The sequence below is a fragment of the Camelus bactrianus genome, chromosome 10 (assembly GCF_048773025.1).
Source record: "Camelus bactrianus isolate YW-2024 breed Bactrian camel chromosome 10, ASM4877302v1, whole genome shotgun sequence".
NCBI lineage: Eukaryota > Metazoa > Chordata > Mammalia > Artiodactyla > Camelidae > Camelus > Camelus bactrianus.
Window position 1 is genome coordinate 67,921,281 of NC_133548.1, and position 72,089 is coordinate 67,993,369.

Here is a 72,089-nt window from a genome sequence, read left to right on the forward strand (position 1 = left end):
GTTGAAGTTCTTCCCTGACATGCACATTCGTAAAGACTAAAGTAAAATACTATCTTCATCCCAAACACCCAAATATCCAAAGACTTCACCATCATCCTCTGAGCATTTATGGGTTAAAGTTAAAAAAAATAAGTGACTACAAGGAAATTGGGAAAACTGGGGGAGGTTGCCATGGCTCAGATTCTAATCCTCAGTTTTGAAAGTGTGGTGCATTTGTTACAATCTTGTCACAGGGTTGATTAGGTGCAGGGAAAAGGACTCCAGCAAACCAAACTCACAACTGACTGAAGCATAAACAGGGACCCAATTTGTTCATTTGCAAAGAGAAACGTAACTCTTATGTTCATCCGAAATGTGTTTGTCAGTATGACGAAACATTCTCTTGCCAATCTATTTAAAAAACACAATTATAGTCACAAGACTGCTCGGTGAGCATGGAAGCAGAGCCAAGGGAGCTGGTTAAGTGAGGCCAATATTTCTGGGTGGAATAATACTGAGACAGCTCATAGATCCTTCTCACATTGCAGGTTTAGCCACCACAGGAGGTGAATCAAGCTCTTGGTGTAGGGCAACCTCCCCCAGAGAGCACTTTTTTATTTGTTTAGGCTCTATTGTTGCTCATCCATACACTTTCTCATGAGCTCTTCTCTTTACTGCCGCTTTAGATATTAGACCTTGAAGTTGAATGTAGTGGAGGGGCAGACTTGTTAGCAGTTGGTTCAAAACTTCAGAAATTCCTGGCTGAAATCTGAAATTGGCCCCCATACATGAGGGCAAGGAGAAACTAAAGAAAGAGGCAGACCACTCCAGATTGGTGGGTGGCAGGTTTAATAAGGAAGGGAACGCACAGACCAGGTTCGTCTCTTGCAGCCACAAGGCAAGTAGAACCCCGCACCAGCCCACTGTCGTCTTAGAAGCTTATATAAAGACTTTAAAGGGGCTCAGTCACACATTCAGTCCAGATGATCTCAGCAACACATTGCTCTCCCAAGGCTGCATCCTTGAAAATGGCTCTGGCTGTGGGTACCATGAGCACAACCTGCATTCCTAGAGCAGAGGAGGGGGTGAGGAGGCTCCAGTTAGATCTGGGTCCAGCTGGCACACCAATCTGTTGTCAAATCCTCTCAACCTTCTCCGACAATGTTTTAGACTTAGTTTCTTTTGCATCTACCTAATTTATCTCTACCTAAAGTTTAATTCTCATCAGGGCCATAAAAGAAGAGGGAGAGTATGGAAGGGTTGTGTAGGCTCCTCTTCAATGTACTGCAATCTAAGAAATTATCATCTTATTTTTTCTTCCAGTTTTGTTGAGACATAACTGACATACAGCACTGTGTCAGTTTAATATGTACAGCTTCGTGATTTGATTCACGTACATCATGAAGTGATCATCACAATCAGTTTAGTGAACATCGATCATCTCATAGAGGTACAAAATTAAAGAAAGAGAAAGAAATTTCCTTATGATAAGAACTCTTAAAATTTACTCTCTTAACAACTTTCAAATATAAAATACACAGTGTAATTATATTTATCATGTTGTACATTACACCCCTAATACCTATTTATAACTGGAAGTTTGTACATTTTCATTGCCTTCATCCAATCCCCCCTCCCCTCACTCCCATTCTTCCATCTCTGTTAACCACAAATCTGATCTCTTTTTCTATAAAATTGTTTGTTTTTGAAGTATAATTACCCTACAACACTATGTTAGTTCCTATTACACATCATAGTGATTCAATATTTCTATATATTTCAAAGCAATCACAATAAGTCTAGTTATGATGGGTTACCATCCAAAGATATTATATGATTATTGACCATATACCCTACAATGTACATTTCATATCCGTGGCTCATTTATTTTGTACCTGGAAGCTTGTATCTCTTAATCTCCCTCACCTCTTCTCCTCAGCCCACCCCTCTGGAAACCACATGTTTATTCTCTTTATCTGTAACTCCTTTTTTAAATTTTTGGTCATTTGCTTTGTTTTTTAGATTCTATATATAAGTGAAATTGTACAGCATCTGTCTTTGTCTGACTTATTTCACGCAGTGTAATATCCTCTAGGTCCATCCATGTTGTCACAAATGGCAAGATTTCATTCTTTTTTATGGCTGAGTAATATTCCCTTGTGTGTGTGTATATATATGCATGTGTGTGTATTTTATATATATATATATATATATATATATATATATATATATATATATATATATATACACACACACACACACACATATATATATATACACATATATAACACATCTTCTTTCATTTCATCTATTGGTGAACATTTAAGTTGCTTCCGTATCTTGGCTATTGTGAATAGTGCTGCACTGAACATAGGGATACAAATATCTTTTCTAATTAGTGGTTTTTTATCCTTGGATAAATACACAAGAGTGGAATTTCTGGGTCATAAGGTAGTTGTGTTTTTAGCTTAGTGAGGAACCTCCGTACTGTTTTCCATAGCAATTGCACCAATTCACACTCCCACCAGCAGTGCACGAGGGTTCCCTTTTCTCCCCATCCTTCCCAACGCCTATTATTTGTTTCCTTTTTGATAATAGCCCTTCTGACAAGTGTGAGGTGATACCTCACTGTGGTTTTGATTTTTTAATTAGGTAGTTTGTTTTTTTGATTTTGAGTTGTATAAGTTCTCTGTATATTTTGGATATTAACCCCTTATCAGATATATTTTTTGCAAATATCTTCTCCCATTCAGCAGGTTGCCTTTTTGTTTTGTTGATAGTTTCTCTCACTGTGGACCTGGTCCCACTCATATCTGCATTCTTCACTTTACTCATCTCTAACTAGACACCGTCTACATAGGGCTAGCCTCTCCAGCACCCCTCACCCTCTATACTCTCTCTACTCACCTCCTGCTCATCTTCTTCATCATGAAAATATATATCCCTTTGTTTCTCTTTTTATTGTCTGTCTTCCTCATGAGCTTGAGAGCTCTACATGGATAGTAACTGTATTTATTCACCACATTTACCCAGTAACAAAGACTGTAGACGTCATAAAGACTTGTGGAAAAGAATGAATGAATGCTGATTAGTTGATGGCGTGCTGGAAAGTGCTGAAGCCGACTATTGTTTCACTCCTTCGATTCAGGACAGGAGCTTATCTTCAAAAGCCAAGTCTGAGCTTGGCTTTGGGAACAAATAAAGGTTGGAGCACTTCCTGTTTCCTGATGCTTAAAGTATAATTGGGATATGGGGGAAGTTAAAAGAGCTGAGTAGGATTTGGTGATTAGAAATGGAATAGAAGAAATTTGACGGCATTTACAGTAATCCTCTTTCATTCCATTTTTATCTCAGTATGCCGACGAGTTTCCCATATGGATCGTATTTTCAGTCTTTAGTTTTCAAATGTGTCATTTATACAACTTCAAAAGAATAATTGGCATCTCTATGAATATGCATGTGAATATTTATGATATTGCATCCATCAGCACAATATCACCTTTCCTCCTGGGTTTAGAGTGTATAACTTTGCACCTTAGAATAATAAGTCTACATGGGTTGGTGTCACACAAATGACTCTAGCACCCTTTACTAGTTTTCCTCTTGTAGTCCTTTATGCCAAAAACAAAGACCATTTTCTTCAGAGGCTGGTTTTATAGAATGCTTTCTTGGATGATACAAAAAAAGAAGAAAGGGTTTGCTTCTGTATAGGACTGCATATACTAGGTTAACTCTTCTGCAGCAATAGTGCCAAGAGTAAAAGAATACCTTTAGTGTACTCCATTCAAGCCTTCAGTTCTGTGAGTCTCTCAGATTGACTGGTCAACCATTCTCAGACTTTTGGTCCTGTAAATTAAAGCTAGCTCTCCTTTTTCACCATGCCAGTCCTCTGGGTCTAAATTCAATTGCTAATTTTTGTTTGTTTGTTTGTTTGTTTGTTTGTTTACTCCTATTAGCTTGCTCTCATCTGACTCTACCCTTTCCATTTTCAATATACCTGGGTCACCCCTCCCAGAATTAATGTTGATTGAGCCTGTGTACACTTAATGTACACAATCTTATTTAATCCTTACACCTATCCTATGAAATGCTGTACGAGAGTTCTCAGGTTGCAACCAATGGAAATCAACTCTAGCTAAATTCAATAAGAGAAATTTAGTGAAAGTATACTCAAGTTCTCAGTATCAGTGGGAAGGGCAGAAAACCAAGCTCAGAAATGAGTAGGATCTAAGCTATCTCCAGAGACCTAAGAATCAGAAACTACATAGATAAATTGTGGTCAGAACACTGCTACTAACATAAATTAGTATTTACTAATTATTGCTAATTATTTACTAATTATTACTAATAAATGCTAATGACTAATCAGTTAGTAGATACACGTTACTAACTATGTACTAGGTGCTGTTATGAGTATTTTACTTAGCACACATATTCATATCACAATTTGTAATAAATATTTATTTTCTTTGTTTGGTATCGATTTCTTTCAAAATTTGAAAGCCTCATGTAAGCAGAAGCCATATGTGTTTTCTTCACTGATACATACCTAATGCCAAGGACAGTAGCTGGCACTGGATGAAATAAGTACTATTATCACTCTCATTTTACACACGAGGAAACTGAGGCACAGGGAGGCTACATGCATCCCAAAGTCACACAGTTGGTGAGTGATAGGGTTAGGGTTCAAGTACACATGGCCTGTCTCTAGAATCTGTGCCCTTCACCATCACACTATAGGTTCCATTCATTTTTAGTCTTTTCATTCTTTTGGTCAAGATTAGATTTTATGGGTTCCAAAGAACCCATATTTGATATTTGTTGTGTCATATGTATATGCCTGTCAGCTAAGGAAGGGTTCCAAGCCAATAAACTCAATTCACTGAGGAAGCAGTAATTCCTGCAAAGGAAATCAGGGCATTGCAAGGAAGATAAAATAGGAAGTCAAAGAACAACAAACATTTCACAATAACCTTCAGAGTGGAAACTATTAACTTCCCCATTTTACAGATGAAGAAACTGAGGTGTGAGAATTATTATAATCCTTTACTTGTATAGTGAAGGAGCTTGCTGTACTAGGTTGAATGGTGTCCCCTCAAAACTCCTATTCATACCCAGAATCTGTGAATGTGAGCTCATTTTGAAATAAGGTCTTTGCAGTTAGAATCGAGTTAAGATGAGGTTGTACTGGATTAAAGTCAGCTCTAACCCAATGACTGGTATACTTATAAGAGGAGAGAAATTTGGATTCAGACACACAGAGAGGGAGGATGCCATGTGATGCTGGAAGCTGAGATTGGAGCAATGTGTCTCCGAGCCAAGAAATTCCAAGGATTGCCGACAACCACCGGGAGCTAGGTAGAGACAAGGAGGGGTCCTTCCTAGAGCCTTCAGAGAGAGTATGGCCCTGCCAACACCTTGACTTCAGACTTCTGGCCTGCCGAGTTGTGAGAGAGTAAATTTCTGTTGTTTTAAGCCACCTAGTTTGTGATAATTTGTTACAGCAGCCGTAAGAAACTAATACACCAAGGCTCAAAGTAATTAACTTATCCCAGATAGCAGAATTTGGAAGAGGCACATATTGCATTACATAATATTTTCTCTCCTTTCCTTTTGTTCCAAACTTCACGCCTTCACTCTACCTCCAATCCCTAACTATACAATTTTCCCCCGGATTGCCTAATCCTTCCCCTATTCCTACCCACTGCAGTATCATTCGGGACTTGTTCCTCCGTAATCTTGACTGCTAATCTCCCGTTTGTCAAAATGAATGTTTTATTCCCAAAACTTGCTCAGCTTTCTGTTAATAAGGTAAACTGGTGTGTTAATTCAGAAACAGTTGAAACACAGAAATGTAACATCTTCATTTTAAAACAGCTTTATGAAGACCAGTGTCCTGATAAAGGCACCATGATCATTAGATGAAGAAAAACATCTGAAGCATTCTATCCTTTGGCTGTCACCTCTGTTTCTAAGAACTCTGCTGTCTTTTTCTAAAAATATTGACATTTAGCTTCTTACATCTATTGAATCATTATTTTTTCTTTTAAAACTCTAAAATTCCTGGGGAAAAAAAATAAAACTTTAACCTTCTGAAATTAGCCAATTTGATTTGCCCTGTATTCTTTCTTATAACCTGTGACTTCTACCATGGTGAACAAAAAAATCTGTTTTCTCTTCCCTTGTATCAGTAGGGAATTATCGATCTTCAAGTGAGTAGAAAACCCATCTTACAAACAGGTTGCTATTTAGCATTTAGCAAAGGAGACAGAAATGGGAATGGTTGTCGATTTCGACCAAGCAGTAACGTCGGCCCCACGCCTCTATGTGGCAGACGCAGTTCTAAGCATTTTATACACATAAACTCATTTAATCTTCACAGAACCCTAGAAGGTAAGTATTATTATCATCATCACTTTATACATGAGAAAACTGGCATAGAGAGATTAATAAAAGCCTTGTGTATTTTTTTTTTTTAGGACTGCCACAACAAAGTACCACAATTCAGTGGCTTAACAGAAATTTAGTGTCTCACAGTTCTGGAGCCTGGAGGTTCCAGATCAAGGTGTCAGCAGGGTTGGTTCTTTCTGAGGCCTGCAAGGGAGGTTGTCCCAGGCCGCTCTCCCAGCTTCTGGTCACTTGCTGGCAACCTTTGGCATTCCTCAGCTTCTAGATGTAATTACCCCAATCTCTGCATTCATCGTCCCATGAGGTGTCTTTTCTCCCCCATTTTCTGTAGGTATTGCACTTACCTTGGCTTTGTGAGCTATGAATGCTGATGTGGACGGTATAATCAGAAACAGTCTAATAAAACGTGGAAATGGAACATGAATGTAATCAACCTGTATGGAAAACAGAAAAAGAAAGAGAACAGACTATAAACTGTGTTGTCCTCAGTCCCTTAGAAGTACTTTGAGCATAGATAAAAGAATATTTTAAATAACATTTTCAGTCTCATTCTGACAGCACACAATTAAATGTAAGATTCATGGTTACTATTTCATGTTTTAATTATACGGTACGAAGAAACCCATGTCCTTTTGAACTACAGCATTATCTCTGCCTTCTCACATATTATATTTGCAATAAACCACATCTTTCTCCTTCAGTGAAGAACATAAAGGGATAGAAAAGACTCACTTAGAAAAAAATATTTAAATGCGATGACCATTTGGTAAAATTACTGAAATGAAAATAATAGGCTTCCATTTCCAAAGTAATAAAATCAATTTTCTTAGACAACACGTTTGTCCCCTTGGAGATGTTAGAAATAATAAAAGGTTGTCAGTCCTTAGAAATAAGAAGTGATAAATCGCTTTTAACAAACAGACTTGCCGCACTTTCTTTACATCATCTGACAGTCTGGACTGCATTAAGGATGTCTAAAGTAATAATTATCTATAAAACAATGGACAAGCTAGTAGGTTAAGTAAAATGCATGACTTAACCTTTAGCAAAAGGAGGAATATATCGGACCAAAGTTGACTATTAGACTTTTTTCCCAACATTATTAAATTGACCCAGTGACTAAATTCACTTTAAAAATTATTACAATTAGAATTAACTTAGAAACCAAGCTTACAAGATTTGAAGAAAAACTCGCCTTAGTTTTCATATTACTGAAGCATGTCTCGGGAGAATTTTTGGATCACACAGCACATGACTAAACAAAGGGACGGGCTGGGGGTTGGATGGAATATGTAGACGGCTCATAATTTTATATTTTAATTCTCCTCTTATTCAAACAATTGAGGTAATCCATTTTTTTTTTTGGCGGGTGCATGGGAAAATCGTGAAAAGAGATAAATGCATAAATGTGAGAGGCAGACATTTGTGATGGTCCCAGCATCTCTTTTTTTGTCTTAGGATAAATACTCATTTCTTGTAGAAGATGCCTGGCAGGCCGGCACCCACCAGATATGTCTGAATCCCTGTGGAAAACAGTTTAGATTCAAAGCAAGAGGAACCCCTGTACCATAGGTATCCTCTGCAGCATATCCTTCTTGTTTGAAAAAGAAGACACAGAGCGAGGCTGAGACAATCTGCCCATGGACACAACACTGTAAACTGACGATACTTCAAATAAATGAATAAATAAATACAGAAATAAATAAATAAATGTTAAAAAGAAAAGAGACAATCTTCTCAGGCTATACAACAATTCTAAGAGAATTTAGCCTTCAGCCATTAGAACTGCAGCTACAGGACGTGGAAAGGATAAACAAAGCCTTTAGGTAAATCCACAGAGACACAAAGCAGATTAGCGGTTGTCTAGGGCTGGAGGTGGGAACGGGGACTAACTGTAAATGGGCAGGAGGAGATCCCTTATTGGAGTGATGGAAATGTTCTACAACCGCATTGTGATCATGACTGCACAGCTCAGTAAATTACTGAAAATCACTAATTGGACACTTAAAATGAGTGAATATGATGGCATGCAGGTTATACCTCAACAGCGTTTTTTAATCTTTTTTTTTAATTGAAGTGTAGTCAGTTACAATGTGTCAGTTTCTGGTGCACAGCATCATGCCCAGTCATGCATGTACATACATATATCTCAATAGCATTCCTGTTGTATTTTCTTTTAAAGGGAACTTTTAAGATAAAACCATGGCACCTCTAGACCTACATTAAATTTCTACACAGCTGTGTTTCCAGGAGGCTTCTGGGATGAACTTTACAAGGTGAGAATGAGAACGTTCTTCTCCCTCGGTATTCAGGAAACAGGTAGGAGAATAACTCACATCGAAACGCAAGTCACTAAAATACCATCTAGAGCTCAGATCCCCCCAAACCTCTTACACTGATTGTTAAGCAGTTTTGAAAAGACTATCTAATCAATAAATAACATGTTAGAATTTTTCTGTAAAAACTCTCATTTGGATTCTAAACATCATGATATTTGTGACCCAAATTTATTTCCCCATGCAGGTTCAAAAAGGAACTTGGTATTTTTAATCAAGCCAGGCCGGTCATTCCTAACGCAGCTAGGAGACAGTGAGCACAGACCACGGTCCAAGCTAGCGGAGGACCCCGTCCCTTGGGTCAGGAACCAGCAGTGCTGGCAGGCCTGCCTGGGGAACCTCGTTGAGCACCTGCTCTCACCACCTCTAACCTGGGACTGAGCTGCAGGGCGCCTGGGGGGGTTGTCTTGATTTCTAAACAACCAGCCAAAACATATATTTGTATTTGTCTTTTCTTTCAGAGAGTTTTCGCACCATACGCCTCGCCTTGGTGCCTGTTGTGGGCTGAAGTGTGTCTCCCTTCCGACTTATGGACTGAATGTTTGTGTCCCCCTAAAATTCATGCTGACGCTCTAATTTCCAGGTGACTATGTTCGAGATGGGGCCTCTGAGGGAGTAACTGGGGTTAAATGAGGTCATAGACATGGGGCCCTGATCCGGTAGGATTAGTGTCCTTATAAGAAAAGAGACCAAAGAACACTTTCTCTCCCCTCCCTGCACTCTCCCGCCAGCCGTATGAGGACATAGCACGGAGGTGGCCGTCTGCAAGTCAGGGTCAGGGAGTGGCTGTCACCAGAAGCTAAGTTAGTGGGCACCTTGATCTCGAACTTCCCAGCCTCCAGAACTGTGAGAAACACATTTCTGTTGTTTAAGCCACCCAAGTGTGTGTTTCATTGTTATGGCAGCCGAAGCAGACTGATACAACCCAAAGTTCATGTATTGAAGTCCTAATTTCCAGTTCTTCCAAATGTGACTATATTTGGAGATAGGGACTTTGAAGAGGTAACTGGGAAAAATGAGGTCATACAGGTGAACTCTAATCCAACGTGACTAGTGTTTTTTTTTTTTTTAATTGAAGTATAGTTGGTTTATAATGTGTTAATTTCTGGTGAACAGCATAGTGATTCAGTTTTATATGTATATATATATATATATATATATATATATATATTATTTTCACATCCTTTTTCATCATAGGCTATGGTGTTTTTATAAGAGGAAATTAGGTCACAGACACACAAGGAAAGAAGATCATGCCGTCTACAAGACAAAGAGAGAGGCCTTACAAGAAACTAACCCTGCTGACCCTTCATCTTGGACACCCACCCTCCAGGGTTGTGAGGAAATACATTGCCGTTGTTTAAGCCATGCAGTCTGTGCTACTTGTTGACAACAGCCCTAGAACACTAACACAGTGCCCTCCTCTTTTCTTGGGCTCCCTTTTCTATCTCAGGCAGGAAGGGGAATGTTTGAAATGAAGAAATACAGGATAAAATCCAAGATCAGACACTTTGCATTCCCCCTCCCTGATTACAATGTCAGTAAACTAGATTTGCCAGAGTGCTGCACTGTTTCCAAATCCTCCTTTACCCTTCTGCCAGCAATCCTGTTCTGTGTCTTTCTCAGTCAGTTCTGGCTTCTATAGCAAAACACTGTAGACGGAGCAGCTTATAAAACATAGAAATGTATTTTTCACAATTCTGGAGGCTGGAAGTCTGACCAGCATGGCCAGATGCTAATAAGAACCATCTTCCAGGTTGCAGACTGCTGACTTCTCATTGTACCCTCACGGCAGAGAGGGCAGGAGAGCTCTCTAGAGTCTCTTTTATAAGGACACTAATCCCATTCATGGGAGCTCCATCCTCCTGACCTAATTAATAGCCTCCCAAGGCCTCGATCTCCTAATACCATCACATTGGGGTTAAGATTTCCACATACAAGCTTTGAGCAGACACAACCACTCAGTCCATGGTGGTGCCCCAGCGTAACTTCCCTCTTTACCTCCTCCTCTTATTCTTCTATGCCTTTCTGACTCTATGTACCTTCCTACTCAGTTAAACCTCAGAGTCTAATATTTTAGCCACGCTTTCACTGTAATCACAAAATCCTCCCTACCTTTTCCTTGACTTTGTCTACCCTTGGTTTCAGTGGTTCCCAAATTCCAGTCTGTCCTGGATATCACACTTACTATGGGTGCTGTTTGAAAATACAGACTGCTAGCCCCAATACGGATGCACTGATCTGCTGAAAGAGATCCACGGGAGGTGGGACCCCAGAGTTTGCTTTTGTCCCTAAATATTTTTGGATTATTCTGATGCCCAGCATGATGTGGGAACTATGAACAGTGCCAGTTCTCTACCCTGACTGACCCTCTTGTTCACTTGCCCCCCTCCATGTATGTCATGTGCTGCTAGGTAACATCACGATGCCACACTGGTTGGATCCTCTAAGTGTCAAACTACTTAATATCATTTGGGTCCTCTGTACTCCTCAAGATGTTTTTAGTAGAGTTTACTGACTTTCCATGGAGTTTTCCCAGTCATTTCATTATCCCTCTTCTAAACGTAGTCTTGTTCTCACTCCACTTCCCTTGCTCACAGGAGGAAGCCTTGTTGCCATGTGACTAAGAAGATATAGGCCAGCAGCTTTCAACTGCGGCTGCACAGGAGCCTCACCTCGGGAGTGCTTAAACATCCCGGGGTCTGGGCTCCGTCCCTGGAGATCGTGATTTAATCAGCCTGGCATGGAATCTCTGTAGCAGTATTTTTTTAAAACTCCCCAAGTGATTCTAATGTGCAGCCATTGGTAAGAACCACTGGTTCAGGTCATTTGACACCAATTATCCCAACTTCCAACAGTACCCCCACACCACATCCTCTACACACACACACACACACACACACGCACACCCTGACTTTCTTTGACCTAAATTAAACTTTCCTCTTTCACAGAAGACATATGCCTACTCATTTTCAAGACTAACCTGTGTTCTTGGCTGCACTGTATCCCACCTCCTCTAAGAACCCGATACTTATCTTTTTCTGGAAACTTGACACTTTTTCCCATCCTCTTTTATGCCTTCAGTCTCACTGTTGTGTGTATTTAAGCAATTTCCCCAGTGGTTTCAAACATACATAAATCTCTTCTATTTTACAACAGTTCTGCTACCATTGACAACACAACAAAGACAACAACATTAATGTTTTCATTTTCCATTCAGAGTTTATAAGTTCTCTAATAAAATGATTTATGCCCATTTTCTCCGTACTGTCTCTGTGGCTTCTCTCACCTAAACTTCAGACACTTCCCACCCGACTCCAATCTAATACAACCCACAGATTAACTTCCTGAGTATACATCAGATCGTGTCACCCCTTTGTTTAAAATTTTCCAGTGGAATCCTAGGACTTTCATTCACCAAACATTTACCAGGCAGAGTGCAGGGCACTGGAGATATACAATTATACAAAGGGAATAAGACACAGACTGTATCCTCAAAGAATTCATAGTGGTAGGAAATGAGTACTTTGATGACCAAACTGATTCTACATGCAGCTAAAGCTTTCAGAGACCACTGATATTGGATTTGGGCATTTAGAGACCGTTGATACCCAATATGTCTCTCTAACTCAATCTCTTAATAAATCACTTGCTATAAGGATCAGTAGAAGGATCAGAACTGGCATTTGAATCCAGAACTGACTCCAAAGTCTTGCTTCTCAGCACAAAAAAAAGAAAGGGGTCAGCAACAGTTCTGAGGTTCCTTCCAGGTTGACTTGGAGGACAGTGATACTGCTAATTAAAATATGGAATGAATGCATGACTAAACCATCAAATCAGGTAAAAAACAAAAGTTGTGGAAAAATATGAAAAATCAAAAAGATAAGCTGAAGGAGACCAAGATGAAGACAGTTCCACTGCATATGAGTCAGGAAGGAGGTGAGCACAGAAAGCAAGGATGAGGAAGGAAGGAAGGAAGGAAGGAAGGGAAGACAGGGGCAAAATAATAAAACAAAGAGAGAAATTGGTTGTTCAGCAAACATCCTCAGTGATAAATTTATGAATTCCATTTGAAGGAATGTCTCAAGAAAAATTTTAAGAGTAGTTGGGTGCAGCCATTATGGAAAACAGTATGGAGATTCCTCAAAAAACTAAAAATAGACTTACCATATAATCCAGCAATCCCACTTTTGGGCATATATCCAGAGGGAACTTTAATTCCAAAAGATATATGTACTCCAATGTTCATAGCAACATTATTTATAATAGCCAAGACATGGAAACAATCTAAATGTCCATTGACAGATGACTGGATAAAGAAGTTTGGTATATTAATACAATGGAATACTACTCAGCCATAAAAAAGAATAAAAGAATGCCATTTGCAACAACATGGACAGATCTAGAGATCATCATTCTAAGTGAAGTAAACTAGAAAGAAAAAGAAAAATACCACATGATATCATCATATGTGGAATCTTAAAAAAAAAAAAGAGGACACTAATGAACTCATCTACAAAACAGATATAGACTCACAGACATAGTAAACAATCTTATGGTTATCAGGGAAAGGGGGTGGGAAGGGAAGGGATAAATTTGGGAGTTTGAGATTTGCAAATGGTAGCCACTATATATAAAAATAGATTAAAAAATCAGATCTCTTCTGTATAGCACAGGGAACTGTATTCAATATATTGTAATAATGTTTAATGAAAAGAATATGAAAACAAATACATGTATGTGTGTGTATATGTGTATATATATGACTGGAACATTGTGCTGTGCTGAAACTGACACATTGTAACTGACTGTACTTCAATTGTAAAAAAGAAAAGAAAAGAAAAGAAATAGTTTAAAAGTATCTGCCCTCAGAGGAGAACACCTGCAGGCTGTCTGGCGTAACAGCACTGGGATGAGCTACACTAAACCAAGGGTGTTTGGCAAGGCCAGCCCTGGAGAAACAGCATCCATTTCAGATGATGACCAGAGAATAACCAAGTCATGGGAATCTTCCCTAAAATAACCCAAACCTTTTTTATTGTGATTCTGTTACTTTTTAGCTTTGTAATCATAAATGATTATCAAACCAATGATGCAGATTAATACTTACTCAATTCAAATGTAGAATTCTCATAATTCTGCTTTCACATTCTAAGAGATTTTATTTCAAACATTTTTTGGTGGTAAATAGAAGGCACCACCAAGACAAGAAGATGAAGACAATGGAGCTGAAGTCACTTCCTCCCTACATACAGGTACCTATCTTAGAATAATACTGTAAGATTACATGAGTTAATACATGAAAAGCAGTCATAAGTACTCAAAAAGGTATGTATTATTCTTCCGAAATAGTTCTCTATGCCCAAAAGATGAACACCAGCTTAAGGCCTTATTATAGCTGTCAGGTGTGGTATTCTGATTTAAGCCTCCATTCTTCAGCAAAGATGTACCAAACCCCAGATTTTGTAACCTCAGCCAATCCTATGGGCACTTCAGAGTTGTCAGGAGTGGAAATGGGAGAACAGGACTGTTTACCCTGCATTGACCAGCGTTGGATGCAGATCCCCCTGCCCATCCCCAGGAGAGGGCTGTGACCTTGAGTGAGGAGGCTTTATTCCGCTGAAAGCAAGTCCCAGAGAGGAGTCAGCTGAGAGACAGTCAGCTACTTACAATCTCAAAAGCCGGGAGGATGAGTGACTTTGTCCTGAAGGACTCTGACCGGCTCACTGTAGGCTCAACGACAAACACAATGTGCCTGTTTTCAGGGTTCCTTAGAAATGCGAAGGTAAAGAAACTATGTTTTACCCTTAGCCCTCCACCAGTCACTCCCCCTCTGCAGCACAGACACCAAGGCCCAGGTAATATCTATTGTGGACCAGTCAACACAATCTTAGACTGTGATGACTTTCATTGACCTGAGGACATTCACACCACTGTAGGAACCAACCTCTTCTACAGCCAAAAGGTGGGGCTAGTCTTATCAAGCTGCAGTATCCCTGTTTATTCTCATCCAAACCGAGCCTCCACAATTCACAGACATTTTCTATACCATTCCTGAAATCTTAATTGCAACGTCGTCCAATAGGAAAGGTTTACATAGCACTTTCTTTCTAGTCATGCTCCGTTAGCCCCCAATACGTACAGCCGGGGTTGAGGGTGAATTCCTAGGAGCGTGGGTGCTCATCAGAACACTGCTCTCACTCCTGCCAGCATCCAGCCCTTTTTCCATACAGCCTGTCAGCTGGTCTCTGCTCTCTTGGTCTTATCCAGGAATGGCATCATATAGTCATTGCTTATTGTATGAGCCACCACATTTAGACACCACCAATCTTCCAAGATATCGTAGCAAGAGTTTTACAACCCAGGTATTTAATCTCTGTGCAGTTTTCACATACTTCACAGCCCATCTTGAAGCAAAAGACTTCACTCTACAAAATCAAGGCAGTTATGGAGGAAAGAATAACAGGTGAGTCCCTAGAACATGTGGGAATGTAGGGATGAACAAAAATCTTCCAAAAAATGGAGAGGTTCAGGGCCTCGGTTAGTGGAGACCTTAAAAATTAGAAAGTGCATTTATGCATCTGAAGAATGATTCTGATTACCCAGAAACAAGCCACGCAGCTTCTTTCTAGCGCTAACTAACTGAAGATTGATGAGAAGTTTCCTCCTAGTTTTCTTTGGTGCACATTTCAGATGAGATTGTAGGTAATACGCTCAAGATCTTTTTTTCTCATCATTTACATTTTTAGAGGGAAAAGTCATATGTTGCTAAGACCATAAGACAAAAGAGAGAAAAACAACTTCACAGACCAGAAGTTACCTTCAATACCTATTTAATGGCTCTACATTTCAGTTTTGTTCTGTCTTCTCAAACACATTTTATGGGGCTGTGCTGTTATGTGTGAATGATGCTGTAACTTCAGGCATGGAAATATATATCTTATTATGTCTTATTTTACATAATTGAACCACCCACAATAGCATTGTTTCAGAAATAAGGACAAATGATTTAACTTTTTAATTAAGCTTTAAAACCCCTAATTAAATGCCTAAATTGCAAAGAACAATTTCAGTCTAAATTATCTTTAGATTGCCTGGTGACTGCCAGAGAAAGTAACAAAGAGCTATAAATCAAACCCACACCTTGCAATTGGCGCTGTTAATGCAGCCTTCATTATCCAGCAAGACAAGAACAGAGAACATATAACGCTCCAGGTAAAACATAAACACACTCATACTGGCTGCAGGAGCCTTCTCTTGGGCTTGAAACTTCGGGACCCTCTTAGGCAACAGGTCCATGTGTAACTAGTGGCCTGGGAAATTTATTAGGACATGATCAATGGCCGGTTGAGTCGACCTGGGTCCAAGTGCACTTTACAACATCTGAAAGTGTTTTTATATATATTTCTTTCTTTTTATTTCTTTTTTACTTGGGGGAGATAATTAGGTTTTTTAATTTATTTATCTTTAATGGAGGTACTGGGGATTGAACTCAGGACCTTGTACATGCAAGGCATGCACTCTACCACTGAGCTATACCTTCCCCCCTGTTTTTTTTTTTAATCATGGAATTTTGAAAACAACAGAACTAGTTGAGAAGACTCACAAGTACCCATATTTATTGCACATCTACTATATACCACACATTATATAGCCCTTTACATACATTCTCACATTTAACTGCATATCAGTCCTGTGAGACAGAGTGTTTTTGCCCATTTGAGGCAACTGAAGCTTAGAGGGGTTGGGTAACCTATTGAAGGCGACTCAGCTAGAAAGGGGCAGCACGGGGACGCTAAGTCAGATTCTCAAGCCAAACTGTCCTTTAAAACATCGCCAGCTGTAAGAAAAAATACAAATGAAAACCAAAGTGAGATACTTCTACACACGTATTAGAACTGAGAAACGTGAAATAGGAAGTTGCTGGAGCCAGGGGAGGGCTGCAAAATGATACAGCCACTTTGGAAAATAGTTGGGCAGCTTTTTTATGAAGTTAAATCTTCACTTACCACGTGACCCCACAATTCCATTCCTTTGTATTTACATCCCTTCGTGTTTACCATTATATGGAATTGTGTCCCTAATAAGTAGAACACACAGGTCTGGCAATCAAAGGATAAAAGTTGACCTCCAACTTTTAAAATTTGTAATTCCAGAGGATCTGATTTCACAGAAGAGAAAAGCTGACAAAGGAACACACAGTAAACATTTCATTTAAACTCGAAGTTATGACTGATGCCCAGTTACCTCAGAGTTTCCTCATCCTAGTGACGAGGCAGCATAGAAATGAGTCACCACATCTGCACGTGTAATTGACTCTGGTCCTCCGGAGAAGGTAGGGCTTTTACAGAGTGCTGGCAGGGAAGAATTATGTGAGACCCAGATGGTCCATCGGTGCATCTGCTGGCACTTTCCTGCCTCATTTTGGTGGTAAATGGACAAGTGCAGCAATCGGAGCCTGAGAACATAATGATCAGATACTCAGACCCCCCTGGAATGAGAGTCTGGGCCACTCCACCAGGTAACCCTCCTAGGCCAATAGAGATGCCAGCCAGCCAAGGTGAGGGGAATCTAGAATGGGAAGTGGAGGATGGAGACACTGAGTGTTCATTGCAGGGTCAAGAGGAGTTTCAGCAGCTCAAGATGTAATTTATCTCACTAACCTTACTCTTATAAGTTTCCACAGAAAACAGACCAACTGGATCCCTGGGGCAAGTTTTACCAAATGGGAAGAACTTACTAAATGATACAAATACAGCCAAGTAGTGGAAAGAAAGGACTATAGTGGTTGCTGTAGATTGAGGCACTCATTCCTCTAGACACCTGCAGTGTTGATTACTGATGTGGGTGGTTACCATTGTCGTTGGCTAAAGGAAACTGACTTCCCAAAGTTATACTCCCTCCCAAGCCTATATTCAATAATCGTCCAATGCAAAAATAGAAAGGCCTGGTCCAGTGGCTTCAGTTCATGGCAAATTTGAAGAGCTCTACCTCCCAAATCCTCTGTAGGATTAAATTCTGTCACAATACCCAGTTCTGCTTCCCTGGCTCCCGTACAAGTGTTGTACCTGACAGCAACCTCCCAATAAACTTTCTAATACAAAACTCTGCTTTTGAGTCCGTTTGCTGAGGAATCTGATCTCAGACACTCCTACAGCTGTAAATTTCTGGTCAAACCTCCAAAGGTGGGATCCAGAAATCTATAACATTAATAAACACCAACAGAGATTTCAGTATAGTAAGGTCGAGGACCACACCTTGAGAAACAGTGCATTCAATAAGCCCAAGACATGGATTAGCTATGACCTAGGATTGCAAAGGGAAGGCATCTGGCATTCTGTTACCAGGACTCACAGAGCTCCCTCCATACTCTTGCATTCAACCTCCAGGAGAAAGATGCAATGAAGCCCTAGCTGCGATGCTGGGACTCAGCCCACCACTTTCCCAGAAGAATGTGGCCTGCTTGAGCATCAGACTAACCCCATATTTCCTCTGCCTTCTCTATCCATGTTTCTTCTGGTCCAATAACACTGCCACCTTCTCAAACGGAAGAAGTCCCGCATCAAAATTTACGTATTATTGTTTATTGGTCTTCCCTATATCCACTCAACGCTAGTGTGATCAGAGCTTCAGGCAAGCCAACTAAACCCAAGCTATAGAAACAGAGTGATGATCATAAATTCCCGCATGTCATCTTTCTAATTCCCTTTCCCCAAAACACCTCGGTTTCTCCATTTCCATCCTGAGCAGTAATTACTTCGTTTACCTTTCCCATTATTACAACCCATGTGCTGAGATATCAAGGTCTGCCGATCTTAATCTCAGTCTGTTAATCCCACTCTCTTCTCAGGATTCATTCTGAGAGTAACCATTTCTTTCATCTCTTCTCCTTAGGACTCTCATCCTAGACTTTTTGTCAAAATTGAAATGATCTCCATTTATTCCCATAAAAACTTTGTAATTCAAGTTATTCATGCATTCCTGAGCAGACCGGTGGAGAAAACTGAGGTCTGTCTTTAATTTCTGGATCCAGGGATTTTTTAGGCATATAACTTTGTAACATTTTATCTATCATGACAGATTTGGCTATTTAAAAAAGAAAGTGAGTAACTACGGGTTGATTACTAATGTTTTCTTAGATACTCTTTCCAATTCAAGAAGAGAGAGATGAGGGGAAAGAGAAAAGTTATCCAGACCACAGAACTCTTTTCCAGATCATCTTTCAAAGAGCAGTTCACCCTGGACTGGCAACATCCATTTCTTACCATTTTATTTATTTATTATTCACTATTTCAATCTCTTCCTTACTTTAGATAAAAACCTGGGTGATACATCTCAAGTTGATCAATTCTGCTTCCGCTTTTCTCAAGCTATAGCCTTTGTAGGAACCGAATAATGGTTAAAAGTGCAGAGTTTGCAAACAGGAAAACCAAATTCAAATCCCAGTTGTGCCATCTTAGACAAGTTAATTAGCTTTCTTTTCCTTTTTTAAAATGGAAATACTAATACTAATGGTAAAATGGAAATATTAATGTCCATTTCACAGGGTCACGATGAGAACTGAATGAAATAGTGCACACAGTGCGTACAGTACTGGTGCTTAGTGCATGGGTGCTTTAATAAATAGGTAGCTGTTAGTGTTGACACCCTTACAGCATTGGCATCAAAAGAACTTTTTGTCAAAATTGCATTAAGGGATAAATGAGAATCACCTCTAAAGAAACTGGGACAGGATCCCTGATGTCATTTTTTAAATTTATATCAAGAAACCCTGGCTATAGTCTATAGAGAAGGGTCAAGCTTGACAAAAAAGATCCTGATCCTGGATCCAGTCCTTGTAAATTTTTAACAAGTCTATCCTGGCAGTGCTGCTCTGACTTCATCTTACTCTCCTGTAACACGTTTGAAACGTGCTGTCATCAAAAAATATACCCTCATCTTTTCATACATTGTAGTTTTTAGTTTCTTTGGAAAAAATAAAACATCGTAATTATTCATTTAAGTATGTACTCAAGTTAAGGCATATTGCATGAAAAACCGTCTGAATTAGAGCGTCCACACACTAGCATGCTTTTTAGTAAGGTTTCATGAGCATTGCCAGTGAGTTTTGGAAATTAACACAAATTCAACCACGAGAATCTAAGGAATGATTTATCCAGACATCAAGAGCACATTTGATTCAGTACCACCCCAAGGAGAATCTGCAAGGCCAGCAACTCTATTTGGCCATCAACCAGTTCAGTGCGTAACACACTCTAATGAAGGATGGAGATGAATCGTCTTTGTTAGTGGCAATGCTTCAGTGCGGAGAGAGAAAGGAAGTACCCCGACAAATGACTATTACGTTTCCCTTTTTTCCCACTTTAGGAGACTGGAATAAGTAAATATTTAATGAAAGGAAAAATGGGGCTCTATAAAACCAAACTGGGAGACGAGCAGAGCTTGACTGAGAAAAAGTATAGGGTTCTATAAATATATATATATATATATATAAAAAATCAAATCCAAGCCAAAGCGATGCACATGGGGGCTTGGAGAACAGGGGCCCTGCCTTTTCAACATCTTAGCAGCTCTTGTTACCACGAGGACAAAGTTGTAGAGATTCATCAAATCATGGACAGTCGAGTTGAAAGAATCATCTGGTCTGGTAATTCCAAACTTCAGTCATTACACAGGAACTTCTGTCACATCTGTATATAATCTATATTCTGATTTACTATTCTTCTTTATACTGACTCTAATTTTTGTTACATTTATGTTCAAGAGAAAGTTTATATTGTTTTGAATATATTATAATATATAAATATTATTATGTTAAAATACTAGTTATTTTATCCTGCTACACATGAAAACACATGTGTAACATTTAAAATATATTCATTTGCAGTCCTCCTAAGATTATCTCATATACCACATGTGGTGCTTGTAACAGACATTGGAAAACATTGGTCTGTTTCAGCTTTCTATACCTGAATACCAACTTGGACACAATTTTTATATAATTCCCAGGTTTTCTCAGGGTCACCTGGCCCCCAGACCCTCGGCCGCTCTGTCTAGCACAGCCACCACTGCCTGTGCCCACAGGATTCTGCCACCTGAGGCCAATAAGCCACCTGCCATAGGAGGTGAAGCAAGTGTTCAATAAAGCTGAAAAGAAAGTAGCATCGGATGGATGCTGGATGACCTCAAGTGACACGCAATTTAGTGATACACAAATAATTCTTTCCCATTTCACGTAGCTCTCATTAGTAGATTATTCTTACAGTGAACTGACATCGATTACAATCTCACTGAGCCTTTATTCTGAGTGCAGTACAGGGGAGCCCTGGCAGCAGGAATGAAAGGGATTTGCTGTGATCTTGGCCCTTACAGAGCATGCTGGGAAGGCAGCAGTTTCATATGGAATCACTAAAGAACAATAGTTGAATAGTACCAACCTGTGACAGCTTGTCCTAAAGTGCTTTCAAAAATAAGGAAAATAAAGACAGTGTAGAGTTTTTTATAAAATACATTTTATTTATTTGTAGAACTATTCTTTATTCTGAGATTATGCCTTTCCTACCTTTTTTTGTGTTGAAAATGTCTTTTCTTTCACTAAATGAAAATAATAGATAAAAATATTTTAAATTGTTCTTTCTTAACTATATAAAAATTGACAAACTTACAATGGTTTCCATGCTTATTTTTAAATTTGAAGGTCTTATTCATTGAACAAACAGCTAAATTAATCAAATTAAATGTAAAATAGAGATGAAAGCTAAGTTATCAGATAAACTCTCCAAGTTATCTTACCCTTAATATAAATATCCATGAGTAAGAGATTAAGCTATGGGTTCTAGTCTGTGCTCTAGAAATTCTTGGTCAATAATTTTCCATCTAGATCCTCAACCATGGTGGGAAACGTCTGATCATAAGTTACAGTTTTATGAGTAAACTCTCTCTCTCCATTGTTACTTATACCAGTATCTCAGTTTTCTTCTCAGCTTTATTTAACGCTTGCTTCCATGTGAGGCACCTGATACAATACAACAGTTGTATCAGATTGTCAATAGCAAATTCACTATCAATCTGGTCATCATTTTCATTACTCACAAGAACTGCCACTCAGTTCCTCCAAGAAATGATTGATATGCTGCATCTTGTTTTGACATATCACACTAATGAAGGAGGAAAATAATGAAGAAAAAAGTTTTCATGATGCATTCTAGAAGATGGAAATGTGACTTCAGGGCAACGGGAAGGAATTACTGGCAGTATCTCCTTTGACTGAGACTCAGGGCACACAAGCAAGCCAGCACTTCCTCCAAAACAGATTCTCTCCTGATGCCAGACACCAGGACAGTTTTTGAGGTCAATGAACTTATTACTGACCTTATGTAAAAGTGTGACAACTATAGGAAACCTAGCCCCAAACAGCAAATGCCTGAAAGGATAGCCCAGCTGCACCCATCCGATAATAACAGAAGTTACACTGGGTACTTACTGCAAACCAGGCCCCACGGTAGGTACTTTACGTGTGTTGTACCACATAATCCCACTGTACACACACTCTCTGCCTCACAGGTTCCAAGGGGGGAGTTCTTGGGGAGAGGATCTGATTTACCTTGTTCAGCACGTATCCTAGTTTCCTACCACAGCACACGAAGATGCTCAATAAATATTTGTTCATGGAATGAATGAATGAATGAATGACCATTTCCTCCTTCTTTGAACTTGGCACTCAAGGTCTCCAGATGGAACTCCAGAATTCTGGAGAGAAATCTGTAAAACCACTGGAGAGGCTGAAAACACAAATAAGTTCTGAACAATGTTTTTTAAAAGTCTGTAAAGCTGTAAGAATTTTTCATCAACTCTAAGATCTGAATCAATAGTGAATTTTCACTTCAAACTAACCGAAAAATGTGTTATTGTTTTTTATCAGACATTCCTATGTGGGTACCAGGAGAGTTCTTAAACAAAGATAATCAAGTATTTAATGAGAAACTGGAGTCATACACAACAGTGGGCAGGAGAACTGCATTTAAGCATGAAAAGCTTTCCGAAAGTTGACTGAAGAAGTGCCCCCGTATGTCCCCATTTCCTGCAAATAAGATGCTCAGTATGTGCTGATGTCAACCAGCCCGGCTGTCTCCCAGACTTGTTCTATAAAGAGCACAATCAAAGCCACACGTTTACAGAAGTTCCAACACTGGGAGAGTGCCTTTGAGAGTATCATAGACAAAATCTTCATAAGTGATTTTGATGATAACTTACATCTGAAGGACAATTAAGGAGAAAAGAGACGACCGAAGCTGAACACGAGTTGTGTTTTAAAGAGCTTGTTCAGAAACTGGGGTTATCATCTGCAGCAAAGCCAGACTATAGGGAGGTAATGATGACACCAAAGATAATGAAATAGGAGCCCCACTGCACTTCCTGTGACCTCACAGTTCCAACCATCCCAGGAAGCTTCAGTCCTTGCTGGTTATGGGAGGCCCTTCCTCCTCTGAGCCCACTTGGTGACAGGTGGCCCCACCCAGAGCAGAGAGCAACTTTAAAAAGGAAAACAGATGGACAATAAAATTTTCTTTTCATCATAAAGTGTTCACTTATAAAGAAAAAGTTCCGGACAGAAACTGATCTATGCAAAAAAGTACTATTATTTCAAAGACCTCTGGGAAAGATAGAACACAAAGCATTTTATAGATCAGGTGGATGATTTAGAGAAAAATCAAAAACTGTGCCAGATAAGAAAAACTTTCCTATAATACCCTAGGTCCTTGCTAAAGAATCTTTTTAATACTCCTATTTCCTTCTTATTTTTCTTATTTTTTACCTAATATTGCCTATTCTCTTCTCCATTTACTTGTGTTTCTTGCTACTCTCTTTTCCAGAGAAATCTGAAAAAGAATGTGAGGAGTAGAATTTTTTCAAATCCCCAAAATATGTGGAGTAAATATAAAGCCCAGTTTACAAACTCAGGGGAAGAAATAAAACTTCTTTCTATTTTCTATAAAGCAATACAGTGTATTCAGAGCTTGCATTCCCATTTCACAGGGCAAGGGGAAAACTTAACCTTCTTCGTTTTGGAGGTTACCTTCAAGATCATCTCAAGGTTCCTAAGGGCTTAAGCATTGTCCGACCACGTGGTGGACCCTCTCTAGTTACTGGGGTATCAGTTTAATCTGAGAGATTAAATGAGAGAACATTTCCTCTTCCTGTCCACGTGATCCACTCAGAACCTATGGATTTCTGCTGCTTCCAGGCCACCCTTGAAGCACAGACTTCTGGTCTCAAAACTGCCGTTAGTTCCACGTGCCAGAATGCATCCTGTAACCCCTGCTCTCTCTGATCTTGCCGCCTCCCAGCCAATCCTCCACCTCAGTCAAGCCATCACGTGACTGCAACCCTGGCCCACGTCTTGCCAGCCACCTCCTGATGGACCCAGAGCCAGGGCCACTCAGCTAAATTCTTCTGATCCTTTCCTTCTGGTCACAGGTGAACCTCTTTTTAATCCAGGGGAATCCTTTATATATATATTTTAATAACAAGTCACTATTCCCATGCATCCTACTTTTTTTTTATCGATTCTGCAAACTCCCTCTAATGCTCTAAAACCTTAGGCCTTTGAAAAACAGTGAGTGAGCAGTATGTTGGCTACTTCTACACTATTTGCCCCCTACCTCCTTGAGGCAATGAGGGCATAACAAGACCTGCTTGATGGCAAACAAGGGAAACAGAAAGAGATGCAGGGAGAAAAATGTCTCACATACTGATCCAATCTGACTTTGGTCAGATTTCCTGTTAATATGGGTGCACCTTACCAAGTTCTGTTGATTCTTACTGTCTCGTATTGTTCCTCTCCCTTTAATTCCATTGTCACTACGTTGGCCTAAGACTGTATCATTTCTTATCTGAAACAATATAAAAACCAACCAGCGCAGCCTCCCTGGTCTAACTTCCTCACTGTCATCAGTGTGGTTATGGTAACACAAAAATCAAATCTTACCGGGTCCCTAAGCTTATTGGAAATGGCTCAAAGTCTCTGGGTTGCCTTCAGGAACTAATCCAAACTCTTGAGTGTGACACTTGAGATGTCATGATCCAATCCTTGCCTTCTCCATCCTCATCTCTTGCACATACTGTACCCCAAAGCCCTGACCAGGGAGGGAAATGCAGTTCCATTCCAAGCCTTCCCATCTTGTCTGGGCTGCTCTCCTTTTCTGGAACAACATTCCCTCCACTCTTCTCATGATGAACTAATATTCCTTTCAGATTGTCTTCTGGGATCACTCTCCTGACCTCCCTATCTGTGATTAAGAACCTCCTTCCTGAGTACCTGCAGCACTCCCTGCAAACCATGCCATTATAATTGCTGGTTTGCTAATCTTTCTTCCGCAGTAGTCTGTGAGCTCCTTAAGATCAGAAAGTCTTTTCTTGTGTTTTTTTTTTTAATTATAGGATAGTCAGTTTACAGCTCTGTGTCAATTTCCACTGTACAGCAAAATGATTCAGTCATACATATACATACATATATTCATTTTCATATTACATTTCATTATAGGTTACTGTAAGATATTGAATATAGTTCCCTGTGCTCTACAGAAGAAACGTTGTTTATCTAGGTTATATATAATATTTCAAACTCCCAGTTTATCCCTTCCCACCCCCTTCTGCCCCTGGTAATCCTGTTTGTTTTCTATGCCTGTTAGTCTCTTTCTGTTTTGTAAATAAATTTAATTGTCTTTTTTTTTTAGATTCCACATATGAGTGATATCATATGGTATTTTTCTTTCTCTTTCTGACTTCCTTCACTTGAATGATGATCTCCAGGTCCATCCATGTCGCTGCAAATGGCATTATTTCGTTCTTTTTTATGGCTGAGTAATATTCCATTGTATGAATATACCACAACTTCTTTATCCAAGCATCTGTCAATGGACATCTCAGTTGTTGCCGTGTCTTGGCTATTGTAAATAGTGTTGCTATGAAAGGAATTCTTTTCATCTCTGTATCCCCAGGACCTAGAACAGTGATGTACAGATAATGTTCAGCAAACAATCCTTGAATTACTGTGTAATCATACAATTTATTCTATTTAAGATAAGGCTGGTTTATACATTAAATATCTAGCACATTGGATATCTATGTCAAGTAAATTAAAATAATAATAATAAGTTCTGCTGACTGACCAATCCTAAACTCACTGGCCAGGTTAACATTTGATTTGACTTTTTTTCTAAGAATAATGCTCCTATATTAGCCTAAATACCTGGAGTTCTTGATTCATCTTTGATATCATTAACAAGGTTCTATTGTTTGGCATTCCTAGAAAAACAAAACAGAGTGAATGAAACACGTATAGGCATAGCTCATGTGTTACGCTATACCTTCATAGACTCTTATCCCTTTGTGGGGGCAGCTGATTGAAAGTTAAATGAGAATAGACATTTAAAGTTATAACAAAAGGAATTCAATGGATTGAAAACTTATTCTCATATCAGACTATCTTCGATTGCACAAAACATTTTTCAAAATGTTTGTTTTCTTTATTGTCATTTATTTATTTTTAGGAGGGAGATAATTAGGTTTACTAATCTATATCTTTAGAGGAGGTACTGGGGATTGAACCCAGGACCTCATGCATGCTAAGCATGTGCTCTACCACTTGAGCTACACCCTCCCCCCACAAGACTTTGTTAATGGTCACTATATAACACTTTTCAAAGGGTATTGCATGCCCCACATTTCACTAGACACAATACCATGTGAATTATACAGTGATTGCTAGTTGGTTACATGTTTCAGGTAACGTATTAAGTAAGCTAAACAAAGAAATTTAAAAAAAAAAGCCTCAAAACATTATCTAAATGAGTATTTAATTTTGTGAAAATTAATTGGACTTTCTTTTACACTTTTCATCCTTTTGTTCATTTAAGGCCTCAAATTCGTTATCCTTGGATTAGCTGTGAGATCTTCCTAATTAAAATTATCCCAAAATATAATGCAGGTAAAATTCTCAACTTTTGGTATAATGAAAGGAGGATGGCTTGTATTATACACATGTCAGTTCTCTTAAAGTGTACACAGCAAATATTCTGCATTATATTGGGGGTCAGAAAGCACCTGCCATTAGACAGAGGCTGATACCTGTATATAATTATCAGCGTGATTAATGAAGAAGGAGATCAAAGTTTCATGCAATTTTAATTTTATGCTCTGGGCTTGATATGGAAAGAATTTGTACTGGGTAATAAAGGAATATAAGTTCATTCTAATAAGCATGATAAATGATTTTTTTCAATGAGTCTGACTCATGAGCTAGACATCTACAAACCTACATGACCCTTAGTGCCCCGGCAGAATTTGGGGATAATCTTAATGCCTAATTACCAGTTGCGTGATGATATTTCAACAAACAGTTTCCTCTATGAAAGTCAAGCAAACACAGAAGTATCCATGCTGAGGTATGTCAAAAACCAAAATGCGTATCAAGAAAAGCATCTTGACTTCAAAGCAAAAAATATATTAACAGTAATTTTCCATGAGGCTACGTTTTTAACGTCTATTGTGGGCCTCTGGAGACACTTTGACAAGAATGACATTTTGGCAGAATTAACAAACCAGAGAAAGAATGTATGCTCTAGCCCTGACATGAGTGCTCTTGAAATAACAACACACCCAACACTGGAGGCTGTGTTCAGCTATGGAGTGCATTTCTGAGTTGTTGCTAATTCAACTTGATCTCAATATCCGTATTATAACGAGCTGGCCTCATGTCTCCAGAGAATAGTATGAAATTTCAGTAACTTAAGTTAAGATGAAGTACATATTCTCTTTTAAATAAGATCCAAAACATAACACAGTATAAAGAAGAAAAATTTAAAACCAAATATAATATGTAGTTCTGAATAGTAGAATATGAAGTTAGGAGTAAATAGAAAACAACTTCTCTTGGAATTTTTTTCTGAGAATGACTACTTGGCACTTTAAAAAAATAAGTTCCCTTTTTTGCTTTTGGCTTTTTTTTTTTTTTTTTTTTTTTTTAGGAAACTCATCTTAAAAAACTTTTTGGAGTGAAATTCTGATGGAACCAGGGACTAAGTGATCAATAAGATTCTCAACATGTTCCAAATCACCTTTGACCAAAGTCATGGTTTTTTAGTTTCATTTTGCAGCAAGCATGCCTTGGGCACTTACGCTATGCCAAGTGCTGAAGGAATATGGCATGAATGTTGGGCCTCATATTCAAGTTCAAAACTTGGTCTGGGAAACGGAAGTGCAAACGATATAGCACAGGGCAGTCATGCATAAGTGCCGTAGGGAAGAAACCAGCTAAGTGCTGTGAGCATCCAGGAACACAAAGGAATTAGCAATTAATTCCAGGCTTGGTAGAGAGAAGATGTTGGAGAGGCTTTAGGAGGAATATGCATTCATTCATTCATTCATCAAACATTTATTGAATATCAATGTGTTAGGCCAGTATTAGGCAGTGACTGTATACAGGTGAATAAAATTTAATTCTTGCCCTTCAAGATCAAAGAGCCTCACTTCCATTCTATCAGTGAATATTTTTCCTTGGCCTTAGAGAATATGATGATGAGAAAAACAGGAGTACAGACTTCATGGAGTTTATAATCCAGAAGGATATATTGACAAACAAAAGGACAGTCATGATACTATGAGACAATAATAATGGCTAGCGAAACTTTCTTTATTAATTCTTAAAAGGATTAGCCCCTTTAATCCTCATGCTGACCTCCTGAGGAAAGCACCGCTTAAACCTCACTTTAGAAAGGGGAAAACAGGTACAGAGAGGGTGTGGAACCCATTCAGAATTAAATCTGAGGAAGTGGCAGGGCCAAAAATTGAACCCAGGTGACCTGGCAGCAGGACCAGTGCTCTAAGGGGTCATGGCACCCCTCCAGGTTCTCTGATGGGAAAAGCGCAGGGTGCTAGGGTGCAGAGACAAGATCTAATCTAGGGGTGGAAGGAGTTCCAAAGGCTGCCTGGAAAAAAGCAACATCCACGTTGAAGCCGGTAAGTGACAGTGATAAATGCTTTTCGAGAGGCAAGCACAGGAAGCTAGTGCAGGGTCCCTGCTGCATTTGAGGCAAGACTGTGAAGGATGCGTGGAATTTGGACAGGCAGAAAAGAGAACAGCGTTCCCAGCTGACGGAACAGCACAGACGAAGGCAGGGAAGCTGGCTCGGCTGCTCTCCCCTTTGGTAAAGCTATGCTTGCTACCCACTTGGAAAATAACTGAAATTGATTGATGTCAAAAATCATAGGAGGGCAGATATTTCTAAAGGATATTGAAAGATATGCAAATGGAGTGGTTGACTTTGAAACACCTCAATCTGCTCATCAGGGTCCCAATATTACTTAGAGTCCAAACAACATTGGTCGTCACATTTTTTCACTGCAGAAGGATCTAACTACAGAAAGTGTCCTCGAAAAATTTTGTCAGGCGTAACCAGAAAACAATGACCAATACTAAACATTCACTCTGCGTCTGGCTTGATACTGTGCGCTTTACGTGAATTACTTCTTCATCTAATTGTGTGGATTAAGTGAGATATGTACATTTTCAGCTTCTTATGAATGAGGAAATTGAAACTTAGATTAATTTGCCTCAAGTCCCAGAAATGAAGGAGCCAGAACAGAGGCAAGGTCAGATATCAACCCGAGCTCTTAACTATTACATGTGGAGCTGAGTTCCAACCAAAAGATTTTCACCCAACCATTAGGTTGTCATTGATGAGAAGAAACTGCCTTCTTCATTCTTTTTCTTTTAAGAGTGTAGTGTGGAGGAAAGAGAAGGAGGAAAGGTTGATCAGAGCCCCAGATCTACAACTTCCTGCTCTGTGACCTTGGGCAATTTTTTCACCTCTCTGAGCCCCAGTATCTCATATTTAGGCTGAAAGAATTTGACTGCAGGGTGTCTAAGGACCCTTCTGGCTATAAAAAGCTATGATTTTGTTTTTTAAAAAAATAGAGTGATCACAGAACAGACAGGATAATCTGAAAACTTTTAAAGAATTCAGACTAGGAAGATTTTTGGTAACTATAGGCTAAAATCATCTGCGGGGTCAACATGACATCTTCAATGTACTGAATTATTCGCTGCACCTATGAGAGGCTGAACATCTACCATATTTTTCACACATAACTCTGAGGGCTAGTGACACAGTTCATTTCCTCATTTCAGAAAGATTGATTTCGTCCCCAAGAAATGTACATATGAGCCGGAAAAAAAATGAATGTTTATGGGAACTGGGAGCATCCGTCCTCATTCCATTAAAGTACCAGCTTATGTTCCACTTAGGCCTTGCTTACTAAATTTGGGGTTGCTCAGTCTTTAGTCTAGGAAACCATGTGTTTGTGAAAAGGAACAAGCTGTCTCTTTTCATCCAGGAGCCAAATGTTAAGATTCCTCAAGTGTCAGTTTGAATTGCAGTGTTTGTGATCTTAAATCACACGGATTGTGTCTGCTCAGGGGTGTGCCTCCGAGAGCTCCCAGTACACTTGACTCTACAGGCATCAGAAAAGGCAGATGACCAGAAAAATGGCCCCCACACGGGTGGCTTCCTCTGACCCCTCCAGGGCCCACTTCCCACTGACCACTCCAAACCTGCCTTCTCATTAGGTGTCTCTGCTCCATTTGTCTGGGGACCTCGCCCAACCCAAAATCCCTCTCACTGGGGGTTTCCAACAGACTGCAAATCTGATCAAGCCCTTCTCGAGATGCAGAGTTGTATTAACAGCTGCTTTGACACCGCGAACAGTAAGCTGGAGCTGTTGCCTGCCCAACGTGTGGTCCATGTAGGGCTTCCAGAAGGAAGTAGAAGGAAGGCAGATGCAAAGCAGATTATGGTAAGAAAAAGAAATTGGGAGACTTTCTGCCAAGACTGGTGGAATGAAATAAAATATTCTTACATTTATGAGTCGCTTTCCCAAACATGATCTCTTTTTGATTTTCAGAATGAGGCAGGCAGGACAAGTGCTCTTAGCCCAGGTTTAAAATCAGAAAGCTGACACTCAAAGAGATGGTATAAGTTTCAGAGTTTGGTGGGAGCCAGTTAATTCCTGTGGCTGCAGACCAAGCCCTCAGGCACAGCTTTGAGCAAGACAACCAACAAGATTTGAGATCTTCTATCTTAAACTTCAGACTAAAATTGATGCAACTTGGTTCTTGGATTAAGGGTCAGTTGCTCTTAATCACTTAACAAATATTTGTTGGCCACCTGAGTTCCCCATTCTCGAGGAGCACACATGCCAAGTCTGTCTTTCCAGGAGCTACACTATACTTAGAAATTTTTAAAAGCTCAATGGTGATAGTAAGTTGCATCCCCACTAGCCCAAATATTGACTTCGTACAATTGGCATAAACATCCTTTCTCAAGATACTTTGTGATATTTGCTGGAATATTATCATAATAATTCTCCAAATATGATGATCACGAGGTAAAGGGAGCCCCCTAGAGTTGTGCAAAGTGCAACCAGCAGAAACATAAGAGGGGAGCCTTGGCTCAGGGCAGGTTTTGTGACTCAGGAAAGAACCTTAAAAAGAAGATACTGTTTCAAAGGCGAGAGTGGAAGAGGGAAGGTGTGGCGAAATGAGCACAAACTAGGCAAGGCCAGTGCACAGGTGGCCTTGAACGGAGCAGCCAATTGTACAAATAATGACGGTAATGGTAAGCATGATTTCCTGGGTATTTAGTGTGTTCCAGGACCTAAACTTCCGTGTATTGATTTATTTAGTCCGCAAAGCAGCCCAATAAGAAGAGCATCAGTTCTCATGAAAGAGAAAAAGCCAAGGCACCCAGAGAGCTTAGGTAACTGGGACTACTTGGAAGGTGTCACTGACTTCAAATGCTTTGTACTCTGTACATACAATTATTAATAAAAAAAAGCCTACTTACCCAGGCCTGCTCCATCTATTTATAAGAAATAAGCCATGGAGATAGCATAAATCATTTGTAATGTTTCATATTACATTTCTATCAACATTAACACATTGGGAAATTAAGGTAAAATATCTGTTTCAAGGAGCTGATATGAGCAGCCTATGAATTAATTTCTCTTGGTGACAATTTTAGGTGGTGCATTTCAAAATAATCAATTTTCACCAAAAATTATTTCTTTGATATATTATATGAATTCACCTGAACATTGTGAAACAAATGATTGTTTAAGGATCACTACTGAATGTGATAAGTTAAAGATTTCCCCAATTATAAACTTTTTATGATAGTCCTACACCAAAAACTGAGTGATTTCATTAATGTAGATGACTCAATACGGAGTCAAGTCCTATTTTGTTTAATAGACTAAGAAAGGTTTCAATAAATTTTAAGCTTTTTAAAAAATCTATTTTTAAATTTAGAAGGCAAAGCAAGACAATGCAATTTTTGAAGTATTTCTGCAATGAGCAGGGCAAGTGCTCTCTTAAAGCCCCTGTCGTGGTCCTGGTTATTTTACGAGATGACAACACTGATCCCTACCAACTTTCCTCCAAGTCAAGCCCTCCTCTTGCCTATACCTCCATTTACTTGGAAAACTTCTCACTCTGGAAGTCTTTGTCTCACAGCTTTAGAGACAGCATGCATATACCTAAGAATGGAGCTTAAGTGAAGGTGCCCATAGTATATCCTTAGTGCTGGAGAATTATAATAGGTTAGAATAACTTACTGTATGTACCTACTTAAAAATGTACAGAAATATGTTGCAATGCTACTTTAAGGATCAAATGGTCATAAATTGTAGAGTAGACTTGATCTGTAACATCTGACCCAGGATTGTTGCCTTCAAGTAGTTAAAATCTTGAATTTTATGAAAATAGAGTCTTTAATGCACTTTAAAAATGGGTTCAATTGACTATCTGGGCATCTAGTAACTATTGAAAATCAAGATTTTAATTATCTCAAGGGAAATGAACCCCATTTTTATTGACTTTATTGCTCTATGAAGGCAATTAAAATTTAAGCTACAATGTTTTTTGTGATGTATGAATCCATGAAAGCTACCGGTTAGGCACAGATGTTCAGCAATGTGTTCACTAATCACCTGAAATCAGGAGTTCTTTATCCGAGGACAGAACTTCACAATAGGTGCTTAGCTGTGTTCTTAAAGCCTCAGTGGTAAGTGTGCATTCTTCTAAATGTCATAGGTCTCCTTGGCAGCTTTCAAGTTACAGAAACTTCAGTTTAGCTCAGAGACAATGTTCCTTACAAGTTGCTGACTCCTCCTTGCAGTCTACCACCCCATGGGCTTCTAGCTCAGAAAAGGGTCAAAATTTTTCATCACTCTTCGTTGCCTGGTATGCAGATCTGTTCTTCAGATCTTGCTTTGAATGAGTTACAGCATTTTAATGGTTTGCCTGTTTGTTAATAAGTTAAACAAAATCTTGGAAAATGTTTATTTTGTATTTGTGTAAGTGGCATGATTTTAGATATCGTGAAGTTATAGTTGAACAAAAATATGAGTATAAAGTCACAATACTGTATGTATGGAGAGGTGGGGAGTTGAGTTAAAGAAGAGAATTGTGAGGTCGAGAAAAGGGACCCCTCGTGCACTGCATGTGGGAATATAAATTGGTGCAGCCAGTATGGAGAGTCCTCAAAAAAATTAAAAATAGAACTACCAAAGGATCCAGCAATTCCATTTCTGGACATTTTTCTAAAGAAAACAGAAATACCAGTTAGAAAAGATGTATGCACACCTACGTTCATGGCAACATTATTTATAATAGCCAAGATAGGGAAGCAACCTAAATGCCAAGCAACAGATAAATGAATAAAGAAGAGATGATGTGTGTGTGTGTGTGTGTGTGTGTGTGTGTGTGTATAAAATGAAATACTGCTCAACCATAAACAATGAAATTTTGACATTTGTTCCATATCTACAACCAGACTTATCATGATGATCAGTTTGAAATATATAGTGAATCACTATGTTATATACCAGGAACTTAGTGTTATAAGTCAATTATATTTCAAAAGCAAACAAACTCATAGAAAAAGAGATCCAATTTGTGGTTAACAGAGGTAGGTGATGGGGAAGGGGAACTGGATGAAGCCAGTCAAAAGGTACCAACTTCCAGTTTAATTTTGTATCTGTATGAGATGATGGATGTTCACTAAACTTAATGTGGTATTTACTTCACGCCGTATGTAAATCAAAGCATTATGCTGTACACTCTAAACATACACAGTGTTGTATGTTAATTATATCTCCATAAAACTGGAGAAAAAAAAAAGAGAATTGTGAGCTCTATTGGATTTTTACTACATAAAAGGTCAGAGAATTGAGCATCTATTCATCTCAAAAGTCCAGGAAGGCAACAGTCTGTTTTAGCAGTGTCCTATCTCCCTAATCAGCTTCTACCACTATTTCTTTCTTACTATCTTGTGAAGAATGTTCAGTTGAAAAATGTTACAAATTCTCTTCCAAGCTGAAGAACGGAGTGGCCAGCTGTTTTTTCACTAAATTTGTATCATCATGTAACCAATGCTTCTTTGTACGTATTGGTTCCAGGCAAAAGGAACTTAATACCAACTAAATTCTTGTTGAAACCATTATTCTGGTGACAGCCAGGAAAAATAAAAGTTAACAGAGGACGGCAAAATAGACAGATGAGTTATAGCCCATATAATGGCAATTGGTGGAGCATAGTGAGAAGGATGGGAAAATACCACCTTGCTGCATAGAAGGGGACACTGCACAGGGTTTCCCTGGGCGCAGTTGAATTACCGTTGCATTCCCTGCCCTTAATGGAAATATCTTCATTTGACTAAGTCAGCTATCAGCTTCAATCACAGAGGATATGGAGGTATATTAGACATGAATGATTAACTAAAAGGCAGCAAACTATAGTTAATCATTTTGTTAATTATTATATTTAGTAGCGTATACAAAATAATTAGAAAAGCAAACAAAAAAGGAATCAGAATGATAAGCAACTGAAGTCAACACAATTTCTAATAGACACACGGCTACCGGTGGACATTTAGTGAGCTACTGTGCACTTTGCTTAATTGAATCAGCGGAGAAACGTGGACCGTAAATGATTATAGCCCATCTTATTGCCTGTTTCAAACTTTTAATGGAAGACAACTCATTATTGAAAAATAAGCGTGTTGTTTTTCAGAACTGCCATTTCCATGCAGAGCATGGACTTAATTTGTTCTGAGTTCTATTTCTCTAAAATTAAAAGGCATAAATCATATTTCTGTATTGCACAACTAATCTGCCAAACACGTCCAACTGGGCAAGATGGAAGAAAGACTGGCGTGTCTGAAAATACCTGGAATCCACAGAAGTCTATTAAAAGTCTTATCATAAAATAAATAATATTCTCAAATTAGCTCGCTTCTCTTTATGATCATACCTATGTTGAGTGCTTTTAAAGTGCCCTCCTATTGATTTATATTTCACCAAGATGTGGCTAATAAAACTACAAGGCTACTCTGAACATTTTAGCACCAAGAAACACAAACCTATGTATCTCAGAAGGTGCGAGACTTTTAAAAGGTTGACGCTTTTATTCTCCTCCCAGGTCTGAGATTGTCTGATCAAAACAAGAAAAGGGAGGACAAGGAACAGCGTTGAACACCAGGGAAAATAAATGTCAGGCATTTACGGTGCCCCCGCAAGAACTTATGCTATTACTGATGACTCATAACGTGAATAGCATTTTTTTAAACTGAAATGTGCTTCCACTTTTACCGTCTTGTTTTGTGCTTCACAAGTAAGTAAAGCCGGCAGGTGATTCTTCCCATTATAGCGACAAAGAGACAACTTGAGGGAGATGCAATGACATATGCCAATCAGTAGAGAAGGCAGGACCCAGCTGCACTTGTCTGAGTCCAGGATCTTTGTCCGCCAGACCCTGCAACTCCCCACCTCCCATCCCCTATATCCCCTTTTAGAATAAATGGCCATTTGGGTAAATGGTAAAAGCTTGGTGGCAACTTGAACTATGCCTGGCACTCTGATAAATGACCCGGGACTTAATTGGGATGCTTGCCAAGAAATAGAGTTAGTGCCATGCGTTTGCAATAGCTCTAAACAGCAGATGGATTGCACATCAATTTATTTAAATAGCAAGACAGCGAGCCTTTCCATGGCCATTACAAGGTGCGGATTGACGCCTGCTAGCAGGGATTTCCCACTGTGAAGCCCTTTAGTCACTCCATGCGGCTTCCCTACTCCATTATGCCTGTTAAATGAATCAATCTTACCTTAATATCATTCTTCAATATTTAATGCCACGTTACAATGCCGCATTTTAAAATCGGTTGGTAAAATAAAAGCAAAGAATTTTCAGCAGCGTGCGCCCCACCTCCTCGGTCTTCACTTTTCTGCATGATTACTGACTGGGGCGAGCTGTTTGCCCCAGGGGTGGGCCAATTAAAACGATTTATTTGCTTGTGTAACAATCTAGGCAGCAGCAAAAGGAACTGCAGTCACAAGACAAAGTAAGCAATTTAAGGCTTACTTCTCGGGTTGAATCCATATTTGTTGTAATGCAGAGCTTGACCCAGAAAATCACTTCGCGACACTTTATCAGCGTGTGTGCCTTGGTGGGAGTTACACTGGGCCTTGTGTGGAAGAAGGGGAGGCTCCACTTTCCAAAAACAATGCCCAGCCCTGCTCCTGGGTGATGCTCGATATGCAAATGTTTGAATTGTTGGATTTGTCCACAGCCAGGGCACTCAAGCCAAATCGTCCACCTCAACTTTGTTGTGGCTGAGAGTTGACCTGGGATTCCACACCAGGATGTGGAGATCTGTTTTTTATCTTTCCCGCCTTCTGCTTTAGATCTGGTACTTGAATATACGCTTTGCAAAGCTTTTTGCGTCTGTGTGTTCATTTGCTCCTGAGATGAACAGAGGAGTGATCTCGTTCACAACCTTGCCTGCGTCTTTCCGGTCCTCTCTTTCTCATTGCCCCCATTTCACTGTCCTCTCTTCTCCCCGCGTACTAAAGTTCATGTAGACGACGGAGGCCTAAATATAAAATGTGGGATTTTTTTCAGCTTTGTGGTTTACCGAAGATGTTATACGGTTGTGTTAGGTATTTAGATAAGTGGGGGCACCGGGCAGATAAGGTGGAGGAGAGGGAAGATGGTCCAGAAGGCGGCATTGTGCCCACCGTCAGCATAAAGGGGCTTCACCTCCCCTAAATGAGTGCCAGCAAGAAACCAGTTAGAGCCCGAAGGCCCCAAGTGCACAGGAGCAGCAAATATGTAACCAGACATGATCCAATTAGCACTGTGGTTTAGGCCCCACCATGGGTTTTTCTGTGTGCATCGTGGGTAAGGACGTGTGCAAAAGGGCACGAACATGACTAAGCTCTCCAGGGCCAAGAGCCATCAGTGTATCAAGAGAGCACCTCTAAGTGAGGGTATAAGAGAAGGGGGCAAAGACCACTGCTATCTGCCCTTGGATCAGCCCACTTCCCGTTCCTGGAGGTGCACTTCCCGTTTGTGAATAAAATCTTTAAAATCTTCCACTACACAACATTTCCATCTCCCCTCTGAATTCTTATCTTTTGGGTAAGACAAGAACTGGGGTCTTTTTCCCTTCCCCTTTTGAGGAAACAGTTGTGGCCTATGGTTTATTTTCTTTAATTTTTTTCCTATCCTTCATATTAACTAAGGGATTCCAAAGTAATCAAGAACATTTTGGTTAAGGAAAATACAAAACCTCAGTTCTATCTTCCAAGAAAAAGAGATATTATTGAAATAAAATTCTCCAAAGATTAAAATTCACACCCTCTAGCATTAAGTAGTAAATTGGATAGCTTTAAAATCTACATATATTAAAATTTAATGATGCTAATATTGGGGATGTTATATGGGAATAGAGGGTCTTATAAAATATTGGGTAAAGTATGTTTAACTGAGAATCAGTAAATCTGGCTTACAGTCCTGGCTCTGTTGCTGTCAACCAGACTCAGAATCTTCCTTAGCCACCTATAAAATGAGAGGTTAAACCAGACCCTTCTTTTTTTTTTTTTTTTTTTCAGTTTTTAGTTTTTAATGAACTTGTAAACAAAAAAGCTCAAATTTCAAAATAAAAACAAAATCCCAGATCATATAGATGTTTACAGTGATTACATTTATCTACGCAACATACATACATGTTCAGTTGTAAGAGGTTAACTAAATTTCTGTGACAAATACGCTTTTTTTTTTTAATGCCAAGAACATTATAGAGTTAATGCAGAGTCCTAAGGATAACCTCGTAGTCACTAAATTTTTCTTAAGTGTTCACTTTAGTTGCTGTTATTTCTAGCCCAGGTAAGCAGGCGGAGTCTTTCACATGCTCAAACACTGGAATCTTTGGTTGCTACCATATCAGCTGGCTTGCAAACAAGAAGCCAACCATTTTCAGAATGTTTTAAGCGAACAACTTGCAAACCCCAGGATGAATAAACCCTAAGAACACACAATTGTGAGCATTTACAACCATCACGACTGCGGCTGAAGACTGTTCATGCCGTTCTTCTGAAAGGAGATCTCAAAAGCAGTACAGTTCAAAACAAAAGGTTTTAACAAAAAAATTGGCATATGCACAATTTCTCCACCAACTTGTGTGTCAACCATTTAGTTTACTTTTCCACTTGAAAAAATGCAATAGAAGACTGGACAGCATGTTTCACCCTCTCAGTTAATACTCCCAATTACAGCGGCTGCAACTCGGGACACAGCGTCACCAATGCCGCCCAGAGCCAGCTTATACTGAAATTAAGTTCTTTACACCAAGTAAATGGTTGTCCACAACCACTGGCCACCGTACATATGAACTAAAATGTCTAGATTTGGGGAGAAACAAATGCTGCTCCGCTCATCTGCTCTGCTCCTTCTGTTCCTCGATTCATGCTTAGAAACCTGTGGGCGTTTGGGCCTGCTGACCCTGCCCACTTGAAGAGGCTGCCTGCTGTGCTCTCTCTGCTTTAACGTTGTCCAGTCAAATGTGTAGTCACGTTGGTGGTTCAGGGTCCTGAAAAGAACGCAGAATAGCTGCCTCGGGTACATGTAATCCGGGGCTTCCTCAAAGCGCAGCCCACGACCATAGTGTAAGTACGTGGCAAATCCTGCAGGAAACCCCTTACATAAAACTTCAGCAGGTGTGGTCATCTTCTTTTCGCTAATTTTCTTTAACTTTTGCTTCTTTGTCGCAGCCTTTAGTCCTTGCCATGGGAGGCTGGTTCTATTAAAATACATCAAAACATCTCCTAGTGACTCCATGTCATCTCGGCGACTCTGTTCAATACCAAGATGTGCACTGATGCTGGCATATCGCGCAGTGCCAGAGAGATTTTTATCTTCTCTGTAAGGTATGTGTTGCCTAGTCCTGTTGTCTCTGTACTTTTTGGCCAAACCAAAATCAATAAGGAATAACTTATTACAGTGACTCCCGATATCCATTAGGAAGTTATCTGGTTTAATGTCTGTGTGTATAAAATTCTTTGTACGCACGTATTCAATTCTACTGATCATCTGGTCGGCTAACATAAGTACAGTTTTCATTGTGAACCTTCTTGAACAGAAATTGAAGAGGTCTTCGAGGCTGGGTCCAAGAAGATCCATGACTGGCACATTGTAGTCTTTCCTGACCATACCACCGTATGTGGGGGATGCCGACCCCACCTTGAAGAACCTTACAGAGTTTGCTCTCGCACAGCAACTGGGGATGCCTGGCCTTCTGAGATTCTAGCTTCCCTGCCGCTTCCTCGCCGTTGGTGATGTTGATCGCCAGGTGAATGTCCCCGAAGGAGCCAGACCCGATCTATTTCCCTCCGGCAATGAACTCGGCCTTGGAGCCGCTGCTGCTCGCCATCCTGAGAGACGAGGATGGAGGCTGGGGCTGAGCCCCGGCACCTCTAAGCGGAGGCCGGAGGCCGCTGGAGCTCGGCCACCGAGCAAGGCTGCTGAGGGCGGCGGAAATGGAAAACGGTGGCTCTTTCTCGGCACTACAGGGACCAGGATCGGCCAAAGGCAACCTGATCACCGCCGCTGTCAGGTTTCTCTTGGCCAGGCGGCAGATTGTTGAGGGGGTTCTGGCGGTTACCGCGGTGAGTTAGGGCGGCGATACCGCTGCCACCACTGCCACCGGCTCCCGCCCGGAGGGGCCCCTGTCACTCCGCCGCCGCCGCCGCCGCCATCTTGTTCTAAACCAGACCCTTCTTACACCCAGTGTGGGCAGCCTGGATCCCGCAAGAAAGGCCAAACCTCCAACCTCAGGCCTCACTCGGAACCACTGTATCAGAATCTGCATATTATCAAGTGATTGGTGCTGCACATGCATAGTCACTGAACTCCAAAGCTCTGTTCTAAGTCTAAAATTCTGGTGTTTTTCTCATTTTAAATCAAGACCTTAACCATCTTCACTGACCTTTCCAAAACCAAATGCTTGTCCTTTGAGAGAATACCTATGAAATGCCAAAATCTGACTCCAATAAACCTGCGTGGACCCAAGCAGGCTACAAGCCACCTGCTCTTGGAGAGGTGCTGAGACAGGAGGGAAGAGCGCAGGGCACAAACATTAAAACAATGACACAGCAATTAACACCAAGATGGCGGAAGATTCAACTCCCAGGAGACCTTGAGCTTCATTATACGCTCATTGTAAAACAATAGCTGCTAAACGGCCCTCCCACAGGTGCCAGAACAATTTCAAGGCTGAGCATAAAAGGTCAAATAGTAGGTGATGGCCCAGTTCCTGGGAATCCTAGCCCCTTCCCCAAAGTAGTTGGAATAATCCTTTCATTTGTTACCATATGCAGTTACCGAGACCATAAAACTTAATGACCCTCACACCTCATGGTCGCTCTCGAGTTCTGAGACAGCCCGCACTCTCTCTGTGGAGTGTGTATCTCCTCAGTAAATCTGCCTTTACTCAACTACGGCTCACTCTTGAATTCTTTCCTGCACAAAGCCAAGGATTGTCCCTTGATGGGGCACATCCCAGGGGCTTGCCTGGGGCCTGGCCGTCCTCTCACACCCCACTTTCCCCTATATCAGCGCTAGTTTGGACTGTTCACATTTGTGCATCTTCTCATGGGGTTATGGCTTCCTTACAGCTCCCCACCCAACAGAGATGACTTAGATTTGGAGACATGAAGACAGCACAAGGCTCACCATGCGTGCCAGCTGCTAACTTAAGGAAGGGACATGCCGCCCTGTGTGGGAGGCAGTCCAGGCAGGTGCAGGAGCTCCCTTCTGCTCTCTTTGCCACTTGTTCAGGCTCACAAGGAGAGCAGGCTTCTTCCGATGCCCCAAGAAGACTCAGGCAGAATCATTCTTCAACAGCAAAAGTTCAAAATGCCATTTCAAATAACTTTCAATAAATCAAGATGGCTGAACTCAAGGGAAAAAAAGGGAATGGAAGTTCAGAAACTCATACACAGAAAGAGATTGCAGATTTATTATCCACAGGTGTGATTAAGGAAACGTAACAGGGAGAATGCAATCCAATCTAAAATTCAAGATGGAATTACTTTGATTGACATGATGGGAAGGTCAGCATGACTTTCTGGAGAGTGACCTGTAGAAAAACAGGCAATTTGTAAAAGAATGATGATTTGGAAGTGAAAGTTGTTTCTTAGAAATTATTTTTGTACACTCTTTTGCACCAGCTCCAAGTTTAAGAATTCATCCAAAAAGAATGTGTTGAAATGCCCTGGTAGGATAATTTCAACTTGTTTTCTCTCCCTTTTTAGGCAGACTTTGTTCCACTTGCTTATTCAGATATTGTGTGAGCAGTTTTTTCTGTTATTTTGATAGAATCCAATGTTCCTCACTCTCCAGGACTTGCCAGTGCAAAGCAGGCTTTTTTGTCTCTGCCAACTTTCTAATTCAAATATTGTAGCTTTTTACTGGTTTCTAGTGAATCTCTTGATTATGATTCTACTAATATGTAACCTTTTAAATTTCACTAGGACCCATTCTGTATACCCTTAGTTTAGAAGTGCCTGGGTACCTGTATCCAGAAAGTAGTTCTTCTTTGTGGGTGAAACAGATGGAAAATAATTAATTTTCCCCTCCATTGTCAGATGGCACAGAACTCTTAAACAGCATTCATAGGCTTATGCCAACAGCCTGCACGGAAGGGGCTTTCCACTGCCCAGAGATCTGTATTTGTGTTTTACAAAGAGGAGGAGGCACTTCCTGAAACAGGATCTTCAGTATTCTACTCATCACAAATAAATTATTGTTCGTCGTACTGTGAATATTTTAATGGCTTTTATGAACGCAGGCAACTCAAAGCTCATGGGCTCCTTCTATCTGCAGATTCTTGGCTTTTTTAATTCACCCTGGGAGATAATAATAATAAATAAAGTGTTACAAATAAGAAAGCCAAGGCTCAGTAAAGTAATTTTGCAACCATAGAGGTTTAGGACCTTATCCGTCCTCTAGTCTGATTATCTATTTCTACAAATATGAAAATAAGTCCAGAGTGCTAAAGCAATTTGGGCTTAAGTCACGCAAATTGTTTTTCATCTGTTTTGCTACAGTGCTTTCTCTGGTTTCTGAACAACTATTATGCCTGTTATCGGTACCTCTAGAATTTAATCACAAGGTAAAGCCTTGTGACATTTTTTGTTTGTGCATTGTGGTAAGCAGATTCTAAAACGTCCCCCCACCCCATGACCCCCACCTTTTGGTATTCATACCCCTGTGTAATCCCTTCCTACTGAGTGAAAGCAGGACCTGTGACTTGCTTCTCACCAACAGAATGCAGCAAAGATAATGGAATATCATTTTGTGATTTTGTTACACAGGATTGTAATTTCTGACTTGCTGGCAGACATTCTTTGTGATTCTCTCGTGCCAGCTTTGATGAAATAAGTGCAGAGAAGGGAAGAGACTTTTTCCCTCTACCCTCCTAGGTTTTCCAGCTGAGGCTCTGTAAATTAGACTGAGAGAAGACAGATTAACGACAGAAAGACAAACAGAAGTTTACTAACACGTGCATGCATCATGCATACACATGGGAGTGCTCAGTGGTGGTTGGAACTGGGGCTTTTATAGCATCTTAGCAAAAGAATAATGAATTATCGGAGAAGTGTCAAAACAAAGGAAAAGGAATTTGAGTTTCTAGGATTGGCAAATTGTGGGAAGGTAAATATATGGAGGACGTAGTGGAAGATAAGGGCTGGTAAGCGCAGTTCGTCATGTAGATTCTTCCTTCAGCACAGTCTCTAGGCTGATAAGGGGCTGTGTTGTCTCTAGCGATTAACTTCTGTCCCTCCTGGTAGAAAAGGGAGGGGAGAAAACTTTACAAATGGATGCCCCGCTTTTAGGCAAACAGGGGGAGGGCAGTGAGCTTTCCTTGTATCTGATTCTTCTCAGTTTCCTTCAGTGCGAAGGAACCCTTATGCCCAAGTGACATTTCTGGAGGGACAATTCGCTCCCCTTCATCAGCCACCATATGGGGAAGCGCGCATGGCAAGGACCGGAGGGGGACCTCCAGCCAACATCTGAAAAAGAGATGAGTTCCTCAGCATGACAGTTCACAAGCAACTGGGTCCCGCCGACAGACACATGAGCTTGGCACCAGATCCTTCCTCACTGGAGGCAGATGAGACCTCTGGTTGCGATCTTGGCTGTGGCCTCGTGAGAGACCTCAAAGCCGAGGTGACAGGTAAGCCACGTGCAGATTTCTGACTCACAGATTGTGACTAATAAATGTGCTGTTTAAGCTGCTGAATCTGTGATACTATGATAGATAACAGTGGATAACTAATCTATGATGATGAATTTTTACCCACTTAAATAATTTGTTCAGAAAGACAGCACTGTATAGCAATTCTAAATCAAAACATGAGATTCGAATAATTAGGTTCAAGACCTTGGACACATCACTCATTAAAGCACTTTATTACATTACAAGCTCCTTAAGGGTAAACCTCTACATTATACTTCTTTGATTCCCATTTACTTGGCAATGTGCTTTCTCAGAACGTGGAAACTACTAATGTTTTTTTTTTTGACAAATTAATTTTCTTTCCTACCAGAGTCATGTGAAGTTGTCCACTAAATTTCTTGGATTATTTGTTGTAAAGCAGATTACGTTAAATTAGAAGGTTACATTAAATCACATTTAATAGAGGAGAGAAAAACTGAGACATCCTGAATACCCATCAATGAATTGGAAAAGGAGTTAAATTATTGTGCATCCAGAGGAGGGGTCAAGATGACATAACAGGAGGACACTGACCACACTTCCTCTGAGGAACACATTAAAACTGCAACAACATGTCGAGAAACTCTGGCTGAGAACTACCTGAAGACCAGCAAAATTGCTCTTCTAACACTAAGGCTGTAAAGAAAGAACCACACAGAGTCTGGTATGAATGGAGGGAAGCAATCTAATCAGGACCTGCACCCCAAGTGGGTGACCTAGAAGAGGAGAGGGGGGAACCAGGGATCCTCCCTAAGGAGCAGGGGTTATGAGTCCCCTATTGTGAGTCCAACACCAGGAAGACAGGCCCCTTTAGCAAGTTTGAAAACCAGAGGGGCTCATCAGAGGGCTATAGGAAACCAAGACTAGTCTTGAAGAGCATGAGCCCAGACTGACTTGCTCCCAGTCCCCAGTGCAGGGGCGGCTGATTGAAAGCAGCCTGGAGCTCTGACTGGCTGGCCGGGACCACCCAGTGCACACCCCAGCCTGCATCAGCCGGCGTTAGGCTCCTCCTCTACCACCTCCTGCTCCAGTACTGCTCCCACTAAGGGGGAGGCCACCGCCGCCAACATGTGTGCACACACCAAGGGAAGAGCAGGGCCACCTTGGACCTGGCCCTGCCTCCAGCCAGTGTGGAAACCACATTGCCACTGCGAGCACTCAAGCACCAGGGAAATAGCTGAGCCAGCTCAGGGCCTGGCCTACCTATAGCCAAAGCTGAGATCCAGGGCAGCTCAGAAGTGCTGCTCCAGTCCCACTGGAGCACTGCCAATCGAGGTGAAGACGACCACCATGCCTGGAAGGAGCCCAGCTCCCTCAGGGCGCCTGCTCCTGCCTCTCAGTCCCTTCCCCTCACCTCTCATAAGGTAGCAACTGCCATTTAGCCTAGGAGAAGCCCTGGTTCACACCAAGCTGTGGCTCTAGCCCCTTGGATCCCAGTCCTACCTCCCACCAAGGCAGTGGCCACCAGCACACCCCAGGAGAAGATGCAGTCCATGCTCAGTTCAGATCCAGCTCTCCCACCAGAGCCACTGGGGACACACAGACTATATAGGGACACACCCATACGGGGATACTCCTTCAAGACCATGACAGGTAACTGTTTCAACTGATTTCATAGCACAGACAAAGTCCAAAAAAAAAAAAAAAAAAAAAAGAAGAAGACAGAGAAATATGTTTCAAATAAAAGAACAAGATAAAAAAAAAACTATTGAAAAAGAGATAAATAATTTGCATGATAAAGAGTTCAAAGTCACAGTAATAAAAATGCTAACTGAACTTGGGAAAAGAATAGAGGAACACAGTCAGAACTTCAGCAAAGAACTAGAAAATACTTTTTAACAAGAACCAGTTAAAGCTGAAGACTACAATAACAGAAAAATACACTAGAAGGAAGTAACAGCAGATTAGGTGACACAGAAGAATATATAAGTTATCTGGAAGATAGACTAGTGGAAGTCATCCACAGACAGCAAAAAGAAAAAAAAAAATTCAGTGAGCATAGTTGAAGGGAAATCTGGGACAACATCGAGCATACTGGCATTTGCATTACTGGGGCTCCAGGAAGAGAAGAGAAAAAGAAAAGGGCAGGAAATCTATTTGATGAAATTATGGCTGAAAACTGCCTTAACCTGAGGAAGGAAACAGATATCCAGGTCCAGGAATTGAACAGTCCCAGACAAGATGGAGCCAAAGAGATTCATATCAATACATAATATAATTAAATATCAAATCTTAAAATAAAGAGAGAAATTTAAAGGCAGCAAGAGGAAAAACCAGAAATCACATACAAGGAAACTCCCATAAGGTTATTGGCTGATTTTTCAGCAGAAACACTGTAGGCCAGAAGAGATGGCATGATACGTTTCAAGTATCATGAAGGGAAAAAACTTGCAACCTACCACCTCTACCCAGACAGTGTATCATTCAAAACAGAAGAGATGAAGAGTTTCCCCAACAGGCAAAAACTAAAAGTTTCTCACCACTAAACTGACATTACAAAAAAATGTTAAAGGATCTTCTTTAAGTGAAAAAGAAAAGGCTATATCAAAAAAATAAGAAAATATAGGGAAGGAAAATTCTCACTTTTGAAGGTAAATATATAGTAAAGGCACCCTTGTACAGTAATAAAAACGTTATGGTATTGGAAGAAAAAACCAAAAACATAGACCAATGGAACAAAATAGACACTCCAGAAATATGTCCATGCACATATGCTCAATTAATCTATGACAAAGGAGGCCAGAATATACAATAAGAAGACAGTGTCTTCAATAAGTGGTGTTGGGAAAACTGAGCAGCTTCATGTGAAAAAAAAAATGTAATTAGAACATTTTTTCACACCATGTACAAAAATAAACTCAAAATGGATTAATGACTTAAATGTAAGACCTAAAACCATAAAACTCTTAGTAAACAAAGGCAGAACACTCTTGCCATTCATCTTAGCAGTATTTTCTTGGAAATGTCTCCTAAGGCAAGGGAAACAAAAACAGAAATACACAAATAGGACCTAATCAAACTTAAAAGCTTTTGCACAGTGAAAGAAATGGTCAACAAAATGAGAAGGCATCCTACAGAACGGGAAAGGATATTTGCAAATGACATGTCTGATGAAGGATTAATGTCCAAAATATATAAAGAGCTCATACAACTCAATATCAAAAACTACAACTCAATATCAAAAACTACAACCCAATTAATAAATGAGCAGAAGATTAAATAGGCAGCTTTCCAAAGAAAACATACAGATGGCCAACAGGCACATGAAAATATGCTCTATATCACTAATCCTCAGGAAAATGCATACGAAAACCACAACAAGATATCACTTCACACTGGTCAGAATGGCCATCACCAAAAAGCCAAGCAATCACAAGTGGCGGTGAGGATGTGGAAAAAAGGAAACCTTAGTACATTGTTGGTGGAAATGTAAATTGGTGCAGCCTATAGAAAACAGTATGGAGTTTACTCAAGAAATTAAAAATAGAACTACCATATGATCCAGCAATTCCATTCCTGGTATATAACTGGCAAAAACAAAACACTAATTAGAAAAGATACGTGCACCCCAATGTTCATACCAGCATTTACAATGTGGAATCTAAAAAAATAAAATCAACGAATATAACAAAACAGAAACAGACTCCTAGATACAGAGAACAAACTAGTGGTTGCCGGTGGGAAGGGTGGTGGGAAGAGGGGCAAGACAGGGGAAGGGGATTAACAGGTACAAACTACTAGGTATAAAATAAATAAACTACAAGGTTGTGATGGATACCACAAGAAAAATAGATAATATTTCACTGTAACCTTACATGGAGTATAACCTATAAAAATTGTGAATCACTATTCTGTACACCCAAAATTAATAAAATGTGTAAATCAACTATAAATCAATTAAATATTTTTAATTTAAAAAATGATTGCACATCCATATCATGAAACACCATGTCATTATTTCAAATAATTAGTGAGCTCTCTATCTACCAATAATGTATATTGTTAAATTTGTGGGAAACATGCAAAACAGTCTAAAAATGACCTAATTTTTTGAAGGTATGTGCACATAAAATGAGTAGGAAGTTACATGTCAAACTACTGGCAGTGTTAGTGGAGAGGAGAGGGAGGAAAGACAAAGGTTTTATCATAAACTGTATAAAGTTGAAAAGACCGCATTTTGTTAATGTATTATAGAAATGTTGTGATTTTTAAAAATCAGTAAAAACTAATTTTTAAAAACACAAAGCCTTGTCCTCTTCTGGGTTGCTTCCTTTCAGTCCCTTCCAAATGACAGAATCTGGAACGGGAGCCTGTCTTCCCCCTACTTTGGAAGGAACTCTTGGAAAGGAGTGAGAAGGCGCTACATACTGTGGGGTAGGAGGTGTAACATGGGAAACTTACTAGCTTTTTTTTTTTTTTTTTTTTTTTTACATTTCTGTACCACACTGAACTGACATAAAAAATTTTTCAGAAAATGTTTGGAAATTGAGAGATAGTTGAAATAAATGGTTTATAATCATCGTTTTAAATCTGGTGTGATTATATGCTTTCGGATGAAATGCAACACATGAAGCTCTTATTTCGAAGTTACATGCTGTAGCGTTGACCCAGTGGAAGTTGTCTAGCAATGAAGCAACATCTGATTGTGAAGTGGCTGAAATCTTACCATTGCTCAAAGGGGGAAAATAAAATGCACACACTTCTCTTGTTTGGAGATTAACTGATGACTTCCTCACTATTACATCAAACACATTTCAGTGGCTCTTCTGCAGTGAGCTATGGGACATTAAATTGTTCACATAAAACTTTGAATAAAACACCCAGGGTTGAGCTAGAAGACCTTAAAATTCCAGCTGTGACTTTCTGCGCTTTCCTGATTCCACAGTTCTGTCTCTACGGTGATGTTTTCATTTCATAACGTTAAATCATGATTCCCCATAGGTGATCTGTCCTTTTGACCTACACAGCGCCCAGCTCCCAAGTTACCAAGTCCCCACAGCACACCCTACTAACCCTAAAACACTCAGGTGTGTCATGCGATTAAATAAGAGGGATCAAGCTTGGGGATTATGCTACTGTAAGAAAACCCTAGACTTCTCTCCCTGGAAATCATTTTCTTGATAACAGTGGTATGAAACAGCAGCTTGTACACAGCAGTCAATTCACATACCGCCATAACTGAGCCAACTGAACCATAGACGTGAGGACTGCATGACATATAAAATCCCCAAGATAGCTTTTAAAAGTAAAAACAATAAAATAGATTTTTTTCATTTATCTCTGGGAAGGAAGACGTATGTGGCAGAACAAATCTGAGAGTGGTATTTCAATAGCACAAACTGGGTATATATGAGTTGATTCTAATATATGAGACTTAATGTAGCTATTAAAACTATTGCCATTAGTGGAAAAAGGAGCTATTTTTTTTTAAGTCTCCAGCTAGAATTTTGGACTAAAAAAATGCACCATTTTCTAAGATATTTACAGCTAAACAAATAATTAAATGAGCCTCAGTTACCATAGTTGCCGGGTTGCGTGTTCAGTTAGGTTGAAATACCAGAGAACGTACTCTTAAATGTCACACACAGAATGATTTCCTTGAAAAATATTACATCTATGTAATTAAATCATAGGTAAAGCTTTGTGAGTCTTTTTTTGTTTGTGAATTGTAGTAAGCAGATCTTAAAGTGGGCCCCCAGTCATCCCTGCCTCTGGGATACATGCCCTGTGCAATCCTCTGCCCTTAATTGTGAATGGCACCTGGGATTTGCTTCAAATATCCTTTCATGATTCTGTTGCATAGGATTCAAACTTCAGTCGAAACTAGATAACGTGAAAATGCTTATATTATTCATATACGCTTCACATGCCGGAAATTATCAGCTCTTACGGCAATTGTTTTTGGAAACACTTATGTCATTATTATAATTATTATTCCGATTCCCAAAATGATATAAAAATTACTCAAGAAAATGAAAGCAGGTTAACTGAAATCAGAAACATTAACCAGGTAACACCATGCTACTACCTGTAAAAAAAAGTTTTATTAAAATATATTTTGGTGTCAATGTAAAAAATTAAAATAGAGACAGAATTTTAAGCTCACACACGGTGAAATATCCCCTATTTTTAGGTTTTTATATAAGGATATATTAAAATTGGTTTTAAGAGTCCAAAGGAATAGAGAGATATAATTTCGTGTTAGAGAATCTCATTTTTGTGTAATTCTCTCAAACAGCACCATCTGCCAACGTCTGTCCTTGAAGATGGTATCATAGCCCCAGAAATAAACTAACTTCACCTGGTATTTTTTTTTCCAGTGGACTTTGGCACAAATTGTAACAATTTTTTCACCCATAAGCTATCTTTATTTTAAAGTTAGATGTCAAATCCTCAAATTGTTAGACACTTAGCTTCAAACGATAAGGAAGCAACCGGTACTTTTATGAGTGGAACTGAAAGTGACCTGGAGGTTGTCTGGTGACCTGGCATCCTGGGAATTTATGAGCCTGCTTTGTGGGGGACACTTGAGTTTTCCCTGCTCAACCTACTGTTGTCGATCTATAACTGAGTATTGAACCGGGAGATACGAACTTGGCACATTTAAACTGCTGATTCTTAAAAGTTAAATGGGAATAAGAAGCTCTAAAATGTTGGAACTAGAAGATTTTGGAACTGAAGAGGAACTTGGAGATTAATCAGTTTGACTTCCTCATTTTAAAAATGAATAAACTGAAAATTTTATTTATTGCAACCCATGTTGATTCATTCTATCTTAGTGGAAAATATGACCAGAGAAGTGAAGTGCTCCTTTCAAGGTTGCAAAGCTTGTGTGTCAGGAAGCTACAATTCCAGCTGCAATCTGTCCGACTCTAAAACTAATTCTCCACTCAAGACACTCTTCTGTCTTTCGTAACAATCGTCAGAAGCAAGAATCTAACTCAGAGGAATGCAAGAACAGAGAGGTCTTTAGAAAGGAGACAAAAGAAACCCTGAAACAGTGTAAGATGGACCTTCACAGAACACAGCATATAAGAAAGGCTTTTCCCTCAAAGTATAATTCTCAAAATATTCAAAATACAACTAAATTCAAATATATGGCGACCATGTGTCAAAGATTTGTTTAACTCATTAGTGATGGAGCCGGCAGAATGGTAAAACTGGTTCAAAGGGCATTTGCAGAACAGGGGTTTATACAGTCAGCCAGGAAAGCGGTGATGAAACAAATGTGATAAATTAGATTTTTAAAAGCTAGTTTATATCTATGAGACAATAAAACCGTAATCTCTGGGTTTATTTTTTCTACTAAAGAATGCAATTAGTTACTACTGGTAAAAATCATTTGTAACTTAACAGTCATCTAACTACACAGAGTTCAAGCCATCATCAGCAGTAAAGAGTAAATCAAAGGTTTTTTTTTTCTCTAAAGAATTAGATCGTCTTTTGGTAAATCTGTTAGAGAACACTCCAGAATGATATTGAAATGATATACAGTCATCCTTTTGCTTTATTTCCAAGTTTTGATAACTTTTCTTAGCGGCTTTTTTTTTTTTTTTTTTTTTGCCCAGGGATGAGAGATTGCTCAAGAGAGGGAGTTCAGCAGATCTGTGGACCAGAAAAATATCTGGGCCCCACACCCAGAGAAAAGTACAAGTACTCGGAGAAAGCCCAAGGGCTCATCAGAATTTGAAATGATGCCAACTCAGTGTTCTTGGGTCAGAAGTAGCTCGGTTCAGTACGCCTTCCCACACATGGCAAAAAAGATCAAGGCCAAAATCCTGAACCAATCAAGCTAACCAGTTACTAGCTTTTATTCAGAAAGAACACATCTGATCCAATTATGTCAACCTTTACTCCAGCACCCTCAGGAAGGCGCAATTCAGTAAAAGCGTTCTACAGGAAAGCAGCAGTACAGTCCAGGAACCTGTTTCCTGGTGGAATGATCATCCACGGGAAAATGTTAAGTTTCTACATAAAGGGGCGAATAGCAGACCCTTCCTCAGAGTATAGCCACCTGGCAGCTATGGGTTTAAGGTTATGCTACTTGACCAGCACTTGAGGGAGGGTTACTGTTTGATCCCAGTTAGGTATAGAGCAAAGTCTTCTGATGATGAGCCATACTGGGGATGGGGCTGACCTTCTCATAAAAGCTGAGGAGGCAAGCAAGAATGTGAACACAAATTTAGAAAAGACCATGCTCTCTCTTCCCAGAGGTAATCCACAGGATCAACCTCATGCTGGGCCATCAATCTGCTCTAAGAGTAATTATGTGTTCAATGGAACACCAGCCAACTGGACACTGGCACTTGGCAAAAAGATGTTCTGGGCATCTCCATCCTGTTCTGAGGGCAAATGCATTTTTACTCAGTTTTCATTTTGCTTCTTGCCTCAAAATCTGTTCTTGCACTTGATCTCTGAGCCCTTGACTTTGATTCCTGAATGAGGCTCTTGGATCTGCTGGCAGATCTGACTTACTCAGTTTAAAAATCATAAAGCTTGAAGGATTCATCAAGAACAAACGTGCCTCTCCAGCCTGAAGTCTTTCCATGCTGCCAAGTCACTGTCAGTGTGCAGAATTATTTTTTTGTTTGTTTAAAGCCTCTAATAAATAAAAAAGGGCTGTTCTGTAATAGACATCTGTTTTAATATACTTTTTGTATTCTCTTATACTTGCAAACAATAATTTTAGTCTAATTTTAGTTTTGGAAGTGTTATCCAATTAGTAACTTTGAACAGATAGCTATTAATTTAGAATATGGTGATGTATTAGATTGAGCCATATGAAATTGCCTTTGGTGGGGAGGGTATAACTCAGTGGTAGAGAACATGCTTAGCAAGAAGGAGGTCATGGGTTCGATTTCCAGTACCTCCATTAAATAAAAAATAATAATAATAATAAGTAAACCTGATTACCGCCCCCCCTCCCCAAAAAAGAAATTGCTTTTTATGGGTCAAAAACAATTATCAATTTCTTAGAGTACAGCCCAGTAGAATTTACCACGAACCAGACCATCTCCCAGTCTGAACCTTATTCTAAATAATTAAACACAGAACCCCATGGAATTAAGTGTGTATATGTGTCTCTCTGTCCATCTGGAAATAGGTACCTAGGACTTCTAAGAAATACTGATTTCATCTAATAACGTTCCTAGCAATTAAACGAGGTATATGTCTCCTCTCTCTGAAAAAAAAAAAAAAAAAAGAGAAAGAAATTCATTCACTGAAGGAATGAAAAGCCATCTTTTTCCTCTACTTCAGTTGAGACAAAGTCAGAATTTTTCAAATGCAACATAAATCATAAAGTAGAAGAAAAGTCACAAAACCATGCCAAATAATGTTTATAAGTGTAGTCAATTTCTAATGTAGCTTTAAATAAGCTACAAATAATATTTGCTCATGGGAATTAAAATTCCTTGTCCTTTTTCTCATGTTTATCTGAGGACCCCTGCCTGGAAAAACTAAATAAATCACCTGTTCTCCATCCATAGTATTTCTCCTTTCCAGATTTCCTTTTCTAAAACCTCCTGTTCCTTTTCCTTATTGTGGGGTGTCAAAGAGTCTCCAGGGACCATTTATCTTTCTTCCCTCCGTTTCAAAGTTAATATGTTCAACTATATTCAATATCTTGTAGTAACCTACTATGAAAATGAATATATGTATGTATATGTACGACTGAAACATTATGCTGTACACTAGAAATGGACACATTGTAAACTGACTACAGGTCAATAAAAAAAAGTTAATGTGTTCGAAGGAAGTCATTAGATTCATTACTCTCATTACTGTCCATACTACGTCTTAGAGGAAAAGCGGAAGTAAATGCCAGCTCCAGCAACACGTAACTGTCTATTCAAGAGCTATTCCAAAACTAACGTAACTCTCTGTACTGCCAGTGGAATTGTGCCCGATAATTGTAAATGCTTCTGAAAAGCAGACTGACAGTCAGAAGTCTATTTTAGCTTCTCAGTGACTCCTTACTATGAATGTGCCATTCTCTATACCAACGAGGAAAGACGAATACCTGTTTCTTAAAATATACAATATAAAGGCTAAGGAGTTTGAGGATCTGAGATCACGGATCGAGCTCCATCAGTGCCCTAGTAAATGCTGAACATTGATCGGCAGTAAAGACAGGAGCAAGCCTGAAACTTGATAGAGCAGGACACAGACCAATCACAGGCAGTCATACAAGACCTGAATTTGAGGGCAGTATCATGCAGTATAATTTGAGGGACAAATTTAGTTTCCCAGCTCGTACGCTCAATGTAAAAAATATCTGCATATAGTCTCTTTCCCCCTGGATTTTTTTTTTTTTTTTTGGTCTTAGGAGAAAATGGACTCACCCTAGAGATTCAATGTATCTAATTTCTTCTGAATATAAATATTAGTTTAACTCAAAAATGGTCTCCTTGTTTCTTTAACACAGTGAGAAAAAAATTAAGAAATATGACAAATCATCTAAGAAGAGCTGATATGTTTACAAGATCTTCCTTCTGAAGGGGCAATTGTAAACTAATTTAAAATTTTAATAAAACATCTGCACTTTATCTTAAAGGAGACAGAGCCTCCTACTCTGTTCATGCTTAATGTAGATAGCTGCAAAACGTAGAAACGTTTGAAAATGTTTTTGAGAAAACAATTAACTCTTGTTCTTCTCTCTTGCTGTACTGGCCGATGTCTCACCTCTTCCTTGGCATCTTATCCAGTAACTGTTGTCTCACAGCGGGCGTTCTGCCAGCGGGAGAATCCTCCGGAGCCCCTATTCTAGAATTACTATGGTTTGGTTCTTCCCATAATTCTTGTGTATGTTGCTTAAGATGTTCTTGGTATCACACACCAAAAAGTGACTCCCTAGCTTAAACAGAAGAAAGGTTTTATTGAAAGGGTCCGGGGGGGTATCTCACAGACTTGAAGACGGAACTAAACACTCCAGACTTGGTAAGTTAAGGAAGTGGGGCAGTTGAAGGTATCGTGGCAGCTGGAGTTTATGCACCTTCTCTCAATTATCACGTGGCAGGTCAAAGAGAAAAACGTGTCACCGTGCAACTGAAAAAGAAACGTAGATTGGGAGAAAACAGGCTGAAAAATGGAATTTTTACGGACAGGATAGAGAATAATGAGTTCCTTCATTATATTTATCTATTCTTAAATGAATATGTATTGTATAACTTTAGGAGTTTGAAAGTAAAACATCTCTCAGTCGTGGGATTATGCCAAGAATGACATCTTTGAATACATTATCCATAGTGTTCGTTAACAGTGGCGGGTAATGACCCAATGTTCTCCTAGAGAGACAGGAAAGCCATTCACTCCTCTGTAAGGTGTTGATTCTCTGCAGCTTTTGCGCCTGAAATTGGCAGAAATTTCACTGCCCCAGGAAAAGTCCAGTCTCTCCTCTCTGCCCCGCTTTCCTCCTGCAGAAAGAACTGACTCCTTTAACTGCTGTTTCTTTTCTATTATTTTGCTACCTCTCCCATGCAGTTCCCATAGGAACTCAGTTCTAGAAGACCCTGTTCTTCTTCCAACACTGTTTTGTTGGATCATGAGGACAGGGGATGTTACCGCCTTCTGCGGGACAGGAAAGGGAATTACAACTGTCTCAACAGGAAAATAAAATTTTACAGTGGGGAATATTGGTTAGAGAACAGCATAAAGAAGAAACAGCCCTCAGTTTTTAATGCGATTCAAATCTGATGGCAGGGATGAGATATTCTCCATCCATCCTAAAAGAAAGCGCAGGATGTAAACAGTATATACAAGCTAATTCCATTTGTGAACATATATTTACGTATTTATATTACCATCTTCGATTTGGGTCACCCCCAGTTTTTTTTTTTTTTCTTTTTGCTAATCAGGGTTTCCTGCTTTGTTTTGTTGCTTTTCCTTAAATAAACTTGTGGTATTTTAAGCATTAAAAAGGTAAAAAGGTAACTGCAGGTGGGTTACACATTGGCAGGAAGAGACCACGTACACACAAACCCCCTGCTGTATTTTCCCAATTTACCAGCCAAGATTTCAGAAATCATGGAAGCAAAGTAGCTGCTTTGAGTAGAAATAGATGCGGCTGACCTTGGCCTGGCTTTTCCCTCACCCCTGGGTTCCCTACAGGGTATGCAGCTGGCCTGCGACATTTGCTGGCCAGAGAAAACCCTAAAAGAGCTGGGGAGAAACAAAAAGAATAAAATTCTTGCTGTACCACTGTCACACTTGATGCGACGCTGATCGTTAGTTTGGTCCTAGGACATGGTTCAGAAAGCCATTTCCCTCAGTAACACTGCAACAGATTCCAGCAGCTCCCTCAAGTTCACGGTGGTCATTTACAAACATATATCATATCTTTAAACCTGCCATTATCCTAGTCAGTATAAGTGTTGCATTAACCTCAGAGTACGTGCACAATACGGTCCTAGATAAAACGGGGCCGGAGGCCAACGACTCTGCCACGCATCCATCCATAAAACCTGCTCGTGTCCCCTTTTAAGGGTTTTAGGCTCTGAGTAATCACTACCCACAGTGAAAGCTCAGGATTCCCCTTCACCCAGCATGTTTCCTGACCTTCCTCTTTCTTCCTGCGTTCCATTCCCTTTGTGTTGTTCAGCCCTTTCAAGGGGACCCAGCTGGATTTTAAGACTTCAGCCTTCCCTCGAAGACAGAGCTGTCCTTGCCTGCCCCGCACTCGGCTGACCCCAGAGTAAGTGGATGATAGTGATTGACAGAGGACTGGAGGTGAAAATATGGCTGCCCATCCAATACAGGGGAAAAAAAAAAAAATAGCCTTGAACTAATTCGTAGTGGTTAAAGATACACCGCCAAAGTAATTGGGTGCCTCAAAAGCAATGCCACCAAAAGTGTGCTGCAGCTTATTCTTTTGGAAAAATTTTTGAAATGAGCACTATGGTCCCCCTTTGGTAAAATAATGAAAAATTATTACCTTTTTGCCCATCTGCGTTTTCTATTTTTTTCTTAAATAAATCCATATTCCTTCCACCATCTTGAAAGTCTAAAAAGTGAAATCATAGCTTCGAAAGTGAATTGGACTATCAACCCATCATTGCCAAACACAAGTTATTTCTAAACACCTTTATTAAACATATGGCTATGTTCACAGTGCTTGGAAAGTACACCCTGCCACAGGAATGCCCAGCACCATCTACACCAGGTGTCGTGAGGACCGGGACAAGGAACAAAGCAATGACTCTGCCATGTGCTCCTATAAAGTATCTTGCTTTTCCTCATTTTTTAAAATTCCCAGTAAAAGTAAAGTAACCCTTATGACCAAACAGAAAGCCTCTGCTCCCTTTTTATTTCTAACGTAGCAAGATCTTCTCCCCACCATCCCCGGTTTCAAGTATTCAATTCTTTCTGACATTTCGTCTTTAGTTCCCTGCAGTTACAGCTGGGTTTTTTTTTTTTTTTTCTCCCCTCTAGCTTCTGCCTGCCCCTTTAGGTGGTCCCATTCTTTCTCTAATTATGTGGAACCAATGCACTTTCCTGGATTCTGAAGGCACATTGAATGGCAGTGACCTACCAGAGGGGATATGAAGGGGACATGTGCCTGCTTCCTCTAGCCAGAAAATGTCTTCATCTCATTAGCTGACATTAGAATTGAGAGCAAGACGAGGCCTCGCCGAATCCGAGTGCACATCCCCAAAACTACACTACTGCAAATATATTTATAGATTACTAATATGGGAAAAGCCAGGACACCAATAGTACGAATTTATCATGCCGTTTTTATAAAAAGAGATACTTACACTCCTTTTTAAGTGAAGAGACATAATGAATAGATTTATTTCATTTTTATTATCTCCATTTTCTAATTATTCTCAAATGAATGTGGAGTACGGATGGTTTTACAGTTTTGATGGTGAACTATTACCTCTGAAACAGAGCACACCGTATCTGGTTATGATAATAATCACAAATAATTTGTTGAACAGATCATCACCAGCAAATGTTCATTAACCTCAAGTTGCTGGTTCCTGGTACCACCTGGGTGCCTGGGTGTCAGGGCAGTGAGGTCTGGAAATTCCGTGCTCAAAGCTTCTCTCGACTTCCCTTTCCTTGGCTTTCAAAATTTCCAGGTCAAGTAACCTCTACCACCACAGTGCAACCCCAGACTTCCTGTTTCTATCTCTTTTCCTCCTATAACAAAACCAAACTCTCTCTTCCTGGTTTCCCATTTCCTCTTGCATTTCCCCTACTGTTTCCAGACAGATCCACTATTATTTTTAAATGTCAGCATGTCCCTTTATATGAGACCCAGTGCGGTCTGCCTCCTGTAAGGCCAGTGCTGTCTGACCCTAGGGTAAAGTGAACAGGAGTGCCTGCTTTGGACCAGAAACTGAATTGCTTCCCCGATTTTTCCTTCCAGGAAAAAAAGTCTTAAGATGATTAAGTTTGTTTACAGCAGAACATAAAGGAAAAACGGTACCACATTAGTAGATAATTCTAACCAGATGCCTCTGAAATACATTCACAGTTCATTGATTAGAGGAAAAAGCAGAACACAAACTATTCTCATCAAAAAAGTGAATTCATGTTTTGTAAAAAGAAATATTAACAATGCTATCTAATTTCTGGGGAAATGAATTAATTTCCTCTTTATGTTCCTCTCTGTTTCATAACTTCCTCAAACCAACTTGAATTATTTTATAATTTTTAATATTCTAAAGGAAAGACTATTACCTGCAGCATTCCAGGTGACCACATGTGGAGGAGAGCACGCCTTCTCCTGCGCTTACCGTGTGCTCCGTTTTATTTAGGCAACAGTATGAACTTAACGGGTTCCAGGCAGCCACACAGAGCTGGGCAAATGCAGTCATTCCTGGCCTGGCTTTTTCCTCAGGCCTGGCTTCTCCATGGGACTGGTGGTCCCTCTGATCAGCATTGAGAAAACAGCCAAATTTTTATTATCAAGAAGACAAGAGATAACCAATGTTATCGAGGATAGGCAGAAAAGAGAACCCTCGGACACTGTTGGTAGGAAAGTAAACTAGTGCAGCCGCAGTAGAAAACAGTATGAGGTTCCTCGAGAAACTAAAAATAGAACCACCATATGGTCCAGAAATCCCGCTGCTGGGGAAGAGCCAAAGGAAACAAAATCAGTGTATCTGTACTCCCGTGTTCATTGCAGCATTACTCACAACAGCCAACATAGTTGAAATTGGAGGGCATTATGCTAAGTCAAACTTCAGGCAAACAAAAACCGAATACTGTATAGTACCACTTATAGATGGAATCTGGAAAGAAAAATAGTAGAACCCATAAAAACAAAAAGTAGAATGGTGATTGCCAAGGTCCGGAGGGTGGAAGGAATGGGGAGATGTGGATAAAGTTATAAACTTACATTTATAAGACGAATAAGGACTGAGGATTTAATGTATCACGTGGTGACTATAGTTAATATTGTGTACTTGAAATTTGCTAAGAGACCAGATTTTAGGCATTCTCACCCCAAACAGGGGATAACTGTGAGGTGATGGATGTGTTAATTAACTTGATCGACATGATCATTTCACAATGTATACGTGTAGCAAATCATCACTTTGCACACTATAGAAGTCGTCCCTCAGTATCCCCGGGGTAACTGGTTTCAGGAAGCACCAGTGGTACCAAAATCTGTGTAAGCTCGAGTCCCACTGCAGGCCCTCCACATTCACAGATGTGAAACTGTGGGTACAGCAGCAGGACAATGTATATTGAAAAAAATCCATGTATAACCAGACCTGTTTTCAGTTCAAACCTATGTTGTTCAAGGGTCAACCAAATACATTTTTGTCAACTATACCTCAGGAAAACTGGGATGGGGCAGAAAACAGCTAAATTCTTAGTATGCCACTGCCTTTCACATACAGGCATAATTACCATTCATCCTAAAAACTAATAATCCATGTATTTTTAACATTAGTTAGAAGACTTTATTTATAAAAGTCTTAGGTTTACAGAAAAACTGAAAACAAAGAGTTCCCAAATCCTTGCACTTTTGTGTAAGGAAATATTCAAACATCAGATTCCCCTAAGAGAACTAAAAATATATGTTCACATAAAAATGTGCACACAATGGTGCATAGCAGCATGATTCAGCAAAGCCAAAAAGTGGAAACTACTCAACTGTCAACTAATGAATTGAAAAACAAATGTGGTATATCCATAAAATGGAATATTATTCAGCCATTAAAAGGGATAAAGTTCTGATACATGCTACAACATGGATGTGTCTTGAAAATATCCTGCAAAGTGAAAGAAACCAGACACAGAAGGCCACATAATGTGTGATTCCATTTATATGAAATGTCCAGAATAGGCAAATGTATAGAGACAGAAAGGAGATTAGTGGTAGTCAGGTTGGGGGAGAGGGGGAAGGACAGTGAATGCTGTTGACTACTTCTTTCTGGGGTGAGGAAAATACTCTGAAATTAGATCGTGGGGATGGTTGCTCAACCTTGTGAACACACCAAAACCCACTGAAATGTACACTTGAAAAAATCAGCTTCTCTGTTTATTGAACCAAAGTCCCATCAATGATGCCACATCCTCACTGGAACTGAAAGGAGGAAACAAAATCCAGGATCTGAAGTCCCTGAGAACACCTCCATCTGCAGCTCTGCAGGACCCAGCAAGGTCCAGCTCTCTCCCGGGCACCCGGCTCTGATACCACAGATGTACACCAGGGTGGTTCTGAACCTGAGCCTGGTATTAGGACCACTGCCACAAATTTATAAAAACCCAAATAATCTCTTTGAATGAGTGTCTCTGTCCTGGGGAGCTGCTTTTTTCCCACTCCTGGTGTCTCTCCGCACCTGAACGAGTGTGTGGAGGCAGGGAGGCTAGTGGCTGCATGTGCTCCAGGCTGCCTCACTCTCTCACTGCTGAGGCCCAGCTTCTCCTTGAGGCCACTCTTTTATGTACTGTCAGCTGATTTTGAAGTTATCATCCGTCTTTAGGTGAACCCACTTCTTTACCATATCACAGGCAGAACTGACACTGTTTGCTGGATCTCGGAAGCATGATAAATGGTAGTGATTCATTCAGAGCAGGGAAGAAACTACCAGTTTTATTTAAAGGACCTGTAGCTGATTAATCTTGAGTAGAGTAGAGCATAAGAGGTGGGCATTACATTAATAGGGCACCTCCAACATCACACCACCCAAAAAAAAAAAGTTCATAGTTTGTCACGAAGGGAAAAAACAGGACACATTTTGTACAATGTGATTCCATTTTCGTACAAAGAGTTCTCTATCTTGTTCTCCCTAATTAGTGCCAGGGTGAATGATGTTCTTCTTTTTCACTTACCTATTTTCTACTCTTTCTAAATCGCACATACGTGTCTCATGTAATTCTTAAAATTCAAAAGTAACATGCTAACCAGCATGTCTCAGACATAATGAGCTGAATCTGACCATCCCAGACAGTCATTTATGAGGCTCAGAGCGGGTACATAATCCTTCCTTCCTCGGTACTTGCAGGTAGGAGGGGGCACCAGAGGCAGGCAGGGGAGGGACAGGCTACAAGTCCCACAGGCGGCCCTGCCCACCTGGAGATCACGTTCTGAGAAATTTATGCTCTGCGTCAGAGGCAGGGCTGACACCGTATCAGGCTGTCTGCTGCACACACATGATCCTGTCATTCTTTTATTAAACAACACTTATCGAACGGCCACGGGTGAGGGCACTGTTCCTGTCTTCAAGATGCCCCCGTGAACGTTAAATTTTCTCCCACTTTTCCTCCCACTTTTCCTCCCACTTTTCACGCGGGAACAAGACATGGCTTGTTCTCCGGCGGCTCCACGTGATGGTCTCATCTTGCTGTTCATTTACATGATGCTGATGGGTCCTCACCAAGCCGCCAAATCTGGTAAGTAATCCTGGGAGACAGCACCACCCAGAGGAAGAGCAACCCCTTAAGACCCATGTCCTCAGTACCCTCCATTCCTCCCCCACAGGCACCCCCTGTCTGTGGGGACAAGGGACAGGATATTAATGTTGATAAGCAAATGTTTTTGACGCAGTCCCCTGCCTGCCCACACAGGATCCCCAGCGTCCCCCTGTTTACTTCCACAGCCCTCAGGGGCAGGGACAAGGTCTGCATATTCCTCGCTGACTAGTTCCCTCCACTGCCCCTCAGGTACCGGGGGCACCTCAATACCGTAGTGTCCTCTGAGGAAGCTCCAGGCTGTACTAAAACCATCTGGACCAATTTTGTGTTCATTGAATTTTCGAAACTACATCGAAGAAGATCTAAAATCAGAAAAAGTTTACAGTGACACTTTTGTAAACGGAAAAGTTATTGAATGTTAAAAATATTAATAATATTCCAACCCCAACTGACAAATTTGCTCAAAGCGAGGTTCACCCAGGGTTGAAACCGCAAAAGGGCAATTGCAGAGTGAGCTGCGTCAGCCTGCACGTGATAATAGCGTAGCACTGTGCTGAGACATGCCTAGGGGACCCAGAATAATTGAGTGATTTGGGGGATGCTCTTTAAATATGTCCCTTTAGAAAATCCTCATCTGTGAAGGAGCAGTTTCACGTGCGCAGTTAGTATTCGTGCATTTTGTCTACTTGCACGAGAAACCAGTGGAAACTGAAAATGGCAAGGGTCAATTATTCACCGCTCTCGTCCCACAACATAAAGCTCTGATCCTGCCGCACAGATTTATCTCACAGACATCCAGCACCTTATACGTACTTACACAATCCCCTATCTAAATCGTTTCCTCACTTCTGGCGTTCTGTTTCCTTACACCTCTGGAAAATAGCATGGAATTTTCCCTCTGGAAAATAAAATACACTTCTAAACTGAACATTTAAGTCTTCAAGAGTATGCCACCCCTTTGACATAAAAAAAAAAAAAACTCAAGAAAATTCAAGACCCTTCTATGCTGTTGTTCCTAGAATAACATATCACACAAATTTCTCAGTATCTTACAAAGCAACTCTAAACTTGATGTGAATTTGAACATGAACTAATTACATATGCACGTGCCTATCAAATATTAAAAATGACTCAAGGTTAAGTGCATTTTAATCACACCACATATAAAAGTGTTGATGTAAGACCACCAAAAGATACATTGCAAACCAAGCGGTCGGTCTTTTACCCCTTAGCTAACCATCCACCTTCAGCCTACCGAGAGCTGGAGTAGGAGGTAAGACAAAGTTTTGTGAGGACCTTCCCTGCCCTTGGGAGGGATGGGGTACTCCTTTCCCTGGAGCCCAGTGAAGAATGGCTGCTGGAACTAGACATGTCTCCTGTGAGGGTGGTACACACGGTGTATTGGTGTCCTATTCATGCCTGAGGCATCTCAGGGGTGAGATGCCAGTTGGATCGACCTCTAGCAGTGCAATCTCAGGAAACATGTTGGAAGTAAGTGAACTCCCATTTACCACGTGTCAAAGTTGTAGATTTCCTACGGACCATGTGAGAGAAGGAAAGAGCACAATTAGAGTTTCCTTATGATTGCAACCTGCAAATTCTGCTATTGTAGCATGCTAGTTAACAAATCTACATATTTACATATCCCTTCAGTCCCTAGGTCTTTTCTGAGACTCCCTTCCCTTTTAAATCATCACAAATAATTAAGGCTTCATTTGCCCTCTAACCCCTGGCCGACTGGCTCTCTGAGGCTGAATTTAGAGTTGGATCCGATTAGATTGAGGAGTAATAACTCCACCCCTTCTCTTGAGAGAGAATTCGCTGGTTCCTGCTATACACACCTGCCCGCCTAGAAGAAAGTGCATTCCCCAAGTGCCCGAAATCATGGGTTTTTTCTGTTTTTCTACAACTCGAAATGAAACCAATCCTTGCTCATCTCTTTACGCTGCAATGGCCAGCTGCCTGCTGCTCTAGAATCTGCCTGGCGATACACTAGGGCACTGAGTTTGCTCCGCTTAGTACATCTGTTTCGAAAAGTTTCTTACAAGAAATTTTTTTTCTGTTTGACAGTTTTCAAGCCTGTTGCTTCGGAGACGAAGGCAGACCATGCGCTCCTCCCCACGGAAACTCTGTTCCCACGGCCATGTAAGCTCTCCAGAGTTTAAGGAACTTTTTCAAGGAAATGAAATGCTTCTGTTTTTCCAGCCTTTTTCTTCCTGTAGCAAGAACTGATCCCCGCACAGTGTTGATTTCCCAGGGATGTTCCTTTGTCATTTCCTCAGTGTTAGGTGAGCTTGGGCTTTGGTCTATTTGTTTGTTTTTCATTGCTACTTGCTTACATTTAGGTAATCCCGTTTCTTTTCTACCAAATATGGGATTAACCCTCTGCCAGATGGAAGTGTCATCTTCTTTCTCTTTCCCATTGTTTTATGTATTAGTTAAGCCTTATTTGTTGCAAGTTATAAATGCTTCTTTATATATTAAGAGAAAAGAGACTATATTAGTAGGTTGCAGAGGAATCCCTAAAACTGAAAAAGAATTGAACTACAAGACTGAGGAAAGGAAGAACACAGCTGCTCGGGGACTCTCAGCCGCATTGTGGGGTGTGCCCGCCCCCACTGGGTGGCAGTAACTCTGCACAGAGAATTTCATCACAAAGGTATCTGCAATAGGAGAGGGGAGAGGGGAAGGGTCAAAATGCACAACAGTAACCTCTACTGGTTAAGCAAATTATTTCAAATACACACAATGAACTACTGTGTGGCCATTTCGAATGACATTTATGAAAACTCTGTAAAAAAAAAAAAACACATGGGCAATGCTTATGGCAAAATATAAAGTGAAATGCAATGTGCAAAATATAAAGGCATATACATAAGGTGCAAAACTGTGTATAGTAAAGCTATTATTTGTGCTAAAAATGGAGAAGGTATATACAGAATGTTTATGTGACTCCACTTAAAAATATCTCTTGAAGGGTACACAAAAAATTAATAAAAGTAGTTATCCATCGGGGTTAGGAGTGGAACTGAGCAGATATAGTATATGAATGGGCAAAAGACTTTATTATATATCTTTTCATATGTTTGAACCAAAATATTAAATAAATATGTATATATATATATATATATGTACACACACACACACATATATATGGAAGGCAAAATATCAAGATGGTAAGAGTCAAAGGTTTATTTTCTTTTTTGTATATGTGTCATCCAAATTGCCTCTAAAGAAAAAAATGTTCCTTTTGCAATTAAAGGAGAAGAAAGAAGCCAAACATTTTTGTCCATCTTTTTAAAACTAATTCCTTGTCAGAGAAGCTAAGAGAGAAGGAAATTATCACTTGTGGAGTTTCAGAGAAGTGTCAGTAACTATGCCGAGGATTTCACAAGTTTTTCCCTTGGGCAACCAAGCCAGAGCATCAGGACGGAGTCTGAACAGAATATTCCCTCCACAAGCCTCTTGCATAGAGTGCTAAAGAAGGTGCTTCTCAAACTTGAGTGTCTACCCCAGTCATTTGGGAACCTGGTTAAAAGGCAGATTCTAATTCAAAAGAGCTGGGTGGAGCCTGTGAGTCTGCATTTCAAACAAGCTCCCAGGTGTTAGCGAGGCTGCTGATCAGCAGACCACACTTTTGAGTCGCAAATTTCTGCTATAAATCCCCCAGTTGTTCCTGGCGCATTTGAGAGTCCCCACCTCCAGGGTAAGACTCTCGACCTCAGGGTGGCCCACAGGCCAACTAGCCTGGTAGAAATGATCAGCAATATTGTATTATTTATTTTACTTAGTTAAATTTTAAAATTTAGAGGAAAAAATAAAATAAATAAGAGATATCCAACAAAAAGATGTGTTTCTTATGGCTCTTGAAGCATCTTCCCATCACTTACTAAAAGTTGACTGCTTTGGAAAAGCAAGGACCATTGCTGTTCTCCGATGTCCCAGCCCGGTCCAGGCCTTTAACAGCACCTAGGAGAAAGAAGATAACCCTCACTCTTTGGGGATGAGGGGTCCTCCCCAACCAGAGATGGTGCTGGTGAGACACTTGGTGTCTAGCCTTAGCTCGGTCATTTAGGAGCAGTATTCCTTTGTGCAAGTCATTTCAGCCTCTGGCATTCAGATCCCTCACTTGTTAAGTGTGGCTGATGAGCTGCTGATGAGAATATGCGGGCTATGCCATCTGAGGCTGGTTCCACTGGCGGGGCAAGCTGCAGGTGTCCGCCACGATTGGACTGTGTCCACCAAGATTGGACTTTGTCCTTGGAACCTTGGGGAGTTACTGAAGGCTTAAAAATAGGAGAATAACACAGTGCTATGCAGGGGAACTAACACAAGAGGATGAGAAGCAGCTCCACGGTTTGCCTAACAATTGGCCAAATGACGTTTAACTATGTGCAGCTGCCAGACTGAAGGCAAATTTCAGTTACAGTCACCAGCAGAAAAGAATTGTTCCAAAAAGCAAGGCCAGACCTCTGTTCACTCTTCAAACAAATAGTTGAGTTTAGCAAACAAAACTTTGATTAGAGGCCATTACGGAGTATCAGTTACTGCAAGTGTTTAAATTTTTATAAGTCTGCTTGAATGTTCTTACATAAACATTCCACATCTGTGAATAAAACTCAGGCCTTCCCTACGCTAAGGCCTGTGATCAAAGCATGAAATGTGATTTTAATTAACATTTCCCTCTTGAAATTAACAATGACTACTATTATTTATTAAATAATCCCTTCAATGCATTGTCTCAGTTTACTCTCAGAGAAACCGCAATGAGATAGATAGTACTATACCCATTGCATAAATAGAAACGCAGACTCCGGAGGCTAATTAACTGGGCAGAGGTTACGTACATGGCTGAGTTAGAGTTTGCACTCTGCTCTAGCCGGCTTCTTGGCTCTTCATCTCTAGCTGGTTTGAAGCAGAAACAAAGGACAGACGTGAATTTGCACATTGTTCATCACTCAGAAAGCACTCAGTACTCATCCTTTGACCGCCACACATGCACATTAAATGGATAAACTCCATCTGTGAGCAGCCAGGGGTGTTATCACATACTTGGGGAGAAGTGTCACAGTGTGAGTGACACACCGTGTAATTTTAGAGCATTTGTCAAAGAATGAATAGTCTCAAACGCAGCCTTATATTTTTTATATTATCAGTTTCATACTGCTCTGTGGCTGCATGTAATTAAGATTTCAATATGCATCCAAACAAATATGTTGCTTTCATATACGTAGCAGATATTGGATATCTGTGAATTCGCTTCCTGTGGGTGCTCGACTTGAGGATCGTGAGCTGATGGATAGATCTTTTCTGATTGTTTTTCAGAAACAAAGTCATAGACAGATAAATACATCTACGACTATATTTCATAGGTACCACAGTGACATCTTGTGGGAAAAGCATGCTGAGTTGCATCTGTACGTTCCTGACAATTTCAAAACTACTTCCCTTTTCAAAGTGGAAATTGTCATCAACTCATTTTTGAGATATTGACCACTGATATATAGTTTGGCCCTATACAAATTTAAGATAATAGGGTTTCATGTCTATTTTCACGATGTTGAAAAATAATAAGCTATTTCTGAGGGTTCACGAATAGTCTAAGTTGATACGACTTGAGAGGAGGGATCCTGATCGTACCTACTGCATGAGTTTTAAATCAGTAGACATTTCAAATGGTTATCTTGTTTCTGTTTTTAGAATGTAAATGAAACAATTTCCTCCGGGAATGATTTGGAATCATTTAATTTAAACGCAGATAGAGAGTATTAAATTTTCTCCATGATAGAATTCTTATTCCCCCAGGTTATCTTTTAAAATATTCCAATAATCAAGACTTATTAGCAGAAGATTGCTTACTAAGTACAAAACAAACAAATCATTATTCATTGAGTGCTCACTATGTGCAAGGCATTGTGAACGTTTTCTTTTCCCTCTAAAACCTGCTGCTTTGATCAGCTGGCTAGAACATGTTAGTTAGTGAGGCTGAAGGTTGATTTTATTCACGTGGGGATGAGTTTTCTTATCTTGCTTCTTGGGAAATCCAGTCATGCCCTGGCGTCTGAGAGGGATTGATTCCAGGGCACAGACACACCCCCTTCCTCCATGGTTACCAAAACCCACGGAAGGCTCAAGTCCTTTATATAAAACAGTGCGGTTGGCGCCCCCTAGCCACACATTCAATCAACCACAGATTGAAATCCGTGAATGCTGGACCCGCGGATATGGAGAGCCGACATGATGTGTGACATGATGGAAAGACAAAGGCATTTTAAATCAAACAAAAACTGAGTGTTTTTCTTTTCTATTTATCTTCTTCTATTTTCTTTTCTATTTCTTAAACCAGATCCTGGATAGACACACATTTATTTCATTATTCTCTACCCTACTTATGCATTATGTGTGTGTTCTTCTACTAATAATTTTTAACACTGTTAGATATTTTTAAAAGATGCTACCCTAACCTGGGAAGACAAAGAAAATACTCTATCTTTTTAAATTATATTTGACCTATATAATAAGTCACAGCAGATGTGGTTACTGATTTTAAAAGGGCCACGACCAAATAAATTCCTTTTATTTTCACGTATTTTATTATTTACTATTTATCACCACCAGAGGGCATCTGAGAACTAAGCAGTGTTGTAACACAAGCCTCTATGAAAATAAGACTGCACCTTCCATAAGAAAAGCTAATTGTGTTTTGTGCCATAGATATTCAACAATTGCTCGATGACAGCTTTATAATGAAGTTAGTAAATATGCGTACACTTCCTATTAAGACGTTAAATTAGAACGCTTCTTTTTCTTTTCCATACAATGCAACAGTTAATTCTGTAATTAGAATTAAATTTGCAAATGCCAAGTACAATAATGGCAATTACACACCAAATTGTATTCTCAACTGCACCTGCCTACATTTTAAAAGTTGGTATACGATTACAAACAAGATAATTGACTATCTGGAAAAGGAATGCAGAATTAGCTAGGCGAGAAAGACCCGGCTCCGTTATTATTACAACTCCCGAGCATGTGATCTCTTCTTGGATATTTCAGCCAACAAGATTTTAAGTACCTACCGTGTATCACGCATTATCAGTGTTCTGGATTCACTGTCAAGGAGCTCTGGTCTAGTAGAAGAGACAGACAAGCAGACAGACGAGGAGAGGGAATAACCAGTGTGCTGCTGGGGGCATGCACGGCACAAACTGGGAATCAGAACACGGAGGGGGAGCTCCAGCCCTTCCAGGCAGTCTGCTTTTCCTGGTTGGTGTCTACCTCCCACCACAGAGATCTAGGCTAAAGGATAAGGGTTGATGTGCAAATATGGTTTCAAATCCTGTTTCACACCCTTAGTAACTAAGACTCAAGACAATTCTTTTAGCCTCTCCAAGCTCTGATTTTCCCTCAACAAAGCAGTAATAATAACGACACAGCCTACCACAGGGGGTGGCTGGGAGGACCAGAGACAATGCCTGTGATGTACTTGATGCAACAGTTGGCACTCGGCTTTTGTGAGCTATCATTATTACTATTATTACGTTCATGCTATGACCAATAGGCTTAACGGACTTCATAGTTCCAAGCGGGGGGGTGACCAGGATGACACAGGGAACATTTGCTTTCTTCGTGTCGTGATAGGTGACATCTGGTGGAGGACAAGATGAGGGTCCTCTGGGGTTAGAGGGGGATTGATGGTACCCACAGGAACTTGGCTCCAATCTCTTGGCCACTCTAACCAGTGCATTTTTGTGCTCTGCCCCTCACTGCGGAGTTTCTTTTTTCTCTCTTTCTTTCTTCTTTCCTTTCTTTCTTTCCTTTTTTTTTTCTTTCTTTCTTTCCTTTTTTCTTTCTTTCCATTTTTTCTTTCTTTCTTCCCTTTCTTTCTTTTCTTTCTTTCCTCCTTTCTTTTTTTCTTTCTTTCCTTCTGCTATTATCACTGTTACAGAGTATCAGGGTAGAGTAGAATAATCATTTTTCTCTGTTGAATATGGCATTCAAAGTTGAAATACGTTCATTTTGTCTGCATACTGGTTTGGGTATTTAATACCTGACTCTCTAGCATAATAGCATACCCAGTATCGATTTCCTAAAAAAAAAAAAAATCTACTTATTTAGAGGGTTGAACTGGACGAGATTCACAAATCATATTGTGTTTTTATTTTCTTAATCTTCTTTTTTATTACATTTGCTCAAAATTGGAAAGGCAACCACAAAACTGAAACCAGATGGGAAAAGCTAAGCCAAAGGAAAACCAAATCCTGATTACTAACAACTATTTAGATCATATTTTATCAATCCGTGATTCAACAGTAACAAGCACATATTTTGATAAGAGTAGAATATCTCAGACCAGAATTCTCTCTCTAACATCATAGATATTTGTGTCATGACGGAGGATGAAATAATCCAGAAAACAGAGGTGGAGCGTTTATATCTCTCTTCCTCCCACTGTAAAATTGTCTGCTTTAGTAGATCAGTATCTCGTGTACCCACCCCTACCAACAGAGTCACAAAACAAATTCCTCCCCTAGAATCTCCAAGAGGGAAAGAACCTACAGGAAGTTCTCACCTTTTTTCCTTAACTGACATATCAGGGCTGTATTTGGGAAGCAGCAAAAAAAAAAAAAAATCTGGGGTGATTTTTGACCCTCAACTGGTGTGTGGATGAGGGGCTGATCTTGTTTTAAATGGAAGCCAAGTGAAAAGTGATGAAAGACATCAAAATTATGACTCTGTTCCCATGGTAAATATCATCTCAGCACCCCCTTTTTTTTTTCAGATTAAAGACAAAGGATTCTTGACACTCCTCTCTAGATCAAATAGATTTGTTTTCAGTTGACATATTCCAAGTTGATCAAACAGCTTCCTTTGGTCAAATAAACTACCCACAGTGAGATCCTGGGTTGAGCACAAATGAGAAGGAAAGCTGGGTCAGGAAGAAAGAAGGAGAGAGTGTTATTTGATGATTTATTCTGTTGTTTATTTTTCCCCTGTAAATACACTTGCCGCTAAAGCTATGTCTCTGTCTCAATGGATAAACTAGCTGTTCACAGGCAGTTTTATTTTAGTCCTCCACATCAGGAATTTGTTTCTGGCAAGAGCTGAGCACACCAGCTCCAGCGAAGACAGGCTGCGGAGAAAGGCCAGCAGTCATTCAACTGAAATCCCCCCGCTGGAAATGCCCCCTGGGATCCAGGAAGGACTGTGGGATGAGTGACCTGTGTCACTGCCGAGGAGGGAACAGGAATGACACAGGCAGCGACTGTGTCCTGGGCCCACTGCTTTGGGAGACTGCCCTTGCTCTGGGGTACCCTGAGGTGGCCAAGCTTCAGAGAGATGTTGATGTCGACGGTCATGTTCATCATGCTGGCACCGCTGTGGTTTACTCTGTGTCTCAAAACTCCTTCAAATATTTCCTTTTTTAATTGAAGTCTAGTCAGTTTATTTATTGTGCCAATTTCTGGTATGAAGCGTATCCATTTGCATACATATATTCATTTTCATATTCATTTTCATTGTAAGTTACTACAAGATACTGAACATAGTTCTCTGTGTTGTACAGCAGGGCCGTGTTGTTTATCTCTTTTATATATAGTAGTTGATATCTGCAAATCTCAGACTCCCAATTTACCCCTTCACACCCACTTTCCCCCGTGGTAACCATAAGTTTGTTTTCTAAATATTTCTTTTACCCACATCATCCATTAGAAGTTCCTTTGGTTTCTGAGACTATCCAAACTTTTCCTACGATCAACAGAGCCCAGCTTCAGAAATTTAGAATTCCTTCCTTTAACCAAAGAATGCTTCTTTTTCAGTCTTTTTAATTGGCAGGCTGAACTCTAAGAGAAGGCAAGTGCTAAACTTGGTCATCCTATCTTTGCCCTGACAGCCCTCACTGCACCCCAGCACTCACCTAACAACCCAAGGCTCAGGAGACTTCCGCCTTCCTCCCTACACGTCTTTAGTTGGAATGGCACATCTTTCTCTTAGTGTAGCTCATGAAACACGATGAAACACCTTCTCCACGCCAGGCAAGGCACTAGGCACTGCAGGGATGCAGAGATAAAGGCAGCCCCTGGCATTGACTGGTGTTCTGCACTGAATGTCCCTTTTATAGAGTAGGAGGACTTAATTTGGAAGCCTAAGGTTGGGATTCGAGGGGGTGGAGTGGAGGCAGAAGGCATGCATTTCCTGAAATTGTGTGTGTGTGTATGCCTATAAGCATTTTTCTGAGTGGAGGGCCTACATTTTTCATCCTATGTAGGAAAAGGGTACCACGAAACACCAGATATGTTTCTTGCCCTCTGGAGGGTTAGGAAGGGAACCAGAACAGCAATGAGCAGGAGACGGGGCAGGTTCAAGACATAGGATGAAGTGAACGGCAGAGTTATTATTTAAATTCATGGTATCAAACCACTAACAGGTAATTGCTTCTTCCCCCTTCTTCTCCCCATCATGTTCTCAGTGCTGTCAACTGTTTAAAAAAATTAAGAAAAATGTCTGATGAAAATGAAATTTCATTTTTGTATAAAAATATTTTAAAGGCATATAATGAAGAACATGTGTTATACTTATGTCTGGCAGCTTTTTAAAATGTTTCATAACACATTATTTCTGAAAAAAGATGTTCCAAATAGCACTTCCCAACAAACAAGCACCTCCTCTTTATCCAGTCACCTCGCATAATTGTGGCAAAATGAACACTACATACAGCATCAAACCTGTAAATGATCAAAAATGGTATCATTCCACCACGACAGCAGATTTCAGACAGAAATAATGTAATAATTAAAACTCTAATTCCCTC

The 72,089-nt window shown here is 40.1% G+C and overlaps 1 protein-coding gene across 4 annotated transcripts; it reads right to left on the minus strand.

The window, feature by feature from the left end:
* Positions 1-24,862: 24,862 nt before the first annotated feature.
* On the minus strand, positions 24,863-58,416 carry LOC123613815 (casein kinase I-like). Of its 4 annotated transcripts, XR_006721254.2 has the most exons (4): positions 58,091-58,416; positions 57,157-57,283; positions 56,334-56,402; positions 53,318-54,448 (listed from the first exon to the last, which is right to left on the minus strand). XR_006721254.2 is itself a non-coding variant. In XM_074372921.1 (2 exons), exon 2 carries the CDS (start codon positions 39,331-39,333, stop codon positions 38,467-38,469), a length of 867 nt encoding a protein of 288 aa, XP_074229022.1. In that variant the 5' UTR covers positions 39,334-42,029; positions 58,091-58,416; the 3' UTR covers positions 37,492-38,466. The 4 variants fall into 4 exon arrangements, 1 of the variants encoding a protein (XP_074229022.1); XR_012509798.1 differs by lacking the exon at positions 57,157-57,283; XR_012509799.1 differs by lacking the exons at positions 53,318-54,448; positions 56,334-56,402; positions 57,157-57,283 and adding an exon at positions 24,863-25,726.
* Between the last annotated feature and the right edge of the window lie 13,673 nt (positions 58,417-72,089).

Bases quoted from the DNA above. Each gene is read 5' to 3' on its own strand.
- LOC123613815 (XM_074372921.1), bottom strand. From the start codon at position 39,333: ATGGTCAGGAAAGACTACAATGTGCCAGTCATGGATCTTCTTGGACCC.